This window comes from Amblyraja radiata, chromosome 34 (assembly GCF_010909765.2).
Source record: "Amblyraja radiata isolate CabotCenter1 chromosome 34, sAmbRad1.1.pri, whole genome shotgun sequence".
In the NCBI taxonomy this organism is placed as follows: Eukaryota; Metazoa; Chordata; class Chondrichthyes; order Rajiformes; family Rajidae; genus Amblyraja; species Amblyraja radiata.
This window is the reverse complement of record NC_045989.1, coordinates 345,094-417,182: the sequence shown is the minus strand read 5'-3', so window position 1 is coordinate 417,182 and position 72,089 is coordinate 345,094. Positions and strand designations below refer to the sequence as shown.

At 45.6% G+C, this 72,089-nt stretch overlaps 1 protein-coding gene and 1 long non-coding RNA gene across 2 annotated transcripts; both read right to left on the bottom strand.

Moving 5' to 3' along the window:
• Positions 1–31,897: 31,897 nt before the first annotated feature.
• LOC116991459 (sialic acid-binding Ig-like lectin 10) lies at positions 31,898–46,049 on the bottom strand. Its single transcript, XM_033050093.1, has 6 exons — positions 46,043–46,049; positions 45,822–45,959; positions 38,169–38,221; positions 37,938–38,070; positions 37,123–37,404; positions 31,898–32,037 (listed from the first exon to the last, which is right to left on the bottom strand). The coding sequence occupies exons 1-6, from the start codon at positions 46,047–46,049 to the stop codon at positions 31,898–31,900; spliced, it is 753 nt and encodes a 250-aa protein (XP_032905984.1).
• A 71-nt stretch (positions 46,050–46,120) lies between these two features.
• LOC116991576 lies at positions 46,121–54,248 on the bottom strand. Its single transcript, XR_004416827.1, has 3 exons — positions 54,123–54,248; positions 46,833–46,914; positions 46,121–46,187 (listed from the first exon to the last, which is right to left on the bottom strand). It is a non-coding gene; the product is annotated as an uncharacterized LOC116991576 (long non-coding RNA).
• Positions 54,249–72,089: the final 17,841 nt, after the last annotated feature.

The window sequence follows — 72,089 nt, the reverse complement described above, 5'->3', positions numbered from 1 at the left end:
CAGTCAACAGATTGAGGAAGTGGGGTGAAGAACATGCCCCAGTCTGCAGCAATGGTGCTGAAATAGAGATGGTTGAGATCTTCAACTTTCTATGATTTAGATATCATCAAATGACCTGTCCTGGTTCAACCACATTGATGATGCGCCCTGGAAATCACACACATATACCACTAATTCACTGGAAGATAAAAGAAATTCAACAATAGTGGCACAGCGGTAGAGTTGCTGCTTTACAACACTTGTAGCGCCAGAGACCCGGGTAAGATCCCGACTATAGATGCTGACTGTACGGAAATTGTATGTTCTCCCCGTGACCGCGTGGGTTTTCTCCGAGATCTTCGGTGTGTGGGGGGTAATTTTAATGTGCAGGGATCGCTGGTTGGTGCGGACATGGTGGGCCGAAGGGCCTGTGTCCGCACTGTATCTCTAAACAAAACTAAATTAAACTAAGTCTCCAATAACTAGGGGCTGAATGTTGGCACCGTGGTAGCTTTGCTGCCTTACAGCACCAGAGACCTGGGTTCAATCCTGACCACGGGTGCTTGTCTGTACAGAGTTTCTAAATTCTCCCCTTGAACTGCATGGATTAGTAAGTGTGCAGGGGTCTCTAGTTGGTGCGGACTCAGTGGGCTGAATGAAGGGCCTGTTTCCATGCTGTATCTCTAAAACTAAAAACTAAAACTTACCCACTTTTACAATTGCACCATAGAAAATATCCAATCACTGTGTGTGACAGCTCTCTACCCAAGAGAGCAGAAATTCGAAGGTACAAAGGCATGTTTATTATCAGGTCGGAAATTGCAGACTTTGGGAAGTAGCCCAGTCCATCACACAAACATCTCCTTCCACCCCATTGATTCCATCTGCCCTTTAATGCAACAGCGGGTAAACAGCCAATATGATCAAGCACTACATAGAAACATAGAAACATAGAAATATAGAAAATAGGTGCCGGAGTAGGCCATTCGTCCCATCGAGCCATCACCGCCATTCATTGTGATCATGGCTGATCGTCCCAAATCAATAACCCGTGCCCTCCTTCTCCCCATATTCCTTGATCCCACTAGTCCCTAGAGCTCTATCTAACTCTCTCTTAAATCCATCCAGTGATTTGACCTCCACTGCCCTCTGTGGCAGGGAATTCCATAAATTCACAACTCTCTGGGTGAAAACGTTTTTTCTCACCTCAGTCTTAAATGGCCTCCTCTTTATTCTAAGACAGTGGCCCCTGGTTCTGGACTTGCCCAACATTGGGAACATTTTTCCTGCATCTAGCTTATAACCATATAACCATATAACAATTACAGCACGGAAACAGGCCATCTCGACCCTTCTAGTCCGTGCCGAACATGTACTCTCCCCTAGTCCCATCTACCTGCGCTCAGACCATAACCCTCCATTCCTTTCCCGTCCATATAACTATCCAATTTATTTTTAAATGATAAAAACGAACCTGCCTCCACCACCTTCACTAGAAGCTCATTCCACACAGCCACCACTCTCTGAGTAAAGAAGTTCCCCCTCATGTTACCCCTAAACTTCTGTCCCTTAATTCTCAAGTCATGTCCCCTTGTTTGAATCTTCCCTACTCTCAGTGGGAAAAGCTTATCCACGTCAACTCTGTCTATCCTCTCATCATTTTAAAGACCTCTATCAAGTCCCCCCTTACCCTTCTGCGCTCCAAAGAATAAAGCCCTAACTTGTTCAACCTTTCTCTGTAACTTAGTTGCTGAAACCCAGGCAACATTCTAGTCTTTAGCTTGTCCAGTCTTTTTATAATTTTATATGTTTCTATAAGAGACCCCCTCATCCTTCTAAACTCCAGTGAATACAAGCCTAGTCTTTTCAATCTTTCCTCATATGATAGTCCCACCATCCCAGGGATCAATCTCGTGAACCTACGCTGCACTGCCTCAATCACAAGGATGTCCTTGTGATTGAGGCAGATGAAACAAAAGCTCAAAAACATGTAGCACCAAATTTAAGAACAGCTTTTTTCCTGCTATTATTACATTATTGAATGGAGCTCACTAAGCTAAAGATGTGTGCTCAATCTTCCAATCTACCTTGTTACGCCCTTACACAATTTACCTGTAGCTGTAATACTACATTTTGCACTCTGTTCCCATTTCCTTTTTGCATTGGTCTGATTGTACTTATGGTTTGGTGAATGGCATACAACATTTTTGTTACATTTTGTCAGTACATAGCCATAGATTCATCGAGTCATAGAGCATCTAAACTGGCGCTTCTGTCCAACTTGCCCATGCCGAACAAGATGGCCCATCTACATTAGTCCCATCTGCCCACAATTGTCCCATATCCCTCTAAACATTTCCTAATCAAGTACTTGTCTAAATGTCTTTTAAATGTTATTTACCTGCCTCAACTACCTCCTCTGGCAGCTCATTCCATATACCCACCACCCTCTGTATGAAAAAATTGCCCCAGTTTCCGATGAAATCTTTCCTCACTGATCTTGTTCTCTGGACGCCCTCTGGAACATTTGACTTGTTCGCGTTCTTTCATTAAAAATGGTTTTATATCCTAAATGTCCTTGTTCTTCAGTAAATGTGGTTTCTCCTGCTGGCACAAGAACTGAGTTCTCCAGGTCCTCATCTTGCACTCCAGCAGCCTCTGCATCCAACACATAATCCTCTGTCACTCCGATGTGATCGCACCCCCAGTCACATCTTCACATCAACACCCCTCTCCATCTTCCGCAGAGACCACTCCCTCTGTAACACCTTGGTTCACTCCCCCCTTCCTACCCAAACCACATCCCAAGGTACTTTCTCTTGCAACCACAGGAAATGTAATACCTGTCCTTATACCTCTTCTCTCAGCTCCATCCAGGGAACCCAATAGTCCTTCCAGGTGATACAGATGTTCACATGTACCCCGCCTAACCGTATCTACTGCATGCCAATGGGCAGATGGGACTAATGTAGATGGGCCGTCTTGGGTGGGACGAGCAAGTTGGACAGAAGGGCCAGTCCATCATCAGCTCTGACCTCCCATCTATCAGGAAGATCTATCGCAGTCGCTGCCTCAAAAAGGCTGGCAGCATCATCAAGGACCCACACCATCCTGTCCACACACTCATCTCCCCGCTACCTTCAGGTAGAAGGAACAGGAGCCTGAAGACAGCAATGACCAGGTTCAGGAATAGTTACTTCCCCGCAGCCATCAGGCTATTAAACTCGGCTCGGACAAAACTCTGAACATTAATAGCCCATTATCTGTTTATTTGCACTTTATCAGTTTATTTATTCATGTGTGTATATCTTTATATAATGGTATATGGACACACTGATCTGTTCTGTAGTCATGCATACTATGTTCTGTTGTGCTGAAGCAAAGAAAGAATTTCATTGTCCTATCAGGGACACATGACAATAAACTCACTTGAATCTTGAATCTTGAATCTATGACTATGTACTGAGACAAAATGTAACAAAAATATTTTATGCCATTCACCAAACCATAAGTACAATCAGACCAATGTAAAAAGGGAATGGGAACAAAATGTAGAATATAGTATTACAACTACAGGTAAAATGTGTAAGGGTGTAAGATTGGAAGATTGAGCACACATCTTTAGCTTAGTGAGCTCCGTTCAATAATTTAATAATAGCAGGAAAGAAGCTGTTCTTAAATTTGGTGCTATATGCTTTCTAGCAGGGCTCTGGAGAGTATTGTAGAGCAGAGTGATCTAGGAATTGACTTACATAGTGCCGTGAAAGTGGTTTCACAAATAGTTAGGATGGTCAAGAAGTCTTTTGGCACATTGACCTTCATCAGTCAGAGTATTGAGCATAGAAGTTGGCAGGTCATGTTGCAATTGTACAAGACATTGATGAGGCAACATTTGGAGTATTTTGAACAGTTTTGGTCACCCTTTTGTAAGAAAGATGTTGTTAAGCTGGAAAGCATGCAGAGAAGATTTACGAGGATGTTGTCAGAACTTGAGGCCCAGAGCTATAGGAAGAAGTTGAGCAATCTAGGAATGTATTTATTTGTGTGCAGGGAGATGAGAGGCGATCATATAGAGGTGTATCAGATCACAAGAGGACTGGATAGGGAAAATGCACAGTCTTTTACCCAGATGAGGGAAATCAAGAACCAGAGAACCTAAGTTTAAGGTGAGGGAGTGGGTGGAAAGATTTAATGGGAACTTAACGGACAACATTTTCATGCAGACGGTGGTGTGTCTATGAAATTAGCTGTCAGAGGAAACAGTTGAGGCAGGTACTTTCACAATGTTTAGAAGACATTTGGACAGGTACATTGATAATAGGTTTAGAAGGATATGGGCCAAATGCAGGCAAATGGGATCAGTGTAGATGGGGCATATTAGTTGGCATGGGCATGTTGGGATGAAATGGCCATTTCCACACTGTGTGACTATGTCTCTAGAATAGAATAGAATAGAATAGAATTCCTTTTATTGTCATTTAAACAGCTTGGTTTGAACGAAATTGCATTTGCTACAGTCTTGCATTACAAAAAAAACCAAGACCCATCCTTAACACAGTTTACATAAACATCCATCACAGTGAATCTCCAACATCTCCTCACTGTGTAGGAAGGCAAAGTCTTATCTCTTCCCTTTGTACTTCTTCCATAGTCCAGCAGTCCAACTGCAGCGTCAAGGCGAACTGCGGCTCCCGATGTTAAAGCCCCCGGCGGGCGATGGTAAGTCCTGTGGCCATTTAAGCCACGCCGGGCAATGTTCGGCCCCGCTCCGAGTCCTTTAAACCCCGCGATTCCAGCGGGAGAAGTTGCCGTTGCGGGAGCTCCGAAAAGCGGTCTCCCACCAGGGACCTGCGAGCTCCCGATGTTCCTGTCCACCAGGTCTGCGGCCGGAGCCTCTGAAGCTCCGAAGTTGTGTCGCAGCTGCGCGCCACCAGGGCTTCGTGACAGGAGCCCCCATGTTGGTCCTGGCCGGAGGCCGCCGCCGGATCCACGATGTTAGCCCCAATGACATCGGAGACCCGACAGGGAAAAAGTCGGGTCCCCGTACAGGGAAGAGATTAACAGTATCCCCCACATATACACAGGTAAAGAAAAATAATAAAAACTAGAGTCAAGACATACATTTAACGAGACAAAAATTTAAACAAAGACAGACGGACTGTAGTCGAGCCGCTGCCGATAGGCGCCGCCACACCACAATCTATATGTTTACCGAATGTTGGTTATGCCAACAGTTGGATTTTACTTCGGAGTCACGTGAGTGACTACGTTAAGACCCCACCAGCACCCATGCGCGACATATCGTCTCACGCATTGCACAGCAACTGGCGGGGGAAGTGCTCTCCCGCGGCATCGTTTAAAAACGGGACCTACAGGTAAGTTTCTCTTATTCTGAGTTTTTTTTTTCTTGCCCTTGTTGTGATTTGTGTTACAGCAACAATGGACAAGGGGAAGAAGACAAAGAGGGTCGCGTCCCGTGTGACTGCGGTGGACCGTGAAAGTTCCGGCAGTGGGGGGTGACCAGCGGCACCTGGACCGCAGTCTCTCGGGTCCACAGTCACCGACATAAATCCTGCTCAGCCGAGTCCAGCGCCGCGAGCTGCAGAGCCCGAACCAGCGCAACGGGTTGGAGGCAAGGCGAAGCAGACGTCGGTCCGGCCGGTAGACTCGGACGAGTCCGGCCAGGAGGACGCGCTGCCCGAGAGCAGTGGAGGTGACCGTCTATCCCGCATGGAGTGGTTGATGGAGCAAAAGCTCCGGCGTGACTTGCTCCGGGAGATGGAGCAAGCTCACTATGGGAGTCTTCGCACTCCCACAACAGCACCATATCCGGCGTTGTCCAATGCATCTCCCTCGACAGAGGGGAGCATTGCGGGCCAGGGCTGGGCTGGTCTTGAAGAGGGGAACATGGCTGAATATACTGGCAGTGTGCTGGGGTGCAGGACCCAAAAGAGCTGCTGGGAGTGGTCACCAAGTTTGCAGTACCACCGCAATCGGGACAACCGTTGCAGACCAAATTGGCGGCCAGCATAGACTACCTGTCCTTCCACCCTCTGCAGGAACAGGTAGTTAACGACACAATGGAGAAATATATGCCTCCTGAAAACTGCATTTCATTGAATGTACCCGCAGTCAACAATCAAATCTGGAGGTACATTGGGATTGGCATAAGAGCCCAGGAGGTCAAACTACAGAAGATCCTAAAACTTCTGACTTCGGGCATAACATCATACGCTTGTTCTGTTGATGGTGTTGAAATGACGGACAATCAGCAGGACACACTGGCATTACTTTGTAATACCCAGTACAAAATAAATTGCTTGAGGAAGAACACAATCTGAACCCCAAATTCACAGGGTTGTGCAAAACAGCTACAGCACAACCGCAGATACTGCTGTTTGGGGGAAACTTGTCTAAACAAGTAAAATAACTCGATGAAGAGTCTAAAGCCATTGGGCTCATGAGGGCGTCCGCAGGAACGAGCAAGACCACACACCCCAGACGGCAGCACCCCTATGCATCCACCAGCAGACATCGATACCAGGATGCTGGTGAAAGCATGAGGGCCACGCAGCAACCACAAAGGTCTTTTTTAGGCCAAGGCCCAGCGCGACCCTCATGGAAAATGCGCCAACCCCACACTCCGGCACCTCGACCGCAGAAGAGGCAGAAGCCGAAGAAATGAACATACCACCAGTAACCATGGAGGTAGGTGGGTCTGGTTCCTTCCAGAACATAAATGGTGTCGGTCCTGTTATAACAGGGGGAAGGTTACACTTGTTTTGGGAAGCATGAAGGACTATTACAACTGATAAATATATACTACAAAGTATTCAGGGATACAAAATTGAGTTCATCCAAAAAGGTATGCCACCAGTTCAACATGTCCCTAACCGGGAGTTTGTACTCTCACAACAGGAAAGGTTGGAAGGACATGCAGAACTGCTGAGGTTACATGCTAAAGGTGTTATAGAGAGGTCAGCACATGGAAGGAAGTGGCGGCGCTGTTAACAGCTGCAGCTCGCCTACAGTCCGTCTGTCTTTACTTTTTTCTGTTGTTTTTTTTGTCTTGTTTTGGTTAAGTTTTAGTTTGTTGGGTTGTGTTAGAGGGGGGGTGAAACATGTTCTCTGTCTCTTCCTTCGGGGGAATGCGACTTTTTCGTGTCGTATCCCCCTTCTCTGCCTCCGTCTGCGCTGAGGCCTAATGGAGGAGCTGGCGGCCTCCAGCCTGCGACTGCCCCGAGGCTCCGGAGGCGAAGCCAGCCAGGACTCACCAACGAGAGGCTGGCCGTCTTCGGGGCTAAGGCAGCGGTGGCCCGACTTGCTGGTGCGGCGTTCTGGCTTTCGGCGGCGGCCTGGAGCTGATGCAGCGGGGCTCGGAGCAGAGACTGCGGGACCCGGAGCTGGGGCAGCGGCCTGGAGCTGGGGCGGCTGCCCGGAGCTGGGGCAGCGGCCCGGAGCGGAGACTGCGGGACCCGGAGCTGGGGCGGCGGCCCGGAGCGGAGACTGCGGGACCCGGAGCTGGGGTGGCGGCCTGGAGCTGGGGCGGCTGCCCGGAGCTGATGCTGTGGCCTGGATCGATCGCCTCAGCGCAGAGGGAGAACAAGGAGGGAAGAGACGGAGACTAAGACTTTGCCTCCATCACAGTGAGGATGTGCTTGGTGGACTCACTGTGGTGGATGTTTAATTTGTGTTTATTGTATGTTTTGTTTTTATTGGTTCTGTGTATGACTGCAAGCAACATAATTTCGTTCAGACCGAAAGGTCTGAATGACAATAAAGGAATCTAATCTAATCTAATCTAATCTAATGACTCTCGAATTTGTATCCAACATTTTTACGAAAACCAAGAAAGATGGTGGATGTCGCATCATCATTGACTTAACTAGACTGAATACTTTTGTAAAGTATATTAATTTCAAAATAGAAACATTTGTTACTGCCAAACAGTTAGTTTCTGAGGGATACTTCATGGCATGCATTGATCTAAAAGATGCATACTATTCAGTACCGATACATAAAGATCATCGTCGATACCTGAAATTTAACTGGATGGGGCAACGATGGCAGTATAAAGCGTTGCCTAATGATTTAACATCAGCCCCAAGACTATTTACCGAGATATTGAAACCGGCCTTGGCAATACTAAGGAAACAAAAACATATCTTGATGATATTTTGATTGTGGGGAAAACCCTGGAATTAGCTAAATCAGCGGTTTTAGCTACCAAAAATTTGTTTGAAACACTGGGGTTTATCATCCATCCAGATAAATCTAAGTTGACACCATCCACAACTATGGACTATCTGGGATTCACAATTAACTCTATCCACATGTCTGTAACATTGCCAAAGAATAAACCAGCAGACTTGGTGGAAGCTTGCAACAAATTGATTGTTACTAACCAACCATCCATTCGACAGGTGGCAAGAGTAATTGGGAAACTAGTAGCAGCATTTCCAGCTACTCAGTTTGGACCTTTGCATTACCAAAATCTACAAAGGGCAAAGGTGCAAGCGCTAAGACAACATGCAGGTCATTTTGATCGACCTATGCAATTACCAGCCAAAGCAAGTTTGGAGTTACAATGGTGGAAGGAAAATATTTGGCATAGTTCCAGCCCCATCGTTATCACTAACCCATCATTCACATTACAAACGGATGCCAGCGCTCATGGCTGGGGAGCAACTACCACTATGTCCAGTACTGGTGGTAGATGGAACATACAAGAATCATCATTACTATAAACACTGGGTATAAATTATTTAGAAATGTTGGGTGTGTTTTATGGGCTAAAAGCTTACTGTTCAACTATGCACCATCTGCATGTCTGCATACAAATTGATAATACCACGGTGGTGGCATATATTAATCATATGGGTGGAATAAAATCGATATCGTGTGACAATCTGGCCAATACAATCTGGCAATGGTGTGTTGAGAGACATATTTGGCTATCAGCAACTTACCTACCAGGCAGACACCAGGTCACGAAAATTTAATAACACCGAATGGATGTTGAACCACAAAGTATTTGCTGATATTACTATGCGATATTGTACACCTGATATCGATCTCTTTGCATCTAGACTCAATCACTAGTTGCCAACATATGTCGCTTGGGAACCAGACCCAGATGGGGCAGCAGCGATGGACGCTTCTTCGCTGAATTGGGGAAAATTGTTTTTCTATGCTTCTCCCCCCTTCTGCCTCATCAGTCGGGTCCTACGCAAAATACAAATGGACTCAGCTTCAGGTATTTTGGTAGTACCCGATTGGCCTATACAGCCATGGTTCCCTGTGGTCCTCAACATGGTCTCTGAACCATATATGACCATCACTAAAAGACCAGATCTTTTGGTCCATCCTGTTATGGGCGAGAGTCATCCATGCCATGACAGGATCAATCTGTTGGCCTTTATAACAAGAGGAATCGAATATAGGAGCAAAGAGGTCCTTCTGCAGTTGTACAGAGCCCTAGTGAGACCACACCTAGAGTATTGTGTGCAGTTTTGGTCCCCTCATTTGAGGAAGGACATTCTTCCTATTGAGGGAGTGCAGCGTAGGTTTACAATGTTAATTCCCGGGATGGCGGGACTGTCATATGCTGAGAGAATGGAGCAGCTGGGCTTGTACAGGTTTTTATCAACATTTCGAAAAATGTCCACGAGAGCCATGAGTACCGACGAGTGGCCATTACCATAAATCTCCAAGTTCGAATCAACGCAAACTCAGGAGAGCTCTTGGAATGAACTCGTACCATGGGACAGGGCTCTAAGGTGGAGCTCTTAGGGATAGCAGAGTTAAGGGATATTGAGCGAAGTCAGGAACGGGGTACTGATTGTGGATGATCAGCCATGATCACATTGAATGACGGTGATAGCGCGAAGGGCCAAATGGCCTATGCCTGCACCTTTGTCTATAGTCTGTTTATTGTGTAACTCAGTGGCCGCAGATCTACCGGCGTGTATTGTTACCAATCTGAACTCACTGTAGAATGAATCCGTTAACGGAGCCATTCTGCTGCCGGATTCTAAGTTGTCACTGCCCTTCCCTCTGGAACCTTCCTCATCCGGTCGTCCCCATCAGATGCCGAGTTCCCAGAGCCCTGGTTATACGCGGCCAGTCACGTGAAACCGGCCCCATCAGAGACTGTGATCAGAGTTTACTACAGAAATGACCTATCATAGGAAAGGAACTATAGAAAGGAGCCTATTGTAGTGGATGGCAGCTTGTTCCCTCCCTGCTCTTTACCTTATCTCTTCTCCCCTGAAGCAGGCAGGTCGGAACCGGGTCTGACATTGTTAAAGGGCCTGTCCCACTTGGGCGACCTAAGCTGCGAGTTTAGAAGAATTTGCCCTGGACTCAAACTCGCAGCATGGTTGACACGAGGTCCTAGGAGGTCGTATGAGGTGTCTGTAACTCTCCTTCATGCTCGAGGGAGGTTCCCACCTGCTCACCGCAGGTCGCTGAAAAATTTTCAGCATGTTCCAAATTTGGTCGGCATGGGTCTTTTTCACTCGTAGGGCAGTGGAGTGGGGTTGCTATTTACTTACAGGCAGTCGAGGGGAGCCGTAGGCCATCTCCTTCGTTGACCGGCCATTTTGATTGGCTCATTGGAGTTTCATGACCTAGAAATACCCGTAGGTAAAATGCCCGCTCCCTGGCCCCCACCTTCACGGTGTGTGTGTGTGTGTGTGTGTGTGTGCGGTCGGTAGATGCAGCTCGCAGTTTCAACGCGACCGGTTGATCCAGCCCGAGGTTTTCCAGGAGAGTGCCCTCAAGCTTGAAGGTCGAAGACACTCATCTGGACTCGCGGATTAGGTCGCCCAAATGGGACAGGCCCTTAAAGCCCCTGTCCCACTTTCACAACCTAATTTGCGACCTCTGACGACCTTAAACAACCTAAAAAATCAAGGTCGCTGTAACCTACGACCTCCTATGACCTTCCACGATTATGTCTACAACCTTCTACGACTATTTTGAAGACCTCCCACGACTATGAAGAAGACCTCCTTAGACTTACTTCGACTATGTTGAAGACTGGCTTCGACCATGTACTGCTGTTTGCAGTAGCCCTTTTGATTCAGCAGCCTTTTAATAAAGGCAGAAGGGGAAGAGCAAGGGTGAAGAGGAAGCACAAGAAGATGTCTCAATGGGTGAATGGAGATGATGTGATGGACTGTCCCACTACACCAGATGAGTGGCGCTGGGCTTTGACAAAAGATGGAACTTTAAGTACACATGTGGGGCAGTGGATGGCAAGTATGCCATTCTTGTTCCTGTCCCTGTACCCCTCATTTTCCTTTTCGTACAGGATGGCATTCTGCTGGAACCATTCCTCAAGGTCCCCCTCCTGCTGCCTGGTGAAGGTGTAGGGCATAATCTTCCTCCAGCCCTCCCTCACCAACAATGGGGCATCTGCCTCTGATGATGTGGCAGACACAGGAGAAAGGGCTGCTTTGCTGCCTTCAAATGAGGCAATGAAGGATGGGGTGGTGGTGGGGACATATATTACCACCCTGGTCTCCTCCTCCAGGGATCTCTCATGCAAGGCTACCTCCTCCTGCACTATCACCTCCTGTGGCATCACCTCCTGCCACTCCTGCTATTGGGTGGACAACACCTGCTTGGCCGGCTTTTTTGAGGGTTGTGCTTTCCCCCTGCACTGCTGCCTTTTTTGGTGCCATCTCTAAAACACAAGCCTCCTCTCCAAAAAACTCTCTAACTATGAATGAACATGCCTTGGAGTGACAGAGGTGACGTTCAGCTGTTTAAATAACCTTTTTTTTCTACTGACCTTTTTTTCATCCCGGAGCTATTACCTTTGACTGCCTCCAACCACCTACAACTACCTACGACTAGCATCACGACCTACGACCTCCTACGACCTACCTACGAGTAAAAAGTGTTGATTTTTGCCATGCCAACCTTTTTTTTACTCATGGACAATTTTTATCAGGCTAGAAAAAAAGCAGCAACCTACTTGATGCCACGAGTACGCAGAGACCACTCACGAGCATGAGAAAGACCTCCTACGACTTCCTACAACCTCCTACGACCTCATGGCGACCATGCTGCGAGTATGAGTCAAGGGCAAACTCGGCAGGGGTTGCGAATTAGTTTGTGAAAGTGGGACAGTGGCTTAACACAGCGCAGCCACTATATTGTCCTCTGGTCCTCGAATTCCTCTACTCTGGGCATGAGATTCTGTGCATCTACCCGATCTATTTATCTCATGACTTTATACACCTCTATAAGATCACCCCTCATCCTCCTGCACTCCAAGGAGCCTACTCAACCTCTCCATATAGCTCGGACCCCCTTGTCCTTGCAACATCCTCATAAATCTTGTCTGAACTCTTTCAAGGTTGGCAATATCTTTCCTATCAGAAAAAGTTGCATCTCCGTCAAGATAAGTGACTGGGAACAGTTTTCCCTATTCCCCGCCAGCACCCATCACACAAGACACACTGGGAGACATACATTCAGACATGCTGAAAACAACAAAAGGACCAAAAAACACTGGCGTGCTGCCGCATCTTGGGGGACAAGGATGACCAATACTTGATCATGAAATCAATACTAGCACAAAATTTCCCTTCATCCTTCCTGTTGACCAAATGCAAACAACATTCCATTTGATATTTCCAATATGCATGGGAGGTAGTGAGATGCATTTTGCTGCACTGTGTCTCTGCTTTGTGTGGCTTCTGATTGTTGCTCAGGTCTTCGGGCTGGAGAGTCCTGGGGAAGCAATCGGTACCCACCTGCCATCACTTCCCAAAATATCCTGCATCAGGTATCAGGCTGAAGTTAAATCTCTGTATCCTCCTGTTGCTGATTTCCAGCAGATCATTTTTATCCATCCATCCATCCATCCATCCATCCATCCATCCATCCATCCATCCATCCATCCATCCATCCATCCATCCATCCATCCATCCATCCATCCATCCATCCAATTATCATCTATCTATCTATCTATCTATCTATCTATCTATCTATCTATCTATCTATCTATCTATCTATCTATCTATCTATCTATCTATCTATCTATCTATCTATCTATCTATCTATCTATCTATCTATCTATCTATCTATCTATCTATCTATCTATCTATCTATCTATCTATCTATCTATCTATCTATTATTCTATAAAACTCTCGCCCCGCCCGTCCGTCCGACATCCGTCCGGCTGCCTGCCTGCCTTTCGATTCGTGCCCGATACTCGCGGATGTCCAATCGGAATGGCCCACGCTCGCAGATGTCCAATCGGACTGGACCCATTTGCATGTACGGCTGCCGGCTGCATTTCTTCCTTTGATTCCTTGCCACGCCGGATCCAGACGCTCGATCTCCGAGATCTTTTCCATTTCGGTAGAGATTTCGCTTTTCTTTCTAAGTATCCGCTCCTCATTACATTTCGTCGTCTTTAAGTACACGTTTTCAATCGAATCCTTCTCCCCCCCCCCCCCCCCCCCCCCCCCCCACACCCCAGCATTTCACAAATAAACTGGCTTCTCACCCATACAAGCAGCCTTTTCAGCTTCCAACACACTTCGAAACAAAGTTGCGAGACAGGAGCACTCTGGACTTTTCACTGCTGCAGCAGGCAGGGGAGGTGCCATTGGATTTTTCTTTAATCCACTGCTGAGGGAGGGAGGCAGGGGACTCCTGGAATCTTCCTTTTGGGTACGGCTTCAGTTCCATTCGAGGAGACCGGTGCATGGTGTCATATTGGGTTGGGGGATCACACCCTTCGGGGAGCAGACCCAACGGGTCTGCACTTGGTCTAGTTATTCTATAAAACTCTCGCCCCGCCCGTCCGTCCGACATCCGTCCGGCTGCCTGCCTGCCTTTCGATTCGTGCCCGATACTCGCGGATGTCCAATCGGAATGGCCCATGCTCGCAGATGTCCAATCGGACTGGACCCATTTGCATGTACGGCTGCCGGCTGCATTTCTTCCTTTGATTCCTTGCCACGCCGGATCCAGACGCTCGATCTCCGAGATCTTTTCCATTTCGGTAGAGATTTCGCTTTTCTTTCTAAGTATCCGCTCCTCATTACATTTCGTCGTCTTTAAGTACACCTTTTTAATCACATCCTTCTCCCCCCCCCCCCCCCACACCCCAGCATTTCACAAATAAACTGGCTTCTCACCCATACAAGCAGACATTTCAGCTTCCAACACACTTCGAAACAAAGTTGCCAGACAGGAGCACTCTGGACTTTTCACTGCTGCAGCAGGCAGGGGAGGTGCCATTGGATTTTTTTTTACTCCACTGCTGAGGGAGGGAGGCAGGGGACTCCTGGAATCTTACTTTTGGGTACGGCTTCAGTTCCATTCGAGGAGACCGGTGCATGGTGTCATATTGGGTTGGGGGATCACACCCTTGGGGGACCAGACCCAACGGGTCTGCACTTGGTCTAGTATATAAATAAAACTCTGGGGCTATCCGTCCGGCTGCCTTCCGGCACCCTTTCTGCCTTTCGATTCGTGCCCGATACTCGCGGATGTCCAATCGGAATGGCCGATGCTCGCAGATGTCCAATCGGAATGGATCCATTTGCATGTACGGCTGCCGGCTGCATTTCTTCCTTTGATTCATTGCCACGCCCGATCCAGACGCTCAATCTCCGAGATCTTTTCCATTTCGGTAGAGATTTCGCTTTTCTTTCTAAGTATCTGCTCCTCATTACATTTCGTCATGTTGAAGTACACGTTTTCAATCTAATCCTTCTCCCCACCCCCCCACCCCCAAGTATTTCAAAAATAAACTGGCTTCTCCATTTACATGTCAGCTTCCAACACACTTCGAAACAAAGTTGCAAGACAGGAACACTCTGAACTTTTCACTGCTGCAGCAGGCAGGGGAGGTGCAGGCAGGGGAGTGCTGGAATCTTACTTTTGGGAACGGCTTCAGTTCCATTGGAGGAGACGGGTGCATGGTGGTATATTGGGTTGGGGGATCCGGCACTTGGTCTAGTATATCTATAAAACTCTGGTGCTATCCGTCCGGCTGCCGTCCGGCTCCCTTTCTGCCTTTTGATTCGTGCCCGATACTCGCAGATGTCCAATCGGAATGGCCGACGCTCGCAGATGTCCAATCGGAATGGATCCATTTACATGTACGGCTGCCGGCTGCATTTCTTCCTTTGATTCATTGCCACGCCCAATCCAGACGCTCAATCTCTGAGATCTTTTCCATTTTGGTAGAGATTTCGCTTTTCTTTCTAAGTATCCGCTCCTCATTACATTTCGTCGTGTTGAAGTACACGTTTTTAATCAAATCCTTCTCCCCCCCCCCACCCCCCAGTATTTCAAAAATAAACTGGCTTCTCCATTTACATCTCAGCTTCCAACACACTTCGAAACAAAGTTGCAAGACAGGAACACTCTGAACTTTTCACTGCTGCAGCAGGCAGGGGAGGTGCCATTGGATTTGTTTTTAAATCCACTGCTGAGGGAGGCAGGGGAGTGCTGGAATCTTACTTTTGGGAACGGCTTCAGTTCCATTGGAGGAGCCGGGTGCATGGTGGAATATTGGGTTGGGGGATCACACCATTGGGGGAGCAGACCCAACGGGTCTGCACTTGGTCTAGTATTCTATAAAAACAATGTAACATACAGCCTTTCGTTTGCAGTCACAAAATAAACTTAAAAATACATTTATTTTTGGTTCCTCTAAAACTCTCTAGCTCTTAATAACAATAATAATACATTTTATTTATGGGCGCCTTTCAAGAGTCTCAAGGACACCTTACAAACATTTAGCAGGTAGAGGAAAAACATGTAAGGGGCATGAAATAAATAGTAGAGACATGACTAGTACACAAAGTAAAGACAGAATACAATTCAAAACACAATATGAGGCAATTAATGCACAGATGAAAAGGGAGGGGGACGTGGGGCTAAGGATAGGCAGAGGTGAAGAGATGGGTCTTGAGGCGGGACTGGAAGATAGTGAGGGACACGGAATTGCGGATCAGTTGGGGGAGGGAGTTCCAGAGCCTGGGAGCTGCCCTGGAGAAGGCTCTGTCCCCAAAACTGCGGAGGTTGGACTTGTGGATGGAGAGGAGACCGGCTGATGTGGATCTGAGGGACCGTGAGGGTTGGTAGGGGGAGAGGAGGTCAGTGAGATATGGGGGGGCCAGATGGTGGAGGGCTTTGTAGGTGAGGATCAGGATTTTGTAGGTGATCCGGTGGGAGATGGGAAGCCCGTGAAGTTGTTTGAGGACTGGAGTGATGTGATGCCAGGATTTGGTGTGGGTGATGAGTCGGGCGGCTGCGTTCTGGACCAGTTGGAGTCGGTTGATGTAGGTGGAGCTGATGCCAAGGAGAAGTGAGTTGCAATAGTCCAGTCGGGAGGAGATGAAGGCATGGATGAGTCTTTCAGCAGCGGGAGGTGTGAGAGAGGGTCTGAGTTTGGCGATGTTGCGGAGATGAAAGAAGGAGGTTTTAATGACATGGCGGATGTGAGGCTCAAGGGAGAGGGTGGAATCAAAGATCACGCCAAGGTTGCGGGCCTTGGGAGATGGGGAGACAGTGGTGCCGTCGATGGTGAGAGTGGGGTTATTGATTTTGCTGAGTGTGGCTTTGGAGCCTATGAGGAGGAATACCCTTTCCCCCTTGACACAATTTGGATGAGAATGTACAGTAAGTTTGGAGATTACATTAAAGCAGGTGGTGTCATAGACAGTGAAGATGGTTATCAAGATTTTGATCAGTGGACTGAAGAATGTCAAGTGGAGTTTAATGCTGATAAGTGTGAGATGTTGCATTTTGGGAAGTTGAACCAAGGCAGGAAGTTCACTATGAATGGTAAGGCCCTGAGGAATGTTGTAGAGCAGATGGGTCCAGGGGAACAAGTACACATTCCATGAAAGTGACGTCACATGTAGATAGAGTGGTGAAGAAGGCTTTTGGCATGCTAGCCTTCATCAGTCAGGGTGCCCAACCAAAGTCCTATAAAGCTGTAAGTGACTTCCTGACTCTTATACTTAATGTCCCGACTGATGAAGGCAAGCATACCTCCCCTTCCCTCATTATCTCACACCTTTTGTCTTTTCATCTCTGGCCTTTGTCCAACCATTTGCCTATCAGATTACCCCCCCCGCCCCTCATCTGTATCCACCTATTGCTCACAAGGCTTTGACTTGCCACTTCTCCTTTCACCCCCCTCCCCCACGACAATCAGTCTGAAGAAGGGTACCAACTCGAAAGTCACCTATTCATGTTCTCCAGAGATGCAACCTGTTGAATTACTCCAGCACTTTGTGTCTTTCTTTGCAAACCATATCTGCAGTTCCTTGTCTATGGTGTTTGTTCTGTTGGGACGAATGTAAATTGAGGGTTGATTATTGCTACATTTACGTCCAAGTCATTTTCTATGTATCTCTAACAACAGAGGTCCCAGCACAGAAACCTGCGGAACTCCACTTGTCACAGACTTCCAGCTAAAATAGCACCCTTCCACCATAACATTTCCTGGATAATCTTTACTTCCATTCTTAAACAAAGTAACATTATCTACTCATTATCTACTTATGGAGAGAAGGCAGGTACAGGATGCTGAGTTGGATGATCAGCCATGATCATATTGAATGGTGGTGCAGGCTCGAAGGGCCGAATGGCCTACTCCTGCACCTATTTTCTATGTTTACTCTCCAGTTCTCTAGGACCTTGCCTGTGGCTAGAGAAGAAACAAAGATCTTTGTCGTGGCCCCTGCAATCTCCTCCTTTGCCTCCCTCAATAGCCTGGGGTAGATCCCATCGGGCCCTGGGGATTTATCCACCATAATGATCTTCAAGATTCCCAACGTCTCCTCCTCCTCAATCTCAATCTATCCTTGCATATTAATATTCCCCACACTGATGTCACTGTCCTCCATGTCCTTCTGTGAATACAGATACAAAGTACTAATTTAGTACCTCGCCTTCATCTTTATCCTCGAACAGTCCCACCTTCAAGTTCCTAAGATGTTCTGCCATGGACACTAACCTCAGCAACTATGGACCATGTCTTTGATTGCACTACATACTTCAGCTTTGCACTATAATGGTCTGGTTACCTTGTGTTACTGATTACTTAGAATATTCTGCATTGTAAATCAGCTGATGGTAGATCAGACAGCTGGAATTTTGATTTGCAGTGGCCTTGGTTCCAAGGTGATTCAAACCGTTTTAATTCACTATTAAATTTCGATGATGATGTACTTTGGTGTTGACACAAACCTTGTGTTTATTCTGACAGAGGGAGATGCCACTTGCAAATGCTGTGTTCTGGACCGCACGCAGAGGAAACGCTACCCTCTTGAGGATACTTCTAAACAGTGGTCGGATGGATGTAGACTGCAGAGACAGTGTATGGGTCCATTAATGCATGCAAGGGCAAAGTTTATCCCAGGAACCATCGTGGTGGGGTTACAACAGAGCCCTAGAGTCATGCAGCATGGGAACAAGCCATGCGGCCCAACTTGTCCTTGCCGACCAAGATGCCCGTTCAAAGCAGCTCCCATCTGCCAGCACCTGGCCCATGTTCCTCTGAGCCTTTCCTATCCATTTATCTGTCGAAAGGTCTTTTAAACGTTGTTATACTACCTGCCTCAACTATTTTCTCTGGCAGCTCAATTCATATAATTACTATCCTTTGAGTGAAAAGGTTGCCCCTCGGGTTTAGTTTCCTCTCTCACCTTAAACCTCTACCCTCTGGTTCTTGATTCCCCTACACTGAGTATATGATTATCAACCTATCTATTCTCATGATTTTATACACCTCTATAAGATCACCCCTCAGCCTCCTGCACTCCAAGGAATAAAGTCCTAGCCTGCCAAACTCTGTATATAACTCGGTCCCTCAAGTCCTAGCAACATCCTTATAAATCTTTTCTGCACTCTTTCCAGCTCAATGACATCCTTCCTGTAGCAAGGTGACTAACAATGAACACAGTCCTCTAGGTACGGTCTCACCAATGTCTTGTGCAACAGTAACATAACGTCCCAACATTTATACTCCATTCCCTAAATGATGAAGGCCAGGGCGGCCGAAAGCATTCTACACCACCCTATCCACCAGTGACGCTGCTCTCGGAGAACTATATACATGCAGCCCCAGATCCCTCTGTTCTACAATACAATCCAAACTAGGCCTTCAAACTAAAGACACCTTAATTGCCAGTGCTTTGTGCTGGCCCCATGGGTGGTTGTAGCCAGTATCTGGATTTGGTAGTGATCCTAATCATTGGAATTATTTCCCTGTTGACAGGTTGGGACAACTGCTCTGATGGTGGCTTCACACTACAATCATATGGATTGTGTTCGGGAGCTGATCTTACAAGGAGCGGGCATTAACATCCAGAGAGAGGTAATGTGTAGTACGGCGGGGTGTACGTATCTCATCTGGGGAGCATGATGGGTAAAGTGGAGAGCATGTTTCCACAGCAACGGCCTTTTTACATTTTAGCATTGAAAGTTAGAACGATTGAGGTCTTCCAAATTTTTCAGGAGTTGTTTATTGGGTGGATGTAGAGAATATGTTTCCAAATGTGGAAGTCGTAGATGTCAAAATAGTTACTGATAAATTCAGTGGGAGATTTAAGAGAAAGTTTTACTCAAAAATTATTGAGATGAAATTTGATCCAAGTGGTTGAGGTTTAGGAGAAAGTTGGATAAAAACAGGAAGGAAAAAAGAAAGAAAGAGACACAAGGAGCCACACACACTGGAGTCTTGAGCAACCAAAGTACTGGAGGAACTCGGTGGGTCAAGCAGCATCTGTGGCGGGAATGGACAGATGACATTTTCAATCGGGACTGTTCTTCAGATTTTTCTTCAGAATAAACAAACCCAGAAACAGCTCTTCTACCTTGTACTGGTCTGGCCACGGCATATGAGACAGGCCCTTCAGTGCACAATGTGAACAAGATGCCTCGTTAAACAAATCTACTTTCTCTGCACGTGATTCATATTCCTCCATTCCCTGCATATCCAAGTGCCTATCTAAACGCCACTTAAGCACCATTATCATATCTGTTTCCACCAGCAACCAGGCACCCACCACTCTCTCTGTAAAGAAACTTGCTTTGCACATCTCCTTTAAATTTCTCCCTTTCACCTTAAAGCTATGCCCTCTAGTACATAACTAAAACTCTGATCTTCCGATTAGGCGGTCTTTCTATTTCGTCAAAAACAGTTCGCGATAGCGCTACAATTTTTAGCCAGTTTATTCACCGTTCTCCTGTACTGCTCCGATCGGTTGAATGTCGTAAAAGTTGGTGAGGTTTAAAAATCTTAAACACTGCGCATGCGCAGATTGATCTTTTCTCCAGCCAGTCAGCACCGTGCGGATTAGTCTCTTCCCCTGTCACTCCCCGGGCCATCGTGTCTTTACTGGTGCTGAGGATGGCCGGTGGAGGTTTTCAACTGGACTTTCGGAGGGACCCGAAGCAGCCCAGCCCAGCCCAGCCCAACCCAGCCCAGCCCCTCCCTGCCCTGCCCAGCCCAAAGCAGCCCAGCCCCAAGCAGCCCAGTGTTGGAGACCTGACCCAGCCCAGCATGGGAGACACAGCCCAGCCCAGAGTCTTGCAGGTGATGGCAGCTCAAACAGTCAGGAAACGTTTAGCTGATGGGATCCTTAAGGCAGCATCTATCATCAAGAATCCCCATCATCATGTCCACTTCTTGCTGCTACCCTTGGGCAGGATGTACAGAAGCCTGAGGTCACACTACATTTACCCTGATTACATGTTTAAGAACATCTTTCCTTTAACCATTAGGTTCTTTAACTGACCCTAATCCTACCTCAGCAATGGAATCCTATGGACCACCTCTTGCACTACCATGGACCATTTTTGCTCCAATGTCGGAGATCAAGAGAGCACGCAAACATTCAGATATATATGTATTTATTTATCCAGATAATTAATTAAAGTGCTTTCCTGTTAACAATTTGTAATAAGTAGAGCCAGGATGTTTAGGCACTAAAAAACTCTGAAATAGGCCGGCGTAAAGGCATAAAAATTTACAAAAAAGGTGCGAAAAAGTAATTTATTGACTAAAAAGGCATGTATTTCCACCACCAAAATATGGTTAAAAATTATATTATAAAGGTATACTACATTAAATGACCAAAGTTGCCTGGTTGCACAAAATTACTAGGATTCATTTTCAAATTATCTGGTGTTAAACGATGCCGTCTGTCAGGCAGAATTTGCTTCAGTTGTGAAAAACTTCGTTCTACCTCAACTGAGGTCACTGGTGCATACCCGAAACAAGCTACCGACATTATATTCATGTCGATATCTTATGCATTACAACTACCTTTGAGAACTTTAGCTATGTTTTGTATTTCCTCAAGATCTTTGTTACCTAAAATCAACTCTCTCACATTTTCAGTGCATGTCTTTACCTCCATTGCCAGGAACTTTATGAATATCGTCAGTTACTTTGTTGAAAACGTTATTCACTAATGTTTCGGCACATTTATCAAGGGAAGTGATAGCTAGTGGGAAGTTTGCTAAATTGAAAGCAATAAACACAAGATCGCGGTGGAGGGACTTTTTCCACATGATTTCACTGAGGATCCTGATTGCAGCAGATTTTTCTTCTTCAAAATAGTTTACGATTTATTTTATCTTTTAATAATTTGCAGCATAGTAGAGTACAGCAGAGAGCCATGTACCCCACCTAGTCAAAACTGGCTGAGGAGGTAGCGGAATCTTGGGTGGCAATTCCTTAAACAACTGCACACATGACGGTGCTTTGAGGAAGATTTTCTTGACATTGGAAACTAGGCGATCGACTTTTGGAAACAATCTACGTATGTGCTTGGCAATTCTATGAAGTCCTTGAGCTAAGCATGTCAAATACAACATTTTGGGGAATAAAACTTTAAGAGCATGAGCAGCTTTTTTCATGTACGGAGCTGCATCAGTCACAGACAGAAGACCTTCTCGTGTTTTATACCCTCTGGCTAAAGTACAGCAAGTGAAGATGTAAACAGCTGAGCAATAGTTGAGCTGTTTGATTTTTCCAATACTTCCGATGTCATCAAATACTCATTTGATGGTTGACCTGCCTCCAGTGTACCAATGACCACATTGGCAACATATCTCCCCACAGCATCAGTTCTCTCGTCTATTGAGGTCCATATTTTGTTGCATGCAACTTTGTCTCTAATTTCCTGCACAACAATGTTGAAGTTGCTGTCAACTTAATTTTTCCATAATGATGACTCACTTGGTATATGTTCCTCTGTGTATTTCTCTAAAATACCTCAGAGATTTGTTTTCCAATTTCCACAGTGGAATTCCGGCATCAATGAATGCCTTGCACATATCACTCGAAAACCCAGATTTGCGACTGGAGCCAGCAGTAAATGTAGTGAGGAAACAAGCTTGGGTATTTTGCTTGGGTAGTCTACACCCCAGCGGTATTAACATTGACTTCTCTAATTTTAGATAGCCCTTGTCTTCTCCCTCCTCCCCCTTCCCAGCTCTCCTTCTAGTCCTACTGCCTCCGCCTCTTCCTTTCTTCTTCCCGCCCTCCCCCCACATCAGTCTGAAGAAGGGTCTTGACCCAAAACATTGCCTATTCATTCTCTCCATAGATGTTGCCTCACCCGTTGAGTTTCTCCAGCATTTTATATCTACCTTCGATTTTTCCAGCATCTACAGTTCTTTAACCATATAACCATATAACAATTACAGCACGGAAACAGGCCATCTCGGCCCTACAAGTCCGTGCCGAACAACTTTTTTCCCTTAGTCCCACCTGCCTGCACTCATACCATAACGCTCCATTCCCTTCTCATCCATATGCCTATCCAATTTATTTTTAAATGATACCAACGAACCTGCCTCCACCACTTCCACTGGAAGCTCATTCCACACCGCTACCACTCTCTGAGTAAAGAAGTTCCCCCTCATGTTACCCCTAAACTTCTGTCCCTTAATTCTGAAGTCATGTCTTCTTGTTTGAATCTTCCCTTTTCTCAAAGGGAAAAGTTGATCCACATCAACTCTGTCTATCCCTCTCATCATTTTAAAGACCTCTATCATGTCCCCCCTTAACCTTCTGCGCTCCAGAGAATAAAGACCTAACTTATTCAACCTTTCTCTGTAACTTAGTTGTTGAAACCCAGGCAACATTCTAGTAAATCTCCTCTGTACTCTCTCTATTTTGTTGACATCCTTCCTATAATTGGGCGACCAAAATTGTACACCATACTCCAGATTTGGTCTCACCAATGCCTTGTACAATTTTAACATTACATCCCAGCTTCTATACTCAATGCTCTGATTTATAAAGGCTAGCATACCAAAAGCTTTCTTTACCACCCTATCTATATGAGATTCCACCTTCAAGGAACTATGCACGGTTATTCCCAGATCCCTCTGCTCAACTGTATTCTTCAATTTCTTATGTAGATCTTAGAGAAGACCGAACCAGCAGGCAGCGGCATGAATTAATGAATGACCGACGGTGGCACCCCCGGTTTCACCCCGGTGGTGGAAATTTTCTTGTAAGTTATACAAGTTAATAATTACTTATTAATATTAATGTGTTAACATAGAAAAAGTCATGGTAATCACAGTACAACTAGAGCAAATAGTATGAACTTTTAGCAAAACAACAAAAATGGCTGATTTAAGCGTGCAATCGTGAAAAAGGCATTATCCTCGTGAAATCAACAAAAAAGGCATGAAAAGACACATGGTAATTATGGCAAATCCTGGCTCTAGTAATAAGAATGATAATTGAAGAGAGAATGGGTTTATATTCGCTGGAATTTAGAAGAATGAGAGAGAACCTAATGGAAACTATAAAATTCTGATGATACTGAACAGATCAGATGCAGGAAGGATGTTTCTGATGGTGGGTAGATCAGAACCAGGAGTCGTAGTCTCAGGATAGAGGATAGGCCATTTCAGACTGTGGTGTATAGACATTTATTCACCATATGATTGCTGAACCTATGATGTGGTCTGCCACAGAAGACAGTTGAGCTGAAATCATTATATATGTTCCCGATGTTGGGGGTGTCCAGAACCAGGGGCCACAGTTTAAGAATAAGGAGTAAGCCATTCAGAACAGAGATGAGGAAACACTTTTCCTCACAGAGAGTGGTGAGTCTGTGGAATTCTCTGCCTCAGAGGGCGGTGGAGGCAGGTTCTCTGGATGCTTTCAAGAGAGATCTAGATAGGGCTCTTAAAAATAGCGGAGTCAGGGGATATGGGGAGAAGGCAGGAACGGGGTACTGATTGGGGATGATCACCCATGATCACATTGAATGGCGGTGCTGGCTCGAAGGGCTGAATGGCCTACTCCTGTACCTATTGTCTATTGTCTATTGTCTATTGTCTATATGCACAAGATGGAGTTTGATTTTGTAATGGAGACACAAGAGACCAAAGATGCTGGAAACTGGAGCAATAAAAATGTGCTGAAGTAGCTCAGCGGGTCAGGCAGCATCTCTGGAGGGAATGGACAGTCAATATTTTGGGTCGGGACCCTTCTTCAGACTGATGGATTCGGCGGGAAAAAGGAAGCTGGGTTGGGACAAGGGATAGGTGGGCACGTGAGGGTGGTGATTGGCAGATGGGTGGAGTAAGTCACAAAGACTGAGGGTGAAATTAAAGGGTGTCTGATAAGGAGATAAGTGAAATGTCAAGCCAGAGGGAGGGATATGGGTGTAAGAGGACAGGGAGAGAGGCAAGAGGGGATAAAAGGGAAATATGGGACACAGGAATGGGAGATGAGTGTATGGAAATTCTGGGGATTGATTTGTGCCGCTAATTTGTGTGGTTTCTCTGACGATGTTGGAATTCCAAGCAGTCCTCTCCTGTGCCATTCCCAGAGCATGCGTTTCCTGTTCCTGACCCAATTATACATTTGCATATATGGAATCTTCCACCAGGCAGTTTGCATAAATATCTTCTTGAAGTTGATTCATGTTCATCGTGGTTTTGGTGTCCATCTGACCTTTATCCTGTGACAGGAATAGAAATAGACAGAGTGACAAATGGCAGCACTGGCAATTGCTATATATGGGTCTGGAGAATACTCCACCCACAATAGGCGGCACAGTGGCACAGTGGTAGAGTTATTGCTTTACAACGCTAGAGTCCCAGGTTCAATCCTGACTGTGCATGTTGTCTACAGAGTTTGTGCATTCTCTCTATGACCTTTGTGGGTTTTCTCTGGGTGCTCCAGTTTCCTCCCATGCTCCAAAGTCGTGCAGGTTTGCAGGTTAAGTGGCTTCTATAAATTGTCCCTAGTGTGCAGGACAGTGCTAGTATATGGGTAATCGCTGGTCGGCACAGACTCGGTGGGCCGAAGGGCCTGTTTCTGTGCTGTATCTCTAAACTAAACTAAACTAAATAAATGTCGATAATCATTGATCAATAGTGGGTTTGATTTTATGATTTCAGTCTCAGGGTGACAGGTGGGATCACAGGGGAGTACACTCCCACCTCTCCGAGAGGTGGTTCTGGGTTCAAGACCCTCCTGCTGTGTCTTTAACACAGAAACCAAGGCAGACACTCGCAGGCAGTACTGAGATACCGTCTGTGTAGTGGGACATTGCTGAGGGAATGTCACATGGCTGGAGGGGCTGCAGAACCCAAGCTGTGTTGGGTTTGATTGTTTAATTTAGTTTTTAGTTTTAGTTTTGGCTCAAAAACATGCCCTTTTGTCCAACGAGTCCGCACCGACCAGCAATCCCTGCATATTAACAATAGGGACACTACACAAACTAGAGACCATTCACTCCAAGACAATTAACCTGCAAACCTGTATGTCTTTTGGAGTGTGGAAGGAAACCGAAGATCTCGGAGAAAACCCACATAGTCACGTGGAAAACATACAAACTCCACACAGACAGCACCCGTAGTCAGGATCGAACCCGAGTCTCTGGTGCTGCAAGCGCTGTAAAGCAACAACTCTACCGCTGCGCCACCATGGCCACTGGAGCTGGGTCAGGAAAAGTAAAGCAGTGTTGTACCAGTGTCCACCTTGCTTTAGTCTCAGTGACGTGTGTTTGTCCAGTGAGAAAGGAATACAGTAACTGTGACAGGCATCACTCAAGATGGTTATTACCTGGGCTGTTTCAGACCGTGTGTGGTGTATTTTATAACGTTCCTCCTGCATCTGTCTCTCTCTCACCTGCACGGTTCCAGATTCCTCCCTTGTCACGGTTCTCAATGCATCCACTGGAGGTCTAAGAGCAGAAATAAAGGCTTTGTTAACCCACAGTATCAGAAATGTTCCTTGTCGGGGAGGAAATCATTGGTAATATATGCATTTGTGTTATTTTATTAATGGGACTGTAAAGCTGCAGCAGATAAGCCTTTCATTGGTGGTACATGTGGCAATTAAACACTCTTGAATCTACCGACCTGCACAACCCTCATCCTACGTCAACAACAGAACACTACGACCACCTCATGCACGACCATGGAATAGTTTTATTTTATTTTTCAATTATGTTTTTGCAATGATATATATTTTTTGCATGTTTAAGAAAGAAATGCAAATGCTGGAAAAATCAAAGGTAGACAAAAATGCTGGAGGAATTCAGCAGGTGAGGCAGCATCTATGGAGATATTTTCTTTTCAAATATTATAAGTATAATTTGTTTTTGTATGTTTGTCTATGATGATGTTGCAAGCAAGATTTTTAAATGTCCCTGTGTCTCTGTATGAAAATAAACGTGAATGAACTGAACGGCTGGAATTGGGTTGGAGGGATGGAGGGGATCTCAGGGAAGGGAACAACCACCCACCTGTCTGTTCTCCATCGCGATTTGAGAATGCAGCAAATCACAGTCGATAGGATGATCAGGAACACGACCCCTGCTGCAGCAGCCAATGGGATGACTGGTAACCTCTGCCCATCTGTTGCAGGAACTGAGATGTTATCAGTTCCAACTGCGATGAGATCAAAGAGATGGTTATTAGTGACGGTGTTTCATTAACGTTCTCACAAAGACCCACCTCTCATCCACAGTAGCCTTCAGCAACCCACTGTGATTAACTGTACACAAGTACAGCAGTTGTTGAAAGGAGAAAAATAACACATTTCAGAATATAGTGTTTCAGTTATAGCATTAAAGTTCTAGAGGAAACAAATCCAAGATCCACAATGAAGTAGGTTGCAAAACCGGGACCACGCTAGTTTATGGCAGATTGTTCAGGATTAATGGATTAGGTTAGGAGGGATATGGACCAAGAGCAGGCATGTGGGACGATTGTTACTGGGACATTGTTGGCTGGTGTGGGCAAATTAGGCCGAAGGGCTGTTTCCACACAGTATCACTCTATGACTCTATGACTCTAAGCAATGTCTGTAATCGTTCTCACCTGGCACACAGCTAACAATGGCCTGTTTTCTTTATTACCATTACTTTTTTGTATATCTTTCATTAATAGCAAGATTAAACGATAACTTACCAGTTTGTAGTTTGATCTTTATTTTATGAGGAGTTACGATGAGCGATTGCGTAAATAAGGCCGTCAGCACGCATGCGCGTCAACTTTCAAAGCAACGGTGTGAAATCACAGAATACAGTTGTTGAACTGAATATAGTAAGATTTGAGAGAACTAGGACTACCCAGTGATCTTTATGATACGAGGATTGGGAGCGCAGGGCACGTAATCGCTCATCGTAACTTCTCATAAAGTAAAGATCAAACTGCAAACTGGTAAGTTCTTATTTAATCTTACTATTTTACTTCGGAGTCATGTGAGTGACTACGTGAAGATTTTAAAGCTCTGTGATTTCATGCCGTGGAAACGAGTCCACACAAGCACAACTGCATCAGTTGACCACTGATAAGGGAAACATTCATAATGCATACAGACATGACATAGATTTAAAACATTCTGGTGCTTTTAATGAACTAATAATAATAATAATAATAATAATAATAATAATAATAATAATAATAATAATAATAATAATAATAATAATAATAGTAACCCCTCTCATCCGGGAGGGGTTACTATAAAATAGAATCTAAAATAGAGTTGACAAATACCCCCGGTCAAGCAATGGGATACTATAAAATGTTTGGAAAGCTCGATCGTTAGACCATCCTGCAGCCGCTAGGATGGTCCAGCGGAACGTACACAACCCTTGCTGCTGATGTTGTAGCAGCCCAGGTGGAGTGAGATTATAAAATATTAGAATCTACTCCTGCATAAGCCAAAACTCAATTTTAACCAGCTGGAGATGGTCCGAACTGATACATTCTTATGCGTTTTTTGTAACTAACAAACATTGCTAGTATCAGAGCCTCTAATGCTCTCGATGACCTTGACGTATTGTTGTAAATATGTGACCACACACAATCGAAGGTCCATGGGGTATGCCATGAGAACTAGTTTGAGACCGAACGCCCCTGGGCTGCTCTGCTTAACTAAATTATAAACATAAAATGTTATATTATTTGCAGATGTAACCATCCTGTCCAGTCGCAATTTATGTAGTGACTGGACCCGTTGTGCTGAGACCAGTGCCATGAAGATAACTACCTTATGAGAGCCGGGCAAAATATAAGGATGTAGCTGGAGCCCCCTGGTGAAGTAGTGCTAACACAATGTCAATATCCCATACTTCTGTGTACTTGGGCCTGGGAGAACTTGTGTTAAAGATATCCTTTATAAACTGGATATCAGAGGATGAGACCCGACAGAGTGGGTCCCGCTCACTGCAGAAATATGATGAGAAGGCACATTTGGCACAGTTAATGGCACTATAACTTAATTTATTGTCAAAGACCCATTTGAAAATGAACTCCAAGACGTCAGTTGTCCGTGCTGTATTATATGTAACATTAGCATTTAAACAAAACACTTCCCATCTCCTGAAGAGGTAATGTACTGCTTTTTTGGTGCTATCCCTGCACTGTGCAGAGAGCACATACATGGATCAGTCTGACAACCCGAACCGCAGGAATAGTCGTCTCAGAGTCTGCATGTCAATGAATTGATTTTATCATGTAGAGGCTGGTTCCCCAGGTCACAGGCTGAACCAGAAAAGTTTGTGTTTAGAATAACCATATAATGTTCTATTATTATTCCCAGCATAAGCGGGAACCATGGCTGCATAGGCCAGTCAGACAGTACGAACAAACCTGAAACGGGATCTTGCTGAATTTATTGCAAGACCCGACTGATGAGGCAAAATGGAGGAAAGACATAAAAGAACATTCCTTCCCCGTGTAGCAAGAATGTATCTCTCACCACTGTTATGCCACATATTTTTGCAACTGGTGAATGAGCCTGGATGCAAACATATCGATATTCGGTGTTCCATCGAGCCATAATCTCATAAAATACTTTGTGATCCAACATCCATTCTGTGTTGTCATTGATTTTACGTGGTGATACACCAGCGCCAAATGAGGTTAGGTAAAATATCAGAGGATACTTTGACTTGACTGCACTCATGTGATTAACATATGCCACCACCACAGTGTATCAACTTGGAATTGAGCATGCAGATTATGCATATTCGCACAATAACCCTTTAACCCATAGAATGCACCTAGTGTCTATAGGTAGTTGATACCAATAACTGAAGAATTGGTAACTCATGCAAATCCCATCCGCCTCCGTGACTAGAGATGAGATGGCATTCGTAATTTTCCATCTTTGAGCACTAGCATCAGTTTGTAATATAACTGAAGATTTACTGACCAAAAACTACTGGAGCAATGCTGAATACTGTTCGTCCACCATTGTGACTTTGGTAGCTTCGGCTGGCAATAGCATGGGTCTGTTAACAATGACCTACATGGCACTTGAGAGTTTACTACTTTGCACGTTGTAAGTTCTGATAATGCAAAGACCCAACTTGCACAGCTGAAACACAGCTACTATATTGCCAATTACACTTGATGAATAGAAGGCTGCTTCATAACAACAACGTTGTTACAGGCTTCTATTAATTCCAATCTCTTGCCCCAGGGCGGAGTCACAAACAAATTAATAGCTAAAGGTAAATCCCAATAATCAATAACTCTAGTTGGTATCAACTTAAATTTAACTGGATGGATGAGGAACCTCAATTTCTCAAATAAAGTTTGCGGCTGAAACAGTTGATTTTAGCAAAATACAGCATTTAGAATATCATCCAGATAAGCCATAACAAGTGTTTTTGAGCTCTGAGCAGTCCAAGCACCAGTTTAGTAATTTGGTAAATAACCTGGGAGCTGAAGTTAGCCCATTTTGCAAAGCTTTAACTGTTATCATTGCCCCATCCAGATAAATTTCAAATGTCTCCAGTGATCCCTGTGAATGGGACCTAAATAGTATGTATCTTTGAGATCAATGCATGCCATAAAGATCCTATGGAAATCAGTTGTTAGACAGTAACGAAGTTCCCTGTTCCGAAAAGTCTATATTGCACATGCGAGTTAAATCAAGGATGAACTGACATCCTTCATCTTTCACAATAAACAGGCCACAGGCCATAATTCCGTGCCTGCCTCGAACGACAACTCTGGCCAGATTCCCGAGCCTGTCTCGAAAGGCAATCCTGGCCATAATACTGTGCCTGCCTCGAAAGACAACTCTGACCATAATTCTGAGCCTGCCTCCAAAGACAACTCTGGCCCCAATTCCAAGCCATGCTTGGAACACTTGTATACTGTGCAGTATAAACTAATCACATGTTATCATTTTAGTTTATAAACGGATCTGAATCTCATGTTATCATTGTCATTTGTACAAAAACTGGTCCACATACCCCATGTTTCAGACATACCAGACCCACCTACCTCCATGGTTACCGGTGGTCTTATGGTAAGCCCAAAGGCCCCTGATGTGGGTTCTATTTCTGTCCTTGATTGGAAAGTAGGACTGGTAGGGTGAGTAGATTCCATATTTTTTCTGAGACCGGCTTGGGCCTTGGCCTGAAAGTCCTCTGCCCAGCTTTCAAGCTGCCACCAGCTTCAGTGAACCGCTTACTGCCGATGAAGACGTGGGGTTTGTCGTCGCCGAAACGATGAAGCTTTGCTCGTCGTCGGCACCTTTATTAGTCCGACAACTTTTGCTTCCTCATGCAGGTATTACGTGTTGGATAAGTCTTACCTGAAGAGAAGATTCGGCGGCTGGTTTCAATTCCAGGATTTCATGCCCATCTCCAATGTCACCCCTGATAGCACTGTTCACTGCCAGCACTTGTAGCGTGAGCGGAACTCTGGCCCCTTCCGGGTTTTCTGCCAACAGCTGGAAACCAACTCTTCCGGCAGCAACACCTTCGTTTGCGAGGATTCCCTTGAAGCCATACGCATGTGCTCCAGTATGTTCCACGGACATACTTTCGAATTTGAAGTCAGTTACACACTGACCACTCGCACTTCCCTCCACAGAGAGGAAGATTCGTAGGCAGCCCTGAAACAGGTGCTGCCGCAGGCCCCCGAGGATACCTGCGCTGATATGCCCCTCCTACGGACCTATATCAGGATGGAGCATCACATTTGTGGGATAAACGCCCGAGGGCACTATCCATGCTCCATTTTTTCCATTGCGGGCACTTCTGATTCATGCCCTTCGTGCCTCGTGGCATGCTCTCCGGCTATACGTTTGAACACTGAGTCAGAGAAAAACTGACCCCGAATACTCCCCTCCTCAGAGAGGGATACATTGTGCAGCCCTGAAACAGGTGCCGCTGCCGCGGGCTCCCGAGGAGACCCGGGTGATATAACTCCCTCCTTTGGAGCGTATCATTGTGGAGCAACCTCTCCATCAGGTGCTCCATGTGGGTTAGACATCCGAAGACACTACCCATTGAAGGAGGGGAACCCTCCTGGCCTGACTCGCCCGAGTCCATGTGCCTGACCGAATTATTCTTGAATTTACCCCCTTTCATTGGAACCACAGCGGTCTGGGAGCCGCTGACCGCATTGTCAGCAACTGGGGTAACGCACCCGACGGCCGCCGGATACCCGCGCTTCCGCATTCTGGACCGGGATCTCCCCACGGTCCATAACCGGTTTCCCCGCGGCCCGTCTGGACTTCGCCCCGAAAATATCCAGCAGGAAAAACTCTGTAAGAAGAGATTCCTGCAAGAAAAAACAGAACCTGGTAATAAGTTCAAAACTTACCTGCAGGTTTAAACTTACCGCTGAAAGGAGCGACGCGCCTGCCAGTCAGTCGCTGCGCAATGCGTCAGACGTAATGACGCGCATGCGTGCTGAGGCCTTCTTCACGTAGTCACTCACGTGACTCCGAAGTAAAATTTGTTCTGTGCATTCTATAACCACTGATATCAGTGGCAGCAATGAAACATAGAGCCACAGTCTAATTGAGTGATACAGTGTGGAAACAGGTCCTTCGACCCAACATGTCCCAGCTACATTAGTTCCACCTGCCTGCATTTGGTCCATATCTCTCCAAGTTTGTCCTATCCATGTACCTGTCTAACTGTTTCTTAAAAGTAGGGATAGTCCCAGCTGCACCACCTTTTCTGGCAGCTTGTTCCACAAACACACCACCCTTAAATTTTAATCTTCACCTTAAACATATGACCACTTGTCCTTGATTCACCTTCTCTGGGTAAGAGACTCTGTGCATCTACCCGATCTATTTCTCTCATGATTTTATACACCTCCATAAGATCACCCCTCATCCTCCTGCTCTCCAGGGAATAGAGTCCCGGCCTACTCAACCTCTCCCTAAAGCTCACACCCTCTAGTCCTGGCAACGTTAAATGTTCTCTGTACCATTTCCAGCTTCAAACATCTTTTCTATAACATGTTGCCTTGAACCGAACACAATACTCTAAATACCAATACTCTAAAGACCCGGATGGTAGTCTGCCTCCCTGGTGCCAGGGTCTCGGATGTGTCTCAACGCGCCCAAGATATCCTGAAATCAGAGGGAGAGGAGACTGAGGTCGTGGTACATATAGGTACCAATGACATAGATAAAAAAAGAGAAGAGGACCTGAAGGGAGAATTTAGGGAGTTGGGAGGAGAGTTAAGGCAAAAGGACCAAAAAAGTAACAATCTCAGGATTACTGCTTGTGCCACGCGACAGTGAGAGTAGGAATGAAGCGAGGTGGAGGATAAATGCGTGGCTGAAGGACTGGTGCAGTGGGCAGGGATTCAAGTTTCTGGATCATTGGGACTTCTTTTGGGGAAGGTGTGACCTGTACAGAAAGGACGGGTTGCACTTGAACCCGAGGGGGACCAATATCCTTGCGGTGAGATTTGCAAAGGCTACTGGGGAGACTTTAAACTAGAATGGTTGGGGGGAGGGACTCAAATAGAGAAAGCTAGTAGACAGAGTGTGAGGCAGGAGGCAGAGAAGGGAAGCACTCGGACCCAAAATCTAGTGGAGAAAGAAGAAAAATAAAATAAACAGAGAATAAGAGGCGGTGGGTTTCTTAAATGTGCATATTTTAATGCTAGGAGCATTGTAAGAAAGGTGGATGAGCTTAGAGCCTGGATTGACACCAGGAAGTATGATGTTGTGGCGATCAGTGAAACATGGTTGCAGGAGGGCTGTGATTGAAAACTAAATATTCTAGGATTTCGTTGCTTCAGGTGTGATGGAATTGGAGGGGCAAGAGGTGGAGGTGTTGCATTGCTTGTCAGGGAAGGTATTACAGCAGTGCTTTGGCAGGATAGATTAGAGGGCTCATCTAGGGAGGCTATTTGGGTGGAACTGAGAAGTGGGAAAGGTGTAGCAACCTTTAGTGGTATATTATAGACCGCCAAATGGGGAGCGAGAATTGGAAGAGCAAATATGTAAGGAGATAGCAGATATTAGTAGTAAGCACAAGGTAGTGATTGTGGGAGATTTCAATTTTCCACACATAGACTGGGAAACACATTCTGTAAATGGGCTGGATGGTTTGGAGTTTGTAAAATGTGTGCAGGATAGTTTTTTGCAGCAATACATAGAGGTACCTACTAGAGAAGGGGCAGTGCTGGACCTCCTGTTAGGAAATGAGACAGGTCAGGTGGCGGAGGTATGTTTGGGGAACACTTCGGGTCCAGTGATCACAATACCATTAGTTTCAATATAATTATGGAGAGGGTCAGAACTGGACCTAGGGTTGAGATTTTTGATTGGAGAAAGGCTAACTTTGATGAGATGCGAAAGGATTTAAAATGAGTGAATTGGGACATTTTGTTTTATGGGAAGGATGTAGAAGAGAAATGGAGGACATTTAAAGGGGAAATTTTAAGAGTACAGAATCTTTATGTCCCTGTTCGGTTGAAAGGAAATAGTAAAAATTGGAAAGAGCCATGGTTTTCAAGGGAAATTGGACACTTGGTTCGGAAAAAGAGAGAGATCTACAATAATTATAGGCAGCATGGAATGAATGAGGTGCTTGAGGAGTATGAAGAATGTAAAAAGAATCTTAAGAAAGAAATTACAAAAGCTAAAAGAAGATATGAGGTTGCTTTGGCATGTAAGGTGAAAGTAAATCCAAAGGGTTTCTACAGCTATATTAATAGCAAAAGGATAACGAGGGATAAAATTGGTCCATTAGAGAGACAGAGTGGACAGCAATCTGCAGAGCCAAAAGAGATGGGGGAGATATTGAACAATTTCTTTTCTTCGGTATTCACCAAGGAGAAGGATATTGAATTATGTGAGGTAAAGGAAACAAGTAGAGTAGCAAATGGATACTATGAGATTCAAAGAAAAAGAAGTACAGACACTTTTGAAAAATATAAAAGTGGATAAGTCTCCAGGTCCTGACAGGATATTCCCTAGGACATTGAGGGAAGTTAGTGTAGAAATAGCAGGGGCAATGACAGAAATATTTCAAATGTCATTAGAAACGGGAATAGTGCCCGAGGATTGGCGTACTGCGCATGTTGTTCCATTGTTTAAAAAGGGTTCTAAGAGTAAACCTAGCAATTATAGACCTGTTAGTTTGACTTCAGTGGAGGGCAAATTAATGAAAAAGATACTTAGAGATAATATATATAAGCATATGGATAAACAAGGTCTGATTAGGAACAGTCAACATGCATTTGTGCCTGGAAGGTCATGTTTGACTAATCTTCTTGAATTTTTTGAAGAGGTTACTAGGGAAATTGATGAGGGTAAAGCAGTGGATGTTGTCTATATTGACTTTAGTAAGGCCTTTGACAAGGTTCCTCATGGAAGGTTGGCTAAGTAGGTTCAATTGTTGGGTATTAATGCAGGAGTAGCAAGATGGATTCAACAGTGGCTGAATGGGAGATGCCAGAGAGTAATGGTGGATGGCTGTTAGTCAGGTTGGAGGCAGGTGACTAGTGGGGTGCCTCAGGGATCTGTGTTGGGTCCACTGTTGTTTGTCATGTACATCAATGATCTGGATGAAGGTGTGGTAAATTGGATTAGTAAGTATGCAGATGATACTAAGATAGGTGGTGTTGTGGATAATTAAGTAGATTTCCAAAGTCTACTGAGAGATTTAGGCCATTTGGAAGAATGGGCTGAAAGATGGCAGATGAAGTTTAATGCTGATAAGTGTGAGGTGCTACATCTTGGCAGGACAAATCAAAATAGGACGTACATGGTAAATGGTAGCGAATTGAGGAATGCAGTTGAACAGAGGGATCTAGGAATAACTGTGCATAGTTCCCTGAAGGAGGAATCTCATGTGGTAAAGAAAGCTTTTTTGAATTTGAATTTGAATTTGATTCCTTTATTGTCATGGTATGCTAGCCTTTATAAATCAGAGCATTGAGTATAGAAGTTGGGATGTAATGTTAAAATTGTACAAGGCATTGGTTAGACCAATTCTGGAGTATGGTGTACAATTTTGGTCGCCCAATTTTAGGAAGGATGTCAACAAAATAGAGAGAGTACAGAGGAGATTTACGAGAATGTTGCCTGGGTTTCAGCAACTAAGTTACAGAGAAACGTTGAATAAGTTTGGTCTTTATTCTTTGTAGCGCAGAAGGTTAAGGGGGTACTTGATAGAGGTCTTTAAAATGATGAGAGGGGATAAGCTTTTCCCATTGAGAGTAGGGAAGATTCAAGCAAGAGGACATGACTTCAGAATTAAGGGACAGAAGTTTAGGGGTAACATGAAGGGGAACTTCTTTACTCAGAGAGTGGTAGCTGTGTGGAATGAGCTTCCAGTGGAAGTGGTGCAGGCAGGTTCGATTCTATCATTTAAAAATAAATTTGATAGGTATATGGATGGGAAAGGAATGGAGGGTTATGGTCTGAATGCAGGTAGATGGGACTAGGGGAAAATAAGTGTTCGGCACGGACTTGTAGGGCCGAGATGGCCTGTTTCCATGCTGTAATTGTTATATGGTTATACAGTCAAACCAATGTCTTATTAAACTGCAACATGACCTCTCAGCTTCTATAATACTCTGACAATATTTTGACCACCTTATCTACCTGCGACTCGACCTTCAAGGAACCATGCACCTGCATTCCAATATCCCTCTGCTTTGCAACACTCCCCAGAGCAACACTGAGTAGGTCCTGCCCAAATTAGGCTTCCAAAAATGCAACACCTCATATTTTTCTGTATTAAATTCCATCAACCATTTCTCAGCCCAATCGATCCAGATCCTGCTGCAATTTTTCAAAACCATCTTCACTCTGAATACTCTTGAGTAACTTTCCAACAACAGATGTTAAGCTCACTGGCCTATAGTTCCCAGCATTTTCCTGCAGCTCTTGTTGAATAGAGGCACAACATTTGCCACCCTCCAGTCTTCCGTTGCCTCTCCTGTATTTAAAGATGAGTCGTAAATTTCAGCCTGGGCTCTGGCAAATACATCGCTAGTTTCCCACAATGTCCTCAGAAATATCTGATCAGGCCCTAGTGATTTGTCTATCTTCAGACACGACAGTACCTTCAGCACCTCTTCAACCTTAACAGGAACTGCTCTCAAGACACTTCCATTGATTTCCGTAAGTTCCTCCGCGCTCCTGTCTTGCTCCTGAGTTCATACAGAGGAGAAATACTCATTAAGGACCTTGCACATCTCCTGTGGCTCCACACAGAGATGACCGCTTTGATTTCTGAGGGCTCCCTCTCTCTCTCTAGTTACACATTTCTCCCTTATGTATTGATAAAAGCTGAGGTAATTACAGCTTAGGTAATTTACAACACCTCCTATGTTTGTCTTTGGGGAGACACGTCAGTGTGTTCACTCACGTTCTATGGCGAGGGTCACGGACCTCTCCGTTGTCCCATGTTTATTCTCCGCCACACACTGATAGACCCCAGTGAGGCGCGGTGTCACCTGAGGGAACTCCAACCACAGCTCGTTGTTGGAACTTGTTCTGTTCATTGTGACACCAAGATGTCTCCATGTCAGGTTTGACGCTGGGAAACTCTGGACGGAGCAGAGGATCGCTGTAGAGTTCCCTTCCTTTATACTGACCCAGGATTTGTTCACCTTGTCGGAAGAAGTGATTGAGAGATTCTGTGGGGAATCTAAAAGCAAATACAGATCAGTGCCTGGGCACCAGTTGTGGGGCATCTTTAGAGATCACTGGTGGAAAACGTCAGATATTCGTGCAAGTTTGTTTCTGTCACAGTTCAGGCTACCGAGGAAATTGCTATATGGTATAAAGGGCAAAATGCAGCATTTTATGGGGCAGTGCTGATGGATCTCCGTAATGTTAATGGGGCAGTGTTGAGGGAGTGACGCACTGTGGGAGGGGCGATACTGAGAGAGCACCACATTGGGAGGGCCAGTACAGTGGGAGCTCCACACTTTGTAAGGGGCAATACTGAGGGAGCATCAACCCTGGGGAGGGGCAGTATTGAGGGAGCGTCGCCCAGCAGGAGGGGCAGTGCAGTGGGAGTGTCTCCTGAAGCAGGAGAGGAGTATCCCAAGTGTCCTTGCCAGAGTTACTTGGGAAAAGACAGACATTTCTGCCAGTTTTACAGTGCTGCTGTGGAATCATGCTGTGTACAATGTGGACTATTGTTGTTTGTGTACAATAAATAATCTTCATACTTACATTGAACAGTCAGTGTGAGGGTCTGCTCCGATGAAACAGTTCGGTATCTGAATCTGCAGGTGAGGTTTTGCCTGTGATGTTTGAGCGCTGGGGTCAGGGACACAACAGAAGTATATGTCAGTTTGTCACCCCACTGTGTGAGACTGACAGTGGTTCATCAATGGGGGTGACCCAGATTAAGGTGGGAGCTGTTCCATCACATGTGGTGTTGAAGGTGCAGGTTATGTTCACAGTCTTTCCTTCCACCGTTTCAACAGGGAATATTGAGGGTTTATCTGTGAAATCTAATAAACAGAGAAATTTTCAGTTAAATGTCGCCAGACATTGCCCTTTGAGGGAACAGCACAGCTGGCAGTTTAGATGTTGTCAACTTGCCCTTGCACTGGCCCTCTCGGCTTGAGGGAGCACTGCAATGGTGGAGAGGTCTCTGGTTCTCCAGTTGTGACAGACTTGATAGATCCAGTGGGGAATTCATGAGAAATTCCTCTATCCAGTCGAGGAAACGCCACCTCATTCCCATTAGAAGGGTTTGTGGTGAATAACAGAGATGGATTTGTGAGGAACCAGATAGATACTGAGGTGAGAGGGGCATCTGAAGTGGTGATGAGGGACATGGGAAGAGGTGGAAGGAGTTCAAGTCTATTGTCATATGCAGATGTAGGGCGAGGTATAGGAGTAGTGAAAATCAGCAGGATCACAGGCACATGGAGAAACACACAAAATACTTTTTGCATAAATTACACAAAAGATTATAAAAGAAAAACTGCAATAAAAACAGACAATTAATGCAAAAACATAATTGGAAAAGAAGAAACCAAGTCCATGCCAGTACAAGGAGGTCTGCAGTGTTCCACTGCTGAAGTAGTATTAGAGTTGTGTAGGTCGGTTCAAGAACGTGTCCATAGTAGTAACATAACTGTTGCTGACCTGTGATGTGGGACTACAGGATTCTGTAGCTCCGACCTGTCGGTAGCAGTGAGAAGAGAGCATGGCCCACATGATGGGGATCCTTGATGATGGATGCTGCCATCTGGAGGCAGGACATTGGAGTTGAAATACTCCATGATGCAATTATGCAACCAATCAGGATACTTTCTTCAGTGCATCTGAGGAGGTTTGTTGCAGTAGTCACAGTCTCAAAAGGCTGGCAGCATCATCAAGGATCCACAGCATCCTGGCCACACACTCATCGAGATGGGGCTCCTAAGGGACCGTATTAGGAACCTGGAGCAGCAGCTCGATGACCTCCGTCTGGTCAGGGAGAGTGAGGAAGTCATTGAGAGGAGTTACAGAGAGGTGGTCACTCCAAGACCACAAGAGGCAGGCAAGGGGGTCATGGTTAGGAGGGGCAAGGGGCAGAGGCAGGGACTAGAGAGTACCCTGGTGGCTGTACACCTTCACAATAAGTACTCCTGTTTGAGTACTGTTGGGGGGGACAACCTACCTAGGGGTAGCAACAGCGGCCGGGCCTCCGGTACAGAGACCGGCCCTGTTGCTCAGAAGGGTAAGGAAAAGAAGAGGAGGGCAGTAGTAATAGGGGACACTATAGTTAGGGGGTCAGATAGGCGATTCTGTGGACGCAGTCTGGAGACCCGGATGGTAGTTTGCCTCCCTGGTGCCAGGGTGTGGGATGTGTATGAACGTGTCCAAGATATCCTGAAATGGGAGGGAGAGGAGTCCGAGGTCGTGGTACATATAGGTACCAATGAGATAGGTAGAAAAAGAGAAGAGGTCCTGAAAGGAGAATTTAGGGAGTTAGGAGGAGAGTTAAGGAGAAGGACCGCAAAGGTAACAATCTGGGGATTACTGCCTGTGCCACGCAACAGTGAGAGTAGCAATGGAGCGAGGTGGAGGATAAATGCGTGGCTGAAGGACTGGTGCAGAGGGCAGGGATTCAAGTTTCTGGATCATTGGGACATCTTTTGTGGAAGGTGGGACCTGTACAAAAAGAATGGGTTGCACTTGAACCCAAGGGGGACCAATATCCTGGCGGGGAGATTTGCAAAGGCTATTGTGGAGACTTTAAACTAGAATGGTTGGGGGGAGGGACTCAAATAGCAAAAGCTAGTAAACGGTGTGTGAGGCAGGAGGCAGAAAAGGGAAGCACTCAGACCCAACATGTAGGGTAAAAGAAGAAAAAAATTAATAAACAGAGAATAAGAGGTGGTGGGGTGCTTAAATGTGTGAGCAGAGAGGCAGAGGGGTGTAAAATGAGGGTAGAAGCAATAGGTAGCAAGGTGAAAAGTAAAAGTGACAGGCAGACAAATCCAGGGCAAAAATCAAAAAGGGCAACTTTTCAACATAATTGTATAAGGGGAAAGAGCGTTGTTAAAACAAGCCTGAAGGTTTTGTGTCTCAATGCAAGGGGCATTCGTAATAAGGTGGATGAGTTGAATGTGCAGATAGCTATTAATGATTATGCTATAGTTGGGATCACGGAGACATGGCTCTAGGGTGACCAAGGCTGGGAGCTCAAGATCCAGGGATATTCAATATTCAGGAGGGATAGACAGAAAGGAAAAGGAGGTGGGGTAGCGTTGCTCGTTAGAGAGGAGATTAACGTAATGGAAAGGAAGGACATTAGCTTGGAGGATGTGGAATCGATATGGGTAGAGCTGCAAAACACTAAGGGGCAGAAAACACTAGTGGGTGTAGTGTACAGGCCATCTAACAGGAGTAGTGGTTGGGGCTGGCATCAAACACGAAATTAGAAATGCATGCAACAAAGGTAAAACAGTTATAATGGGTGACTTCAATCTACATATAGATTGGGTGAATCAAATTGGCAGGGGTGCTGAGGAAGAGGATTTCTTGGAATGTATGCGGGATAGTTTTCTAAACCAACATGTAGAGGAACCAACGAGAGAGCAGGCTATTCTAGACTGCGTATTGAGTAATGATGAAGGGTTAGTTAGCAGTTTTGTTGTGCATGGCCCCTTGGGCAAGAGTGACCATAATATGGTTGAGTTCTTCATTAGGATGGAGAGTGACATTGTTAATTCAGAAACAAGGGTTCTGAACTTAAAGAAAGGTAACTTTGAGGGTATGAGACGTGAATTGGCCAAGATTGACTGGCAATTGATTCTTAAAGGGTTGACGGTGGATATGCAATGGAAGGCATTTAAAGGCTGCATGGATGGACTACAACAATTGTTCATCCCAGTTTGGCAAAAGAATAAATCAGGGAAGGAAGTGCATCCGTGGATAACAAGGGAAATCAGGGATAGTATCAAAACAAAAGATGAAGTGTACAAATTAGCCAGAAAAAGCAGCCTACCAGAGGACTGGGAGAAATTCAGAGTCCAGCAGAGGAGGACAAAGGGCTTAATTAGGAAAGGGAAAATTGGGAAAGAAAACTGGCAGGGAACATAAAAACAGACTGCAAAAGTTTTTATAGATATGTGAAGAGAAAGAGATTAGTTAAAACAAATGTAGGTTCCTTGCAGTCAGAAACAGGTGAATTGATCATGGGGAACAAGGACATGGCAGACCAATTGAATAACTACTTCCGTCTTCACAAAGGAAGACATAAATAATCTGCCGGAAATAGCAGGGGACCGCGGGTCAAATAAGATGGAGGAACTAAGTGAAATCCAGGTTAGCCGGGAAGTGGTGTTAGGTAAATTGAATGAATTAAAGGTCGATAAATCCCCAGGGCTGGATAGGCTGCATCCCAGAGTACTTAAGGAAGTAGTCCCAGAAATAGTGCATGCATTAGTGATCATTTTTCAAAACTCTTTAGATTTTGGAGTAGTTCCTGAGGATTGGAGGGTAGCTAATGTAACGCCACTTTTTAAAAAGGGAGGGAGAGAGAAAACAGGGAATTACAGACCAGTTAGTCTAACATCGGTAGTGGGCAAACTGCAAGAGTCAGTTATTAAAGATGGGATAGCAACACATTTGGAAAGTGGTGAAATCATTGGACAAAGTCAGCATGGATTTACAAAAGGTAAATCATCTTATAGAATTTTTTGAGGATGTAACTAGTAGAGTGGATAAGGGAGAACCAGTGGATATGTTATATCTGGACTTTCGGAAGGCTTTCGACAAGGTCCCACATAAGAGATTAGTATACAAACTTAAAGCACACGGTATTGGGGGTTCAGTATTGATGTGGATAGAGAACTGCCTAGCAAACAGGAAGCAAAGAGTAGGAGTAAACGGGTCCGTTTCAGAATGGCAGGGAGTGACTAGTGGGGTACCACAAAGCTCAGTGCTGGGACCCCAGCTATTTACAATATATATTAATGATTTGGACGAGGGAATTGAATGCTACATCTCCAAGTTTGCGGATGACACGAAGCTGGGGGGCAGTGTTAGCTGTGAGGAGGATGCTAGGAGGCTACAAGGTGACTTGGATAGGCTGGGTGAGTGGGCAAATGCATGGCAGATGCAGTATAATGTGGATAAATGTGAGGTAATCCACTTTGGTGGCAAAAACAGGAAAGTAGACTATTATCTAAATGTTGGCCGATTAGGAAAAGAGGAGATGCAACGAGACCTGGGTGTCATGGTACACCAGTCATTGAAAGTAGGCATGCAGGTGCAGCAGGCAGTGAAGAAACCGAATGGTATGTTAGCATTCATAGCAAAAGGATTTGAGTATCGGAGCAGGGAGGTTCTACTGCAGTTGTACAGGGTATTGGTGAGACAACACCTGTAGTATTGTGTACAGTTTTGGTCTCCAAATCGGAGGAAAGGCATTCTTGCCATAGAGGGAGTACTGAGAAGGTTCACCAGACTGATTCCTGGGATGTCAGGACTTTCATATGAAGAAAGACTGGATAGACTCGTACTCGCTAGAATTTAGAAGATTGAGGGGGGATCTTATAGAAACTTACAAAATTCTTATGGGGTTGGACAGGCTAGATGCAGGAAGATTCTTCCCGATGTTGGGAAGTCCAGGACAAAGGGTCACAGTTTAAGGATAAAGGTGAAATCCTTTAGGACCGAGATGAGAAAAACATTTTTCACACAGAGTGGTGAATCTCTGGAACTCTCTGCCACAGAAGGTAGTTGAGGCCAGTTCAATGGCTATATTTCAGAGGGAGTTAGATGTGGCCCTTGTGGCTAAAGTGATCAGGGGATATGGAGAGAAGGCAGGTACGGGATACTGAGTTGGATGATCAGCCATGATCATATTGAATGGCGGTGCAGGCTCGAAGGGCCGAATGGCCTACTCCTGCACCTATTTTCTATTTTTTTATGTTTCTATCCCCCCGCTGTCTACAGGTAGAAGTTACAGGAGCCTGAAATCTGCAACATCCAGGTCCAGGAATAGCTACTTCCCCACAGCCATCAGGCTATTAAACTCAACTCAAACAAAACTCTAAACATTAATAGCCCATTGCACTTTATATGTTTATTTATGGGAGTGCATGTGTTTATTCAAGGATATATGGACACACTGATCTGTTCTGTATTTATGCCTACTATATTCTGTTGAGCTGAAGCAATGCAAAAATTTCATTGTCCTATCATGGACACATGACAATACACATGACGTAGTGTACCAACTCTCCCTAAACTCAGGAAGTAGAGGCACTGGTTTGCCTTCTTCACAATTGGATCTATATGCTGCACACACACGACAGGTCATCGTGGAATTTGAAGCTGCTAACTCTCTCCACCATCATCCCACCAACAAAAACCGACACGTGGTTTCCCGACTTCCCTTTCTGAATTCAACAATTAGTTCCTTGGTCTTGTTGACCCTAAGTTGGAAATAATTGTTGCCAAATCATTTATCCAGCCTTGTGTGGAACAGGAACCCTACACAGAGCTAATTTGGGAGATACCAACTCTTTAAAGAGAAGTACATTTCTGTGCTGGCTTCAAGCAGAGAAGTGGATCACTGTTTTGAGTCATTCCTCAGTGAATATGCCCATTATACATGTACAGCAAAAATAAAAAAATTATACGTATCAGTAGCAGCAACCAAAGAGAATTGCTGTAGAGGTTGCTGGAACTTTGCTACACGGCTGCTTTTTCAATGTATTTGGACAGAGAGGGAGGGAGGGTTTGGGGTGGTGGATAAGGTGCAAATTGAGCAGATTGTGTATTCGTGAAGCTACACAGTATGGAAACAGGCCCTTCAGCCCACCGTGTCCATGCTGGTAATAGTGGTATTCCACGCTAATGTAATTTGCCTATGTTTGGCCCCTATACCTCCAGATGCGTCCTATCCATCTTTATGTCCAAATGTCTTTTAAAGGTGTAATTGTATCCACTTCCTTTTGTTCCTCTGGCATCTTATTCCAGATGTGGACTACTGTCTACTGGGTGAAAAAGTTCCCCCTATTGTCCTTTTTAAATCTCTCCCCTCTCACCTTAAGCTGAAGCCTTCTAGATTTAGCATTGTCTACCCTGGGGCAAAGACTGTGAACACTCACTTCATCCATGCCCCTCACTACATATGGTGCTGCTGGAGTTGGCAAGTGGGGAATACATGGAACATAGAACAATGCAGCACAGCACCAGGCCCCTTGGTGCACAATGTCTCTGTCAACATGCTGGCGAGACTAACTCGATCTGCCTGCACATAATCCATATCCCTCCGTTCCCTGCATAACCATGTGCCTATCCAAAAGTCTTTTAACTGCCACAATCGTATCTTCCTCCACCACCACCCTTGATAGCGTGTTTCAGTTGCTTACCACCCTCTGTGTAGAAAAACTTGCCCTGCACATCTCTATAATTATAAAACTCTGATCTTGGCAGTGGATGTATTTATTTGTGTGTGTGTGTGTGTGTGTCTTGTTTGTCTGTGATGCACATCTGCTCGAAAATACGACGCGCTAACGGTGACATTTTACATATTCCGATAGAGATTTACCTATTGATCTCAAAAGTAACCTGGATAGGGCGGGGATGGTGTAAAAGGAGCCAATGAATTATATTAATATAATACCAATGGGGATGTTTAGTGTGTGTGTGTTTGGGGGGGGGGGGGGGGGGGTTTTTAGTGTGTGTTGACACCGCAGGGTTCCCCTTGGTCTAGTCTCCGTTAAACCTTGCACCTCTTACCTTCAAAATATGCCGTCTAGTATTTGATATTTTCTTCCTAGCAAAAATATTCTAATTGTCTATCCTATCGATGTCTATTATAATTTCATATACTTCTATCAGGTATCCTGTCAATATCCAATGTACCAGAGAAAACAATTCAAATCTGTCCAACCTGACTTTGTAGTTATTTCCTCCTAATGCAAGCATCATAAACCTCCTCTGCAGCTTTTCCAAAGCTCCTTCTTTGGGGCGACCAGAACTGTGCACAATACTCCAAATACACCCCCCCCCCCCCCAAAGTTTCATCATGTCTTCCTGACTCTTATACTCAATGCTCCTACGAATGAAGGCAAGCGTACCAAAAGCCTTCTTTACCGCACTATCTACTTGTTATGGGCTTGGACTGCAAGATCCTTTTGCATTTTCAATGCTGTTATGGTTCATTCCATTAAATTCCCCTTACATTCGACTTAGCAAAGTTCAACATCTCACACTTGCTGATGAAAATTCCAACATCACAGCCTGAAATTTCCTCTTTCACCAGAGATGACTCTTGATTGTTTTTAAAGTATATTGTAACATCCTGAGCTATTGCAAAGTAGATTACAAACTTGAGTCCCACTTTACTGGAGCAATGTGTGATTAGCCCATGTATCACAGCTGGTAACACAGCTGCATATAGTGCTCATGTTTTACTGATGATAATGGAAGAAGTATCAGCATTGTGGTGAGATTGGACTGGAGGGCAATGCCAGGGTTTAACCACCAAACACTGTGATACTGAGCTATGGTTTGTGTTCATTGGGCAGAAGCACAGTTTGTGTTATTTTCTACTGCCTGAATATCAGTTGTTGACTGATTATACAGAGCACTTACCAGAAACACGGAGCCGTGTTACAGGGAAGAAGCTGAAACGATCGTTGTTGTTGTTGAAATCAATCCTAAAATGATAAGGACCTTCATCTTCCTGTCTGATGTTGTATATAACCAGAGAACAGTTGCCGTCTCTCAGGGCTCCAGACAGTCGGGTCCGATGTTGAAACCTTGGTAATTCTTCACTGCGATCCCCGGAGTGGAAAGCGATAGAGGTTTTCCACTTCCCATCGTGATACCAGATTCCAACGGGTGGTATTTTGTTCAGACGTGACGGGTAACTGTAGTTGCACGGAATCCGGGCACACAGACCCCTCTGTGCTGTCACATATAATTGAACGTTGATTGTCCACTCCGTTGATACTGCAGCTGAGGAGAGAAGGAACAACATTAGGCACTGGAGGACTTGTGGATCTTCCAGACTCCATTGTGTAGGAATCACATCCTGGGCATTGTGGGATGACAAAGTGTGTGAATACCTTCTCGTGCTTTTCTGCCTCTGAAAACGTGAACTGTACGTGAACGGACTCTCTTACTGAGGGTCAGCTGCTGCAACTCGCATGCACTGACCCAGGGGACGACCTCAAGGTCTCTCTGGCAGCCTGTGAGAACAGTGGTGGGTGGAGTGCAGTGACAGATACAGCAAGCACCAGCTGAAAGCAGGGTGTTCATACCAGAGGCAGGTTTTTGATCCCCTCCCATTGTAGGGAGTCTCAAACTAAAGGCCACAGGTTTAAGGTGAGATGGGAAAGATTTAAAGGGGACCCGAGGGACAGGTTTTTCACACAAAGGTGGAGGGTATATATGACGAGCTGTGAGAGGAAGTGGTTGAGACCGGTACAATAACAACATTTAAAAGACATTTGGACAGGCACGTGGGTAGGAAGGGAGTAAATGGGCGAAGCTCAGGGGTACAGAGAGAGTGAGGGTTGTATCAGTGATGGAGGTTATTCCCCATCATGAGAATGTACAGACAGTCGGCCATAAACACATACAAGCTGTTGCTGACGGTACCTTGGAGAAGTGACAGGAAGAAGTACGATTTCCCCATCATTGTCCGATCCCACATATCCCGTCAGTTTCCCACTCTCCAGGTCTGGAAAAGAGAATAGTTAATGATATCTCTCCACCGGCCCGGCAGCTCTCAAGAGATTCCAACTGCTGCTGGACAGTGGGGCTGATCTTCCCCTGACCCAAAACTGCTGCTGTCTGCCCTTGGACCCCACTGTCCCTCCAGAGTTGTCCCAGGTACAGTCTCCCTCTGGAAGCCGGCTCCCAGCGCAGTGTCCTGGGTCAGGCCAGGGCCTCTCCTAGTCTTCTGTACATTCTATCCTGGAGATTGACAGATTCTTGATTAGTACGTGTGTCTGGGGTTATGGGGAGAAGGCAGGAGAATGGGGTTGAAAGGGAAAGATAGATCAGCTATGATTGAATGGTGCACTAGGCTCGATGGGCCGAATGGCCCATTTGCTCTTGTGACTAATGAACTTATGTTCAGTGACCGCTGCACTTACAGAATGGCTTTGACAGCCATCCCCAGACCCACCCATTGACGGAGTTGTCCCCTACTGCTCAGACCCTGAAAACCAGGCATGAATAACGAGTTTAGAAATTATCACAGAGATACAGGACACAGCACGAGCAGGAAACTTGGGTTAAAAAAACAAAGTGCTGGAAGAACTCAGTGGGTCAGGCAGCATTTGTGGAGGGAGTAGACAGATGACGGTTCTGGTGAGTCCCGGCAAGCAGCGCAGTGGGAGGATCTCGGCAAGGAGGCCCGGCTCACCACCACAACATTGGAGGAGATGCCAACCGTGGACTGAGCTCCTGCTCACCGCAGTCAGAGGACCGAGAATCACCCGCCGCAGACCAATAAGCCGAGGAGCACTTCAAGAACAACTCCGACCCCCGACGCATGTGGCAAGGCATCCAGGCCATCACGGACTATAAACCCACCAACACCACCCCCACATCCTGCGACGCCTCCTTACTTGAGGAGCTTAGCCACTTTCATGGCCGCTTTAACAGGGACAATCAAGAGATGGCCATCAAGGCTGTGCTCCCTGCTGATCACCAGCCCCTCACATTCACCCCCATGCGGCACTGAGCAGGATTAATGCACGTAAGGCTGCTGGCCCTGACGGCATCCCCGGGCACATCCTCAGGGCCTGTGCTGCACAGTGACAGACGTCTGGACTGACATAATCAACCTGTCACTTACCCAAGCAGCTGTCCCCACATGCCTTAAAGCCACCTCCATCGTGCCGGTGCCACACTGCGGCAAGCCTCAACGACTTTCGCCCAGTTGCACTTACTCCCAACATCACTAAGTGCTTCGAGAGGCTGGTCCTGGCACACCTCAAAGGCTGCCTACCTCCCATACTGCACCCCTATCAGTTCTCCTACCATAAGAACAGGAGTACGGAGGATGCCATATCCATGGCACTTTACTCCGCCCTGTCCCACCTCGACAACAGAGACACCTACGTGAGAATGCTGTTCATCGACTTTAGCTCAGCATTTAACACCATTAACCCCTCCAAACTGATCACCAAACTCATCGACCTGGGCATCGACCTCACCCTCTGCAACTTGATACTGGACTTTTTAACCAACAGACCCCGGTCTGTTAGGTCAGACAACCACACCTCTTCAACCCTCACCCTGAACACCGGCGTTCCACAGGGCTGTGTGCTGAGCCCTCTCCTCTCCTCCCTCTTCACCTACGACTGCACACCTGTACATGGTACTAACACCATCATCAAGTATGCAGATGATACAACTGTGATTGGCCTCATCAACAACAACGATGTCGGCCTATAGGGAGGAGGTCTAGCTCCTAGCAGCATGGTGCGCTGACAACAACCTGGCCCTTAACACCAAGAAGACCAAGGAGCTCATTATGGACTACAGAAGGTCTAGGGGTGGCACGCACATCCCCATCCGTATTAAGAGGACGGAGGTGGAACATGTTTCCAGCTTCAGGTTTCTGGGGGTCAACATTTCTGATGACCTCTCTTGGACCCACAATACCTCAACACTGGTCAAGAAGGCTCACCAGTGTCTCTTCTTCCTGAGGAGACTAAGGAAGGTCCATCTGTCTCCTCAGATTCTGGTGAACTTCTACCACTGCACCATCGAGAGCATCCTTACCAACTGTATCACAGTACGGTATGACAACTGCTCTGTCTCCGACCAGAAAGCACTGCAGAGGGTGGTGAAAACTGCCCAACGCATCACCGGTTCCTCACTTCCCTCCATTGAGTCTGTCCAGAGCAAGCGATGTCTGCGAAGGGCGCGCAGCATCGTCAAGGACTGCTCTCATCCCAAACATGGATTGTTTACCATCCTCCCAACTGGGAGGCGCTACAGGTCTCTCCGTTGCCAGACCAGCAGGTTCAGGAACAACTTCTTCCCTGCGGTTGTTACCCTACTTAAATCTGCACCTTGGTGATTGCAGTCATCCCCCACCCCCAGACATTCCTTCCCCCAGTGACTGATCTCAACCCCTGAAATTTGCACTACTGCTACTGTATATATCCTGCTACACCTTGGCAGGACAAATAAAAATAGGACGTACATGGTAAATGGTAGGGAATTGAAGAATACAGTTGAACAGAGGGATGTGGGAATAACCGTGCATAGTTCCTTGAAGGTGGAATCTCATATAGATAGGGTGGTAAAGAAAGCTTTTGGTATGCTAGCCTTTATAAATCAGAGCATTGAGTATAGAAGCTGGGATGTAATGTTAAAATTGTACAAGGCATTGGTGAGACCAAATCTGCAGTATGGTGTACAATTTTGGTCGCCCAATTATAGGAAGGATGTCAACAAAATAGTGAGAGTACAGAGGAGATTTACTAGAATGTTGCCTGGGTTTCAACAACTAAGTTACAGAGATAGGTTGAATAAGTTAGGTCTTTATTCTCTGGAGCGCAGAAGGTTAAGGGGGGACTTGATAGAGGTCTTTAAAATGATGAGAGGGATAGACAGAGTTGATGTGGACAAGCTTTTCCCTTTGAGAATAGGGAAGATTCAAACAAGAGGACATGACTTGAGAATTAAGGGACAGAAGTTTAGGGGTAACATGAGGGGGAACTTCTTTACTCAGAGAGGGTAGTGGTGTGGAATGAGCTTCCAGTGGAAGTGGTGGAGGCAGGTTCGTTGGTATCATTTAAAAATAAATTGAATAGGCATATGGATGAGAAGGGAAAGGAGGGTTATGGTATGAGTGCAGGCATGTGGGACTAAGGGAAAAAAGTTGTTCGGCACGGACTTGTAGGGCCGAGATGGCCTGTTTCCGTGCTATAATTGTTATATGGTTATATGGTTATATGGTTATATATATATTTTACTGTTCCATTATTCTGTGTTCGCACTTCTGGGTGAGATGCTAACTGCATTTTGTTGTCTCTGTACTTGTACACTGCACAACGACAATAAAGTTTGAATCTGAATCTGAATGGAGGACCCACCAGTAGACCTGACTCTCCACCGAACTTGGTCCTGAGCCACCAGTGTCGATGGAACCCGCGTCACCAAGAGTGAGGAGGGAACTTAGAGCGACGTGGACCGTCGAGAACAAAGGGGAGACCCAGCGGAGGGGCTCCAATAATCAATGGGTTCTGGTAAACCTCGTCCTCGCCCTTTCCAAAGCCTGTACATCCTTCTCACACTGCGGGCAATTATTCCTCCAAATGCAGCCTAACCAAAGTCCTATAAAGCTGTATCATAACCTTCTGACACTCATAGTCCACACCCCGAACAATGAAGGCAAGCCTTATTCACTACTCTATCTTGTGTTGTTACTTACAGGTTGTGGACATGTACCCCATGATTCCTCCGTACATCAATTTAAGAGAGAGTTAGATAGAGCTCTAGGGGCTAGTGCAGTCAAGGGATATGGGGAAAAGGCAGGCACGGGATATTGATAGGGGACGATCAGCCATGATCACAATGAATGGCGGTGCTTGCTCGAAGGGCCAAATGGCCTCCTCCTGCACCTATGGTCTATGTTTCTATGTTACAGTTAAATGTCTTTCCATTCATTGTATATTTTCCCCTTGCATTTGACCTTGCATTTGCTGGTATTAAATTATATCTGCCATTTCTCCACCCATGGCTGTCGCTGATCTGTATCTGTATACTTTGACAGCCTTCCTCAAAGTTTGCAACTCCAGCAATCTTGGTGGTGTCTGCAAATTTGCAGACCAACCCATCTACATTCACATTTGACTTATATATAATATATATATATACAGTGGCTTGCAAAAGTTTTCATACCACTTGAACTTTTCCACATTTTGTCACGTTACAACCACCAACGTAAATGTATTTTATTGGGATTTTATGTGATAGACCAACAGAAAGTGTTGCATAATTGTGAAGTGGAAGGAAAATGATACATGGTTTTCAAATTTTTTTACAAATAAAAAACTGAAAAGTGTGGCGTGCAAAAGTATTCAGCCCCCCCGAGTCAATACTTTGTAGAACCACCTTTCGCTGCAATTACAGCTGCAAGTCTTTTGGGGTATGTCTCTACCAGCTTTGTACATCTAGAGACTGAAATTTTTGCCCATTCTTCTTTGCAAAATAGCTCAAGCTCAGTCAGATTGGATGGAGAGCGTCTGTGAACAGCAATTTTCAAGTCTTGCCAGAGATTCTCAATTGGATTTAGGTCTGGACTTTGACTGGGCCATTCTAACACATGAATATGCTTTGATCTAAACCATTCCATTGTAGCTCTGGCTGTATGTTTAGGGTCATTGTCCTGCTGGAAGGTGAACCTCCGCCCCAGTCTCAAGTCTTTTGCAGACTCTAACAGGTTTTCTTCCAAGATTGCCCTGTATTTGGCTCCATCCATCTTCCCATCAACTCTGACCAGCTTCCCTGTCCCTGCTGAAGAAAAGCATCCCCACAGCATGATGCTGCCACCACCATGTTTCACAGTGGGGATGGTGTGTTCAGGGTGATGTGCAGTGTCAGTTTTCCGCCACACATAGCGTTTTGCATTTAGGCCAAAAACTTCAATGTTGGTCTCATCTGACCAGAGCACCATCCTCCACATGTTTGCTGTGTCCCCCATGTGGCAAACTGCAAACGGGACTTCTTATGGCTTTTTTTCAACAATGGCTTTCTTCTTGCCACTCTTCCATAAACGCCCGATTTGTGGAGTGCACGACTAACAGTTGTCCTGTGGACAGATTCTCCCACCTGAGCTGTGGATCTCTGCAGAGATCTGCCTCCAGAGTTACCATGGGCCTCTTGGCTGCTTCTCTGATCAATGCTCTCCTTGCCCGGCCTGTCAGTTTAGGTGGACGGCCATGTTTTGGTAGGTTTGCAGTTGTGCCATACTCTTTCCATTTTCGGATGATGGATTGAACAGTGCTCCGTTCAATCTTGGGATATTTTTTTATAACCTAACCCTGCTTTAAACTTCTCCACAACTTTATCCCTGACCTGTCTGGTGTGTTCCTTGGGCTTCATGATGCTGTTTGTTCACTAATATATAACCATATAACCATATAACAATTACAGCACGGAAACAGGCCATCTCGACCCTTCTAGTCCGTGCCGAACACGTATTCTCCCCTAGTCCCATATACCTGCGCTCAGACCATAACCCTCCATTCCTTTCCCGTCCATATAACTATCCAATTTATTTTTAAATGATAAAAACGAACCTGCCTCCACCACCTTCACTGGAAGCTCATTCCACACAGCCACCACTCTCTGAGTAAAGAAGTTCCCCCTCATGTTACCCCTAAACTTCTGTCCCTTAATTCTCAAGTCATGTCCCCTTGTTTGAACCTTCCCTACTTTCAGTGGGAAAAGCTTATCCACGTCAACTCTGTCTATCCCTCTCATCATTTTAAAGACCTCTATCAAGTCCCCCCTTAACCTTCTGCGCTCCAAAGAATAAAGCCCTAACTTGTTCAACCTTTCTCTGTAACTTAGTTGCTGAAACCCAGGCAACATTCTAGTAAATCTCCTCTGTACTCTCTCTATTTTGTTGACATCCTTCCTATAATTAGGCGACCAAAATTGTACCCCATACTCCAGAATTGGCCTCACCAATGCCTTGTACAATTTTAACATTACATCCCAACTTCTATACTCAATGCTCTGATTTATAAAGGCCAGCACACCAAAAGCTTTCTTTACCACCCTATCTACATGAGATTCCACTTTCAGGGAACTGTGCACAGTTATTCCCAGATCCCTCTGTTCACCTGCATTCTTCAATTCCCTACCATTTACCATGTACGTCCTATTTTGATTTGTCCTGCCAAGATGTAGCACCTCACACTTATCAGCATTAAACTCCATCTGCCATCTTTCAGTCCACTCTTCCAAATGGCATAAATCTCTCTGTAGACTTTGAAAATCTACTTCATTATCCACAACACCACCTATCTTAGTTAGGGGTATCAGAGTAAAGGGGGCTGAATACTTTTGCACGCCACACTTTTCAGTTTTTTATTTGTAAAAAAATTTGAAAACCATGTATCATTTTCCTTCCACTTCACAATTATGCGCCACTTTGTGTTGGTCTATCACATAAAATCCCAATAAAATACATTTACGTTTGTGGTTGTAACGTGACAAAATGTAGAAAAGTTCAAGGGGTATGAATACTTTTGCAAGCCACTGTATATGTATATCAGAAACAACAGATGTCCCAGCACAGATCCCTGTGGAACTACACTGGTCACAGACCTCCAATTAGAATAATACCCTTCCACCACAAACCTCTGTCTTCTATGAGTAAGTCAATTCTAAATCTAAACATGTGTCGGAAGGAACTGCAGGTGCTGGTTTATACTGGAGATAGATACAAAATGCTGGAGTAACTCAGACTAGACGATGTTTTGGGTCGAGACCCTTCTTCAGACTCGTTCTGCTGACTAGTCTGAAGACGGGTCTAGACCTGAAACGTCACACATTGTTTCTCTCCAGAGATGCTGCCTGTCTCGCTGAGTTACTCCAGCATTTTGTGTCTACCTTCAACATGGATCCTGTGCTCCTTAATCTTTTGGAGCAGCCCAGATGAGGAGTGAAATATGAAGCTGGAGCGAGGGATATGGGTGGAAAGGACAGGGGAGAGGGGATAGAAGGGGGATAAAGGGGAAATATTGGACTGAGGGATGGGATATGAGCAAAGGAAGGAGGGGAAAGAAGTAGAGTGAGCAGGGATGGGAGATGGTTGTAAAATATGTGCACAGCAGGATTATTTGGGGGCTGGGGCAAAGAGGAGGGGGGGCAGGATGTATTACTTGCAACTGGAGAATTCAGTATTCTTACCGTTGTGCTGTACCTGTTGTCATGTCCCTCATTCCTTTCTGACCAAGGACAGTGTTGTTCACAATGTCCAGTCCTCACCCAGGAAGGTGTGGGGTTGATCAGCATCACAGGCAATCAGCTTCTCCCTTCAGCTGCAGCCGGTCAGGCTGAGATACTTGAGGGGACTGACTGAGTGTCCAGGGGCATGAGTCATGAGTCTGTGGTTCCTGAGTCTTGGTGTGGTGCAGGAAATGGATGAGGTGGCTTTGGGCTTGAGGTTACTTTTTCTTTCTTTAGAACAGAAGCTGACAATTTGTCAAAAAGCTGTGAAGTTTTTGTTTCACAGATCACTTCCGTCTGAGCAGAACACACAAACACGCTGTGACTATCAAAGGGGTTGACAAAGATAAATTACAAAGCTTCAAGAAGACAGAAAGGGATAGGGATAGGTAGAGCTCAAAATGTTTAAAGTCCTCTTCATACATTTTAATAATTCAGTGCTTTAAAGAAGGTTGAAACTGAGCATGCGTAGCCGACACTCACAGCAGTTTACTTTAGTCAGATTCTGTTCTCTGTTGTCAAAGGACAAATGGCAATCGTAAAACAATAAAATAAGGTCAAAAGGGTAACAGGACATTTGCTGATCCGTGATGGTGTGGAATTGGGCTGTGTTTACGTTGCTGTGTCTTTTGGAGGTGGACAATGAATATTTGTTACTAGACCATTTGGAAGAAAGAAAACTTCAAAAGTGCTTGAATTGATAAACAGAAGATCAAACGGGAAGTCTGTGTATAAGGAGGAGATGAATCTTTGTTCGTTGAGCAATCTCCTAGATTTCACCCAGTGATCACTTTATTTGATGCTCTTGAATAAAGTCTTGATTGGCTTGCCCAATTTTTGTGTGATAGACAATAGACAACAGGTGCTGGAGTAGGCCATTCGCCCTTCGAGCCAGCACCTCCATTCAATGTGATCATGGCTGATCATCCCCAATCAGTACCCTTCCTGCCTTCTCCCCATATCCCCTGACTCCATCATCTTTAAGAGCCCTATCTAGCTCTTTCTTGAAAATATCCAGAGAACTGGCCTCCACCGCCCTCTGAGGCAGAGTATTCCACAGACTCACAACTCTCTGTGAGAAAAAGTGTTTCCTCGTCTCCGTTCTAAATGGCTTACCCCTTATTCTTAAACTGTGGCCCCTTGTTCTGGTCTCCCCCAACATCGAGAACATGTTTCCTGCATCTAGTGTGTACAAACCCTTAATAATCTTATAAGATTCAATAAGATACCCTCTCATCCTTCTAAACTCCAGTGTGTACAAGCCCAGCCGCTCCATTCTCTCAGAATATGACAGTCCCTCCATCCCAAGAATTAACTTTGTAAACCTACGCTGCATTCCTTCAATGGCAAGAATGTCCTTCCTCAAATTAGAGGACCAAAACAGCACACAATACTCCAGGTGTGGTCTCACTAGGGCTCTGTACAACTGCAGAAGGAAGAGAGTTAAGTAAAAGGACCGCAAAGGTAACAATCTCAGGATTACTGTCTGTGCCACGCGACAGTGAGAGTAAGAATGGAGCGAGGTGGAGCGTGGCTGATGGACTGGTGCAGTGGGCAGGGATTCAAGTTTCTGGATCATTGGAACCTCTTTTTAGGAAGGTGTGACCTGTACAAAAAGGACGGGTTGCACTTGAACCTAAGGGGGACCAATATCCTGGCGGGGAGATTTGCAAAGGCTACTGGGGAGACTCTAAACTAGAACGGTTGGGGGGAGAGACTCAAATAGAGAAAGCTAGTAGACAGTGTGTGAGGCAGGAGGCAGAGAAGGGAAGCACTCAGACCCAACATGTAGGGGGGAAAGAAGAAAAAGAAATAATAAACAGAGAATAAGAGGTACACAAAAATGCAGGAGAAACTCAGCAGGTGCAGCAGCATCTATGGAGCGAAGGAAATAGGTAACGTTTCGGGCCGAAACCCTTCTTCAGAGTACAGAGAATAAGAGGTGGTGGGTTTCTTAAATGTGTGAGCAGAGAGACAGAGGGGAGTCAAATGAGGGTGGAAGCAATAGGTAGCAAGGTGAAAAGTAAAAGTGGTAGGCAGACAAATCCAGGGCAAAAATCAAAAAGGGCCATTTTTCAACATAATTGTATAAGGGGTAAGAGTGTTGTAAAAACAAGCCTGAAGGCTTTGTGTCTCAATGCAAGGAGCATTCGTAATTTGGTGGATGAGTTGAATGTGCAGATAGCTATTATTGACTATGATATAGTTGGGATCACGGAGACATGGCTCCAGGATGACCAAGGCTGGGAGTTGAACATCCAAGGATATTCAATATTCAGGAGGGATAGACAGAAAGGAAAAGGAGGTGGGTTCGAGAGTACTGGTTAGAGAGGAGATTAATGCAATAGAAAGGAAGGACTTTAGCTTGGAGGATGTGGAATCAATATGGGTAGAGCTGCAAAACACTAAGGGGCAGAAAACGCTAGTGGGAGTAGTGTACAGGCCACCTAACAGTAGTAGTGGAGTTGGGGATGGCATCAAACAGGAAATTAGAAATGCATGCAACAAAGGTAAAACAGTTATAATGGGTGACTTCAATCTACATATAGATTGGGTGAATCAAATTGGCTGGGGTACTGAGGAAGAGGATTTCTCGGGATAGTTTTCTAAACCAACATGTAGAGGAACCAACGAGAGAGCAGGCTATTCTAGACTGGGTATTGAGTAATGTGTAAGAGTTAGTTAGCAGTCTTGTTGTGCGTGGCCCCTTGGGCAAGAGTGACCATAATATGGTTGAGTTCTTCATTAGGATGGAGAGTGACATAATTAATTCAGAAACAAGGGTTCATAACTTAAAGAAAGGTAACTTTGAGGGTATGAGACATGAATTGGCCAAGATAGACTGGCAATTGATTCTTAAAGGGTTGATGGTGGATATGCAATGGAAGGCATTTAAAGGCTACATGGATGAACTACAACAATTGTTCATCCCAGTTTGGCAAAATAATAAATCAGGGAAGGTAGTGTATCCGTGGATAACAAGGGAATTCAGGGATAGTATCAAAACAAAAGATGAAGCATATAAATTAGCCCGAAAAAGATGCTTACCAGAGGACTGGGAGAAATTCAGAGTCCAGAAGAGGAGGCCAAAGGGCTTAATTAGGAAAGGGAAAATAGATTATGAAAGAAGACTGGCAGGGAACATAAAAACTGACTGCAAAAGTTTTTATAGATCTGTGAAGAGAAAAAGATTAGTTAAAACAAATGTAGGGCACTTGCAGTCAGAAACAGGTGAATTGATCATGGGGAACAAGGACATGGCAGACCAATTGAATAACTACTTTGGTTCTGTCTTCACTAAGGAAGACTTAATTAATCTGCTAGAAATAGCAGGGGACCGGGGGTCAAATGAGATGGAGGAACGGAGTGAAATCCAGATTAGCCGGGAAGTGCTGTAAGGTAAATTGAATGGATTAAAGGCTGAAAAATCCCCAGGGCCAGATAGGCTGCATCCCAGAGTACTTAAGGAAGTAGCCCCAGAAATAGTGGATGCATTAGTGATAATTTTTCAAAACTATTTAGATTCTGGAGTAGTTCCTGAGGTTTGGAGGGTAGCTAACGTAACCCCATTTTATAAAAAAGGAGGGAGAGGGAAAATGGGGAATTACAGACCAGTTAGTCTAACATCAGTAGTGGGGAAACTGCTAGAGTCATTAATTAAAGATGGGATAGCAGTACATTTGGAAAGTGGTGAAATCATTGGACAAAGTCAGCATGGATTTATGTAAGGTAAATCATATCAGACGAATCTTATAGAATTTTTCGAGAATGTAACTAGTAGAGTGGATAAGGGAGAACCAGTGGATGTGTTATATCTGGACTTTCAGAAGGCTTTCGACAAGGTCCCACATAAGAGATTAGTATACAAACTTAAAGCACACGGTATTGGGGGTTCAGTATTGATGTGGATGCAGAACTGGCTGTCGGACAGGAAGCAAAGAGTAGGAGTTAACGGGTCCTTTTCAGAATGGCAGGCAGTGACTAGTGGCGTACCGCAAGGCTCAGTGCTGGGACCCCAGCTATTTACAATATACATCAATGATTTGGACGAGGGAATTGAATGCAACATCTCCAAGTTTGTGGATGACACGAAGTTGGGGGGCAGTGTTAGCTGTGGATATAATGTGGATAAATGTGAGGTTATCCACTTTGGTGGCAAAACAGGAAAGTAGACTATTACCTGAATGGTGGTCGATTAGGAAAAGGGGAGATGCAACGAGACCTGGGTGTCATGGTACACCAGTCATTGAAAGTAGGCATGCAGGTGCAGCAGGCAGTGAAGAAAGCGAATGGTATGTTAGCATTCATAGCAAAATGATTTGAGTATAGGAGCAGGGAAGTTCTACTGCAGTTGTACAGGGTCTTGTTGAGACCACACCTGGAGTATTGCGTACAGTTTTAGTCTTCAAATCTGAGGAAGGACATTCTTGCCATAGAGGGAGTACAGAGAGGTACACCAGTTTGATTCCTGGGATGTCAGGACTTTCATATGAAGAAAGACTGGATAGACTCGGCTTGTACTCGCTAAAATTTAGAAGATTGAGGGGGGATCTTATAGAAACTTACAACATCCTTAAGGGGTTGGACAGGCTAGATGCAGGAAGATTGATCCCGATGTTGGGGAAGTCCAGAACAAGGGGTCACAATTTAAGGATCAAGGGGAAATCTTTTAGGACTGAGATGAGAAAAATATGTTTTACACAGAGAGTGGTGAATCTCTGGAATTCTCTGCCACAGAATGTAGTTGAGGCCAGTTCATTGGCTATATTTAAGAGGGAGTTAGATGTTGCCCTTTTGGCTAAAGGGATAAGCGGGTATGGAGAGAAAGCTGGTACAGGATACTGAGTTGGATGATCAGCCATGATCATACTGAATGGCGGTGCAGGCTCGAAGGGCCGAATGGCCTACTCCTGCACCTATTTTCTATGTTTCTATGACCTCTTTGCTCCTTAGCTCAACTCCTCTTGTTATAATGGCTAACCTGCCATTCGCTTTCTACACTGCCTGCTGTACCTGCATGCTTACTTTCATTGACTGATGATCAAAGACCCCCAGATCCCTTTGTACTTCCCCTTTTCCCAACTTGACATCATGTAGATAGTAATCTGCCTTCCTGTTTTTGCTACCAAACTGGATATCTGCACATTTATCCACATTAAACTGCATCTGCCATGCATCTGGCCATTCACCCAACCTGACCAAGTCACATTGCATTCTCATAGCATCCTCCTCACAGTTCACACTGCCACCCAGCTTTGTGTCATCTGCAAATTTGCTTATGTTACATTGAATCCCATCATCTAAATCATTGATATATATTGTAAATAGCTGTGGTCCCAGCATCGAGCCTTACTGTACCCCACAAGTCACTGCCTGCAAATGCTTTCTGAAAGTCCAGGTACACTACATCCACTGGCTATCCCTTATTCATTTTCCCAGTTACAGCCTCAAAAAATTCCAGAAGATTAGTCAAGCATGATTTCCCCTTCGTAAATCCATGCTAACTCGGAACGATCCTGTTATTGCTATCCAAATGTGCCGATATTTCATCTTTTATAATTGACTCCAGCATCTTCACCACCACTGATGTCAGGCTAACTGGTCTATAATTTCCTGTTTTCTCTCTCCCGCCTTTCTTAAAAAGTGGGATAACATTAGCTACCACAGGAACTGATCCTGAATCTATAGAACGTTGGAAAATGATCACCAATGCGTCCACGATTTCTAGAAACATAGAAACAGAGAAACATAGAAAATAGGTGCAGGAGTAGGCCATTCGGCCCTTCGAGCCTGCACCGCCATTCAATATGTTCATGGCTGATCACCCAACTCTGTATCATGTACCTGCTTTCTCTCCATACCCCCTGATCCCTTTAGCGACAAGGGTCACATATAACCCCCTTAAATATAGCCAATGAACTGGCCTCAAATACCTTCTGTGGCAGAGAGTTCCAGAGATTCACCATTCTCTGTGTGAAAAATGTTTTTCTCATCTCGGTCCTAAAGGATTTCCCCTTTATCCTTAAACTGTGACCCCTTGTCCTGGACTTCCCCAACATCGGGAAAATCTTCCTGCATCTAGCCTGTCCAACCCCTTAAGAATTTTGTAAGTTTCTATAAGATCCCCCCTCAATCTTCTAAATTCTAGCGAGTACAAGCCGAGCCTATCCAGTCTTTCTTCATATGAAAGTCCTGACATCCCAGGAATCTGTCTGGTGTACCTTCTCTGTACTCCCTCTATGGCAAGATTGTCTTTCCTCAAATTTGGAGAGCAAAACTGTACACAATACTCCAGGTGTGGTCTCATGAATACCCTGTACAACTGCAGTAGAACCTCCCTGCTCCTATACTCAAATCCTTTTGCTATGAATGCTAACATACCATTCGCTTTCTTCACTGCCTGCTGCACCTGCATGCTACTTTTAATGACTGGTGTACCATGACACTCAGGTCTCGTTGCATCTCCCCTTTTCCTAATCGGCCACCAATTAGATAATAGTCTACTTCCCTGTTTTTGCCACCAAAGTGGATAACCTCACATTTATCCACATTATACTGCATCTGCCATGCATTTGCCCACTCACCCAGCCTATCCAAGTCACCTAGTAGCCTCCTAGCATCCTCCACACAGCTAACACTGCCCCCCAGCTTCATGTCATCTGCAAACTTGGAGATGTTGCATTCAATTCCCCCGTCCAAATCATTAATATATATTGTAAATAGCTGGGGTCCCAGCACTGAGCCTTGCGGTACCCCCACAAGTCACTGCCTGCCATTCTGAAAAGGACCCGTTTACTCCTCTTACTTAAGTACCCTGGGATGAAGACCATCAGGCCTGCATGTGTTGTGTTTTAAAGTTGTCTTTAACAGGGTACAGAGTCCATCCAGGGTGGCTCCCTGCTCCTGATGGGCAATAATTGCTGGCATCACTGATACCATTCAGACCTGAATCATTCCAGATATTGTCAGCTGTGATAAGCAGCATCTTACAGTCAGAACTCTGCAGAGAACCACAGTCCATGCTTGATCTCTCAGTCACCATCACAGGAAATAGACTATTGACTGACATTTATTACAAACCCACTGACTCCCACAACTATCTTGATTACACTTCTTCCCTCCCTGCTTCCTGCAAAGACTCTATCCCCTACACCCAATTCCTCCGACTATGACGCATCCAAGCCAAATATGAGGTGTTCCATAATAGGACATCCGAGATGTCCTCATTCTCTAGAGAATGGGGCTTCCCCTGTCCCATCACAGATGAGGCCCTCACTCGTGTCTTGTCAGTGCCCCGCAGCTCCACCCTTGCTCCCCCTCCCCCTGGTCACACCAGAGACAGTCCCCCCAGTCCTTAACGTCCACCCCATCAGGCGTCACATACAACACATAATCTTCCGAAATTTCCCCCACCTCCAACGGGATCCCACCACTAGCCACATATTCCCATCTCCACCCCTTTCCGCCTTCCGCAGAGACTGTTCCCTCCACAACTCCCTGGTTAACTCATCCCTTCCCACCCAAACCACTCCCTCTCCAGGTACTTTCTCTGCAGCTGCAGAAGATGAAACACCTGTCGCTATACCTCCTCCTTCGACTCCGTTCAGGGACCCCAACAGTCCTTTCAGGTGAGGCAGAGTTTCATTTGCTCCTCCTCCAACCTCATCTACTGTATCCATTGTTCAAGATGTGGACTCTTATACATCGGCGAGACAAAATGCAGACTGGGCAAACATTTTGCGTAACACCTTCGCTCAGCCCGCCTTAATCAACCTGATCTCCCGGTTGCTGGACACTTTAATTCTCCTTCCCATTCCTAAACAGACCTTTCTGTCCTAGGTCTCCTCCATTATCAGAGTGAGGCTCAATGCAAATTGGAGGAAGAGCATCTCATATTGCACTTGGGCAACTTACAGCCTAGTGGAATGATTATTTATTTATCTTATTTCCAGTAGCCCCGGCATTCCCTCTCTCTCTATCCCACACCCACCCAAGTCACACGAGCTTCTCATTTTCACCCGACAAACCACTAACAGTGGCCTGTTTCCTTTATCATGTTCTTTATCTCTCTACATTACCGTCTATATCTCTTGTTTCCCTTATCCCTAACCACCGAAGAAGGGTCTCGACCTGAAACATTGTTATGGTTCATTTAACTTAAAACAGGCAAAAACACAATAACATTAGTATCAAGTAGTAAAATCTTTATTTCATAAGGCAAGTGTGGCAGCAAACTCTTACAGTATGTAATATACAGACTATAGGTTCACTCTATCCCCACACAAAGGCGTAATGTTCAATCAGATATAGTTATACCCCAATAATCAGTGATTCAGCAATACTTTATCTCACATAGTATTGTACAACTTCTTGCTTGTTAAGATTGACAGGTTCTTCCGAGAGAGGAAGGGTTAGCCCATATATGGTCATGATGAGAAGGCTATTTTTCTGCAGATCAAGCATTTTGGGTTTTTTTACTTTATTGACGCACATTATAATCTTATAGATCAAGGGTAGGAGCCAAGAGTCTGAACATTCCCTTGATGGTTTTGGTCAATGTTATAAACATTCAATAATTGTGCTGTTATCTCGCTGGTGTTATGGAAGAATAGCGCAAACACATTTGTTCGCCTTGCTAGTGTAATAGGAGAAAGGTGAAAGCCTTTCTTGCTTCTAATTCTACAGCTGAATCCATTTTGTAACTTTTAAATATTTTAATCTTTCTCAACATCACCGTTCCTTCTCTCCAGAGATACTGCCTGTCCCGCTGAGTTACTCATGCATTTTGTGTCTTCTCACAGTCCATGATCACGTCTGCTTGTGACGGGCTGGTGATGGATGAGCTAGATGGGGTCAGCACTTCACAACAGGTGTGTAAAAAAGAACTGCAGATGCAGGTTTAAACCAGATAGACACAAAAAGCTGGAAAGCCTACAGAGAAAGGGAGGGGTGTAAGAGCCCGAGGGGGTTACAGCGACAGGGAGGAGCATTGGGGTTGGAGGTATTTACAGAGACATGGATAGGTGTAGGGGTTCGAGGGGTTAAGAGATATAAAGATGGGTTTAGGAGTTGGAGGCCTTTACAGAGATAGAGAGGGATGCAGGGGTTGGAGAGGTTTACATAGAGGGGTTTAGGGGTTGGAGGGGTTTACAGAGATAGAGGGGTGTATAGTTGGAGTGGTTTACAGAGATAGAGAGGGGTGAAGGGATTGGAATAGGTTGAGAGGGTGTTGGGAAACAGAAAACAAACTGAGTCAAGGCTCAGATCAGAATAGGACTGATGTGTGAATGGAAAGATGATGTTAAGACAATCCATTCAGGAGGTCATTTGAGAGTTGATCCCAGAGGCTGTTATATAACACCAGGAACATTCTTGAAACTGTGTGTACCCTCAACACAATAAGCAAAACAGGAATATCGTGCTTCATTGTGTAAAAGCCAAAAAGTTGCAGATGCTGGAATTCTGAATCAAAATTGACAGGAAATATTCAGCAAGTCAGGCAATGTCTGTGGAGGACAGATTAATATTACAAGCTGGTCAGAAACATGAACATAAGTGATACGAGAAATAACAGGAGGCTATTTGTCCCTTGGAGCTTGCTCTGCCATTCTTCAAGGTTGTGGCAAATTCTTTACTCACATGTTCTTGCACTCTCTCCATATCCCTTGATTAGGCGAATACCCAGAAATATATTAATCCCGTGTGGGCGGCCCAGCTCGAGGGTAACGGCGCTCCCGTCGGGGCGGCCCAGCCCGAGGGTAACGGCGCTCCTGTCGGGGCGGCCCAGCTCGAGGGTAACGGCGCTCCCGTCGGGGCGGCCCAGCTCGAGGGAAATGGCGCTCCCGTGTGGGCGGCCCAGCCCGAGGGAAATGGCGCTACCGTCGGGGCGGCCCAGCTCGAGGCAAACGGTGCTCCCGTCGGGGCGGCCCAGCTCAAGAGTGGAACGGTGCTCCGGTGGCTGAGACGGCATTCTGGCGGCGGTGACCTGAGTCCGGTTTTCGGCCGCGGGCCAGTGGACGACGTCGTCAACAGCAACATCCGCTGGACTGGAGGGCGGCAGCTTCGACCACCCCGGGCCGCGGTGTCTGAACCGGCCCGTTCGCGGAGCTCGGTGAGCCCCGGGACTGATTATACCATCGCCCGGTGGGGTATCGCCTCAGTGCAGAGGGAGAAGAGGAGGGAAGAGACTGCAGCCCTAAGATTTTTGCCTCCATCACAGTGAGGAGGTGCTTGGTGGACTCACTGTGGTGGATGTTAATTTGTGTTTACTGTCTGTTCTGTTGTTTATTATTGTATTATTGTATGTATGACTGCAGGCACGAAATTTTGTTCAGACTGAAAGGTCTGAATGACAATAAAGGAAATTCAAATTCATTCAATTCAATCCTGTTTTAAATGAACTCCGTAACTGACCTTCTACAGCTTTAATTTACTCTGCACGAAAAATCTTAATTCCAGTTTAAAATTCTTATTCTGAGACAAACATCCTCCCCATATGAAAATCTATTTTGCCTTTACACTACTTTTAAGTTGCAAAATAAATCCATAACAGGAAGACCAAAATGGATTTTTCTACATAAAGCATAGAACAGTCTAACATAGAAACAGGCCCTTTGGCCCTGTCATTATGCCAACGATAATACTAGGTTAAAATCATCTCCTCTGCCTGTACATGATCTATTTCTCTCCATTTCCTGCATATCCATGTATGCATTTAAAGCGGTTCAACACCACTATTGTATCTGACACAATCACCACATTTCAGCCCCGAACCATTAAAAATTATTTCCCTGCACATCTCTAGTAAACTTTGCCTCTCTCACCTTAACGTTATGCCCTTTTGTCTTAGACATTTCCATCCTGGGAAAAAAGGTTCTGACTGTCTACTCTATCTCTGCCTCTCATCTATCTATCTATCTATCTATCTATCTATCTATCTATCTATCTATCTATCTATCTATCTATCTATCTATCTATCTATCTATCTATCTATCTATCTATCTATCTATCTATCTATCTATCTATCTATCTATCTATCTATCTGTCTATCTGTCTATCTGTCTATCTGTCTATCTGTCTATCTATACGATTACTAAAACTCTCATTTTGACCACTGCGTTGTATTTACATTTTCACACAAACGCTACCGTATATTGCAAGGATTTTTCGCCACCTTACTCAATGTTCTCCTCGACTCCAAGACACCAAGTTTTGTTCCGATTGGTGAAAAAGGAGAAAAGTTACGAAGGTTTAAATAATCGTGAGATCAGCAGATTGGTCTTCTCGCCTGCCAGTCACCATGAAGTTAACACCCCTTCTGGCCCCGCTGGATAATGATGACCCGGAGGTGGGGCTGAGTAAACAAGCCGTGCTAATTGAGACCGCAAGAGTGGAGTTGGGAAAGCCGCTGTGTGGAGTCTGGAGGTGCTGTGTGGAGCCGTGGCCGGTGGTCGCTGAGTGGGGTCCCTTCCCCCCCCACCACACACTCCCCCTCACACCTCCCCTTCCCCCCAGACCACCTCCTCCCCCACACACCACCGCTCCACCCACAACAGTCCCCCACCCCCTCAACCCCTGCCCCACACCACCCCTCCCCCCCATACCACCGCTACCCCCCACTCCACCCCCTCACCCCCACTCCACCCCCTCACCCCCACACCACCCCTCGCCCACACCCCCCCACCCCCACCTACCCTCCCCCACTCCCACACACCCCTTGCCCACACCCTCCACTCCCCAACACCCCACATCTCCCCCCCCTACAACCCCCTCTCCCACATCCCCCCACAACTTCCCTTCCCCACACTCCCATCCCCCACATCCCACATCTCCCCCCTCCCCTCCAAACCCCTCCTCCCACCTCGCCCACTCCCCTCCCCCACACACCCTCTCCCCCACATACCCTCTCCCCCACATCCCCCTCCCCACACCAACCCCCACACTCCCCACACCCACCCTCACCACACCCCCTACCCCACAACCCCCCTCCCCCACACACACCCTCGCCCACACCCCCCTCCACCACACCCACATCCACCACACCCCCTCCCTCACGCTCCCTCCCTCCCCCACCCCCACACACCCCATCCCCCCCACACCCCATCCCCCCCACACCCCATCCCCCACAAACCCCTCCCCCACAAACCCCTATCCCACAACCCCCTCCCCCACATAACCTCATATTTATCCACATTAAACTGCATCTGCCATACATCTGCCTACTCACCAAACCTGTCCAAGTCACCGTGCATCCTTATACCATCCTCCTCACAGTTCACACCGCCACCCAGCATTGTGTCATCTGCAAATTTTCTGATGTTACTTTAAATCCTCTTTGGAATAAACTGATCCTGCACCTTCTGTATTACTCCCAGAAACACCTGCCATTGTTGTTCCACAGTCATCCCTGCTAGGGTATCTTTCCAGTCAACTTTAGCCAGCTGCTCCCTCATGGCTCCATAGTCTCCTTTGTTCAACTGTAATACTGACACTTCCGATTTTCCCTTTTCCGTCTCAAATAGTTGATTACAATTCATCTTATTATGGTCCTAATGGCTCCTTTTACCTCGAGAACCCTAATCAAATCCAATTCATTACACAACACTAAATCCAGAATTGCCTTCTCCCTGGTATGCTCCAGAACAAGCTGCTCAAAGAATCCCATGGAGGTACTCCACAAACTCCCTTTCTTGGGGTCCAGCACCAACCTGATTTTACCAGTCTACCTGCATGTTGAAATCTCCCTTACCAACTGTAGCATTACATTTGCGACATGCCAATTTAAACTCTTGATTCAACTTGCACTCTCTATCCAGGCTACTATTTTGGGGCCTGTAGATAAGTCCCATTAGGGTCTCTTTAACCTTACAATTCCTCAGTTCTATCTATACTGACTCTACATCTCCTGATTCTATGTCACCTCCTCGCAAGGGACTGAATTTCATTCCTCACGAACAAAGCTACCCCACCCCCTCTGCTCATCTGTCTTTTCGATAGGTATACCCGTGAATATTCAGTTCCCAGCCCTGGTCCTCTTGCAGCCATGTCTCTGTAATTCCCACAACATCATACTTGCCAATTTCTAACTGAGCCTCATACTCATCCACATTATTTCTTATGCTTCATGCATTCATATATAATACTTTTAATCCATTACTCCATTATTCAGCTTCATGTCTGCCAACCAGTTCTCTATCTATGTCAATATCCTACCCTCAATACCATGTGCTCTAATTTTGCACACTAATCTCTTGTGTGGGACCTTGTCATTTTTTTTTTAAAGTCTTGATATGCCACATCCACTGGCTTCCCCTTATCCATTCGACATGTTACATTCTCAAAACATTCCAGAAGCTTAGTCAAGCATGATTTCCCCTTCATAAATACATGCTGACTGTCATCCTGTCACTATGACACCCTGTCACTGCGTTCTAAATGCGCTGCTATTACGTCTTTAATAATCGACTCAAGCATCTTCCCCACTACCGATGTAAGGCTAACTGGTCTATACAGTAATTCCCCATTTTTTCTTTCCCTCCTTTCTTAAAAAGTGGGGTTACATTGGCTACCCTCCAGTCCACAGGATCTGATTCAGAGTCTATAGAACATTGGAAAATGCTGTGAAGTTCCACTCCTCCAAATTCAGGAACAGCTACTTTGGCTGATTCGTACGGGGCCAGTGGTTATGGGGTTCTAAAGGCAGGCAAATAGGGTTGAGAGGGAAAGATAGATCAGCTATGATTGATGGTGGAGTAGACTAGATGGGCTGAATGCATTAATTCTGCTCCTATAACTTATAAATTTACTTTCCTGCAGCCATCACGTTCTTGAGATGACTTGTACAATTATTTTTATGCTTCGGTAATTGTGCGAAACCTCCTTATTACATCGTCGGGAATATAGGTACAGCATTCTTGCCCAATTATAGCACAGGTGTCCCTTTTCTCGGCCAGAATAAAATCTAAGGCCATTCGATTCTGTAGCACCACCATCCTCATGGCAACCATTTCAGCTGTCAGTGACCCGATCTGAGCCTGTGTTCCCATAAGGGCAGCTGCTGCATTGGTACCTGGACGTGGCGCCGACGGACGAGAGGCCGAAGCAAAGATGTCGAAGCCAAAGAACCGAATGGTTCTTGTCGCTGAGGCGGAGACAAGAACCCCCACGCTCCCGTCTCCCCCTTCTCTCTCTCTTCCATCTCTACACGGGGAGCGACCCACAGTCACTGACGCAGCTTTTTGATTCGTTGGTTTTAGGCATCCCGCCCTTTCGGTTAGTTTGCATTTAGGCGTCCCATCCTTTCGGTTAGTGGGCGTTTCGTCTTCGTACTCTTTCGGTTTATTGGCATTTCGGCCTCGTTTCCATTCGGTACTTTGGCTTCAACATCTTTGCTTCGGCCTCTCGTCCATCGGCGCCACGTCCGCACACCAATAATACAATACAATACATTTTATTTGTCATTTGAACCTCACATGAGGTTCAAACGAAATTTGGTTTCTGCAGCCATACAAGAAAAGAACCAAGACACACACCAACACAATTTACACAAACATCCATCACAGTGAGTCTCCTCCTCACTGTGATGGAAGGCAAAGTCTTGTCTCTCCCCTGCTCTCCATTCCTCTCCCGAAGTCGAGGTCAAAGCCCCCGGCGGGCGCTAGCAAGTCCGCGGCCACTCAAAGCGATGCCGGGCGATGTAAGGCCCTGCCCCGGGTCTTGGTGTTGGAGCCCCCGGCGGGCGCTAGCATGTCCGCGACAAATTAAAGCCGCGCCGGGCCGCTCCAGTTCACTCTAAACCCCGCAATTCGGGCGGGAGAAGTCGCCGTTGCCGGTGCCCCGCAAAGCAGTCTCCCACCGGGGACCCGCGAGCTCCCGGTGTCACCATCCACCGGAGTCGGGTCGCAGCAGCGCGCCACCGCAGCTCTCCACGCTCTGAAGCTGGCCAGCTCCACGGAGGTAGGTCCGCTGCTCCGCCGTTCCACAGCTCCATAGGCTCCATGACTTGAGCCTCCAGGTCGTTCCGGGTGGAGGCCGCTCCACGGCGCTAGGCCCCAACGGCAACGGAGACCTGACAGGGAAAAGGTCGAGTCTCCATGCAGGGAAGAGATTTAAAAGTTTCCCCTACCCACCCCCCACACATACACATTTAAAAACCCGCTACAAACTAAACCCTCAACAGGACAAAAAATAAATAAATACACAGACAGACAGCAGAGGCCGCTGCGACGTCGGTCGCGCCGCCCACCACTGTTTTATTAGCGAATTCCTCCAATAGCCTAGTAGGATGGTCGATCCTTAGCGCATTTCGATTTATCCCATACCAGGGGAGCATTGTCATCCCAACACTCTCACCTGGGGAGAGATACCGTTTTGTGAACCAAGATCCAGGTGCGAGGTTGTTAAATGTGGGATGGTCTGTTATTAGTTTAAAGTGGCATATAACAGGGACCACATAAGCAAGGTAACAGCATCCTGTCCAATGATGAGGGCCATACACCCATCTTACCATATTTCCATCGTTAGGTGGCATCCCCGGTAACCATGGATAGGCCCATGATCCACCCTCGTTAACAGATCGGGGTGGGCTAGAGGTAGCACTGGCATCCATCATGGTGCGTGAACTGTTTCCCAGGAAAACCCCTGTGCCTTTATGGTAACAGTGACAGGTGGCATTAACTGGCTTCTGGGGAACTTCCATTATCATTAATCGTGGAAGTTGTGCCCCTTTTTGTACATTCATTTTCCAATCCTCCTTAAAAGGTGGGATATACCATCCCCTAAAGTTGTTGTACTTAGGGGAACCATCCCTGCTATTCCGACAAATTGTTCTATTAACGTAGGAAGAAAAACACTAAGGCATATCTTTCAGTGATATTCAGTGGGATAGGGACCAGGGGACTGTAAACCTATGACCTAATTCTGCTCCTATAACTTATAAACTTACTTTCCTGCAGCCATCACGTTCTTGAGATGACTTGTGCAATTATTTTTATGCTTTGGTAATGGAACACTAAGGACCACCTCTTGTACAGCCGTGGATTTGTTTTTTCAATTGTGTATTTTTGTCACCAATGTCTTTCTTTTTACAGAATTTTTCTTTTCACTATTTTGGAGAATTCTTGTGAAATGTGTGTATAATTTATATTGCTGTGTCTATGATGTGCTTGTGATGCTGCTGCAAGCAAGATTTTCATTATACCTATACATCGCTGAACTTGTCCAGATCACAATAAACTTGACGATCTCACAACCCATAAGAGGGTTGTTGTTGTTGATAGTTTAACAGCGCCTGGACATCATCGCAAGAGTCCCTTATATCTGAGGGTAATTTCATTCTCTCCTGAAATCGCTCATGTGTTTGTAGATAGTCTTCATGAGGACATTTGAGTAAATGAGAGAGATAAATAGCTCCAGTCAAGAGTGTTTAATTGTCAAATGTACCGGCAATCGAACAATGAAATTCTTACTTCCTGAAGCTTTACAGGCCCATTAACACAAAACAAGTAGATCAATATATAATAATCAATAATATAATCCATTGATAACTGTATTACTAGGTAACCATCACAGTGCAAAACTGAAGTCTAAAATGCAATCAAAGACACCGTCCATAGATCATAGTTGTTGAGGTAGGGTTGTAGTTAGTGTGGTGTTGTGTTCAAGAGCCAGAGAGTTGCTGGAACTAAACTGTTTTTGAATGTGGAGGCCATGGTTTTCAGTCTCCTGTACTGTCTTCCTAATGGTAGGGGTGAAATAAGAGCATGGCTACGGTGGTGAGGGTCTTTGATGATGTTGGATGTCTTTCTCAGGCAGCACCTCGTGTATATCCCTTCGATAGTGGGTAGGTCAGTACCTGTGATGGACTGGGCAATGTCCACCACTTTCTGCAGCTCTCTTTGACACTGGGCATTTGAGTTGCGGAATCAGGCCATGATGCATCCAGTCAGTATACTCTCTACCGTACACCTGTAGATGTTTCAGAGAGTATTCGTCGACATACTGAATATCTCCACAATATGCTAAGGAAGTCGAGGTGCTGTTGATAAGGTCCCACATAGGAGATAAGTGGTCAAATTTAGGGCACATGGCATTGGGGGTAGAGTGCTGACATGGATAGAAAATTGGTTGGCAGACATGAAACAAAGAGTAGGGATTAACAGGTCCCTTTCAGAATGGCAAGCAGTGACTAGTGGGGTACCGCAAGGCTTGGTGCTGGGACCGCAGCTATTCACAATATACATCAATGATTTAGATGAAGGGATTCAAAGTAACATTAGCAAATTTGCAGATGACACAAAGCTGGGTGGCAGTGTGAACTGTGAGGAGGATGCTATGAGAATGCAGGGTAACTTGGACACGTTGGGGGAGTGGGCAGATGCATGGCAGATGAAGTTTAATGCGGATAAATGTGAGGTTATCCACTTTGGTAGCAAAAACAGGAAGGCAGATTACTATCTAAATGGCGTCAAGTTATGGAGAAGGGGAAGTACAACGGGATCTGGGGGTCCTTGTACATCAGTATATGAAAGTAAGCATGCCGGTACAGCAGGCAATGAAGAAAGTGAATGGCATGTTGGCCTTTATAACAAGAGGAATCGAATATAGCAAAGAGGTCCTTCTGCTGTTGTACAGAGCCCTAGTGAGACCACACCTGGAATATTGTGTACAGTTTTGGTCCCCTAATTTGAGGAAGAACATTCTTGCTATTGAGGGAGTGCAGCGTAGGTTTACAAGGTTAATTCCCGGGTTGACGTGACTGTCATATGCTGAGAGAATGGAGCAGTTGGGCTTATACACTATGGAGTTTAGAAGGATGAGAGGGCATCTCATTGAATCATATAAGATTGTTAAGGATTTCGACACGCTAGAGGCAGGAAACATGTTCCCGATGTTGGTGGTCCAGAACCAGGAGTAAGCCATTTAGAACGG

What these genes read in the sequence shown, in the direction of transcription:
- LOC116991459 (XM_033050093.1), bottom strand. An exon ending in AAACGGTGGAAGGAAAGACT is followed by an intron (nt 38,071 to 38,168) that starts GTGAACATAACC and finishes AGTCTCACACAG; the next exon opens with TGGGGTGACAAACTGACATA. An exon ending in CCTCACACTGACTGTTCAAT is followed by an intron (nt 37,405 to 37,937) that starts GTAAGTATGAAG and finishes ATTTGCTTTTAG; the next exon opens with ATTCCCCACAGAATCTCTCA.